Here is a 72,089-nt window from a genome sequence, read left to right as displayed (position 1 = left end):
AAATGCAATATTGCCCATCGGGAAACTTTTGGGCTACCAACGTCAGAAATATTACAAAGTCCGCTTTCACATTGTGTTCTTTTCAGATGTCTAACACCTTGTCGAAAAGATGGTGTATGGGCACCATCACTGTATATATATGTTTCTTCACTGGCATCATTTATTAATCAAATATTTGATCGTTAAAGTGAATTAAAAGCTAATTCTTTTTTAGCTTTGACAATATATGAAATGATTTTATGCCTTATGAGTTTTGAAATAATATCACTTATTTTGGGGATTGGTGACACTATTCTACTCAATTTCAATGCAGGAGAAAATAGTTTTTCATTCAGCTATTTTGACAAAGTCGTTTTCCACCACCGTTTTAACAGGCGTACTGGTATTTAACGTCCGATTTGAAGATGTTTTTCCAAGGACGTTTTTACTGTATAAAATCCGTTTGATAATGGATGGGAACAATCCTTTCTTTCGTCTTCCCTTGAATATTCACATCTGCAATACAACAAAAATAATAAAAATAATCTTTACTATGAGTGGCCGTAATGCGAGGTTTTCATGCAACATAATTGTATTGTTTCAGTTGTTTCAATAAAACAATTACCAACCTTTGATCTTATGTTACATTACTTCCCTTACGTTTGTTCTTATATATGTTACTTCACATCAGCACCACAACAATAAATTTCGACCACAACATGTGCTCGCGACCACAACATTTTCAAAACAGCAGGTACAACGCCTTCTTTTCAGAAGAGGTTACGATATTTTTTGTAGCCGAGCATAGTTACTAAAAAAACGAATATAAAATGGGATTTTCTGTACAAAAATATAGTAATATCGTACAAATATGCGACTTGTTCATTGTCAACATCACATGAACAAACCTTTGTAAAGTCCTTGATGTTAGGATATCGGATTTTTCTCAAGAATTTTGCCAGAATAGTAAACAATATTAATATTCGTATCGAATAGCATTCCCCGATTTTTAAATTAAGGTCTGTATGTCTTCGGGAAACGTAAAAAACAAAAGCGTACTCACCGTTTGAATCCATTGTTTGAAATTGCCACCACAACGGAAGCTGCATTGCGACATTTTACGCACATAACACGAGCGTTATGGTCGCAATGATTCCACCCCGTGATGAAGAACAAAACATTTAGCATACAGCATGCTAAAACTATTAAAGCCCGAGTCACCGCCTCGAAACGGGCAAAGGATTGCGGATATATATAACTCTCACCTATCCCAACGTTAATCACAAAACGCACACATTTAAATAAGCCGTATAGTCATAGAAATAAAAAAACACACACAATAAAACACAATATACAATTGATGTAACTGCAATTCAATTACTTATAATTTTAAAATTGACCAGAGGGACAAAGTTACAATTTTCTGAGTCACGATACAATGAAATTAATACAAGCATCAGTTAATCCGTTCTTGTTGTCGAGATTTAAATCCTGGCATCATAGTGTACAAAATTCATGTCATGCATCATAGGAAGGAGCCGTACTTGAATGCATAAAATACTCGATCACATAGCTTTGGTGTATAAGCGTTATCCCAATATAATATGTTATACAAATTATTTATGTATTTTATTTAAACTAATTTCAATAAAAGTTTATGTAGAAATTACATGAATTTGTTGTACTGACATACGCTGAACAAAAAAAGCTGCAAAACAAAAATCTTTTTTAGGTCAAAGTTAAAGTTTACTTGCTTATTTATTCAACGTTTACATAAAAAAGAACACAACTTAATAGAAAGGTAGTTATTTACCTATTGGTCGAGTAAGATTTTGCAATATGCATGACCTTTATAACATTGATGTCTATCGAAAATTGTTTTTCTAAAAAAATGTTTTATCAAAGAAATTATCTATCTACATTATAATTATCTCTCGGTTAATGTTCCGCATTTCGTATGTGTGATGATACAGTGTGAATCCAGGGAATGTCAATGACTGTTGTGCAATACTCTTCCACTCCACAACCATTTCATATATATTTATGATCATAAAATGCGGTATGTGTTGTAATTTGTTTTAATAATGTGTTGTAATTTTATTTTATTTTTAATTTGAAAACATTAGACATAATAAATTATGAACACTTCGTTTTGAGTTTCTATATGCATCATTAAAAGACATTTACTAGATTTGAATTTGTTCTTAAAATTTTATTTTTCTCAAATGTGGCAAAACCTAGCTAATATACTCGTTATCTTACCTAAAACAATTTTTCTCAGGCAACCTGCCTAACGATTGGAAACTGAGGAGTAATTGAGTCGCCTCAAATATTAACAGTGCGACAAATAAGGGACCGTTGCCTTCAATGAAGCTTTTGGCTTGAATGAACCTCTAGGTATTCGTCACCCCAAGGCCCTAAGTGAAACGTCCACCACCTAGTACGACTTCCGTACCTTCCGTGACCCTCCGAAGACCCTCTAAACTTGCAACAGGAACTCTGCAGCCCGGGCAGCACCGTTTGAAATTAATGTAATTACCCAAATGCACCACAGAAATGTTCTTTAGAGTACCGTACCATTTCGCCAGATGTTGTCTCGCTCGCATCCGCAGGAGAAGTGACCAACTTGCCTTTCTGCAAGACTTCATATACTGTCAAACAGAGCTTCACCTGACCGACGGAAAGACACCATCCGGAAACCAGCAACGTTACCGAACTTCCTTCGCTTGTGACGAAGATAATCGATTGCCCTCCGAACTCAACGAAGATTACATACTATCAATTCCTCCTCCAGTACTACAGAAACGAGCCGACTATATATGCAGGATTTTTAAAGACACATTCCTAATATCAAATGCTCTAAAAATGCTTAATAAATCATATGTAGCACAAGCAATGACTCACTGTGTTATTTAATAAACATATAAATATTGTATGATTCGAAAAGATTAACTAGGGATGGTTATTTTTTAATGAAACCGTGAAGAAACGTGAATCATCTTATTCGAACACGAAACATTTTCGTAACACAATATTACGTGTGTATAGGTGTTGTAAAAAGTCAACTTTAAATCATACTGTCGTGACTGTGACCCCGTGATTGCTTCATACTTGGTGTGATGCGATGTTGCTTACGTAATTGTCACGTGTCGTCTTGAAAAATTGGACCTAACTAAACACAATCTAGTCACAAGACTCTTATGTGTTCAGTCTAGTTTTAGATCTTAAAATGTTTACGATATGGCGACAATACATCAACGTCCAGTCTGACAATACTATCTTTATTACAATGTTTCTCGTAAGCGACAATTAACTGACACTTGTCATAATGTTTTATATATAACTTAATTTTGTTTACCAAGAAGTACATTTAGTTAGTGATTATTTATTTATTGTACACGTACAATTATTGCCTCATATATACAGACGGTATTAATCTTTATAAAGTTGAATATCGCGAGTCCCTTTTTGGAATTTTTTAATTGTCAATTAGTACGTCGTGATAATCGCTAATATTTTGACTGTGAAAATCCTTGCAACATTTTCACTCGGTTTATTCTTACACATATAATAATGACACTGGATGAATAAAGCATTAAAGTAACTGCTTGAATTTTACCGATACAATGTAATATATTTTTCATGTGATAGCGCATACCATACTGGAAATTCGACAAAGTTGGGCAAACATGGTAGCAGGCACTCATAATGCCCTCCATGATCATTGCAAGTCCCATGGCATAGAACAGTCCGTAGTGTTGAGGGATCCCATACAGCTGAAATAGAGTTTACCCAAAGCACCCTATTTTCAGTTGTCAGTGCATCAGCAATGGATATGTTTTAAACAAAAGAAAAGGTATGAAGAGCTGAAGCAAGAGGATAATAGGATGTCGTAATGTATGTATTAAGTGTATGCATTAAAATAGGCGCATTCAAAAGCGTACGAAAAAAAGCATTATATTATATAAAAGTATTATATATATTTGAAATCATCTTGACGTTTCCGAAGATTAAAATGATGTAAAATTACAGAAAATTAAAGTGATTGTATTTATAAGTGGCATCTTTAACCGTTTTAACATACCTTAGTTGAATTGTTTCGTGATGAGCTTCCCATACCAATACATGGGAGGCAGCACTTGGTTCCGGTTGTCATATCTGTCGTGCTCTGTTTTCTATGAATATATTCTCTGAAATAAATATGTAGTCTTTAATAAACCTCACAGCATCACAGTTTAAAGCGAATGACATGGGAAAGAAACATGCAGAGAACTATGCCTGGCTGAAATGAGTTTAATGCATTATTATCAAGTATGAAAAAATCATAATATTTTCTTTACAATTCACACAGTGGTGATAGGCACTAATGATTCATATGTACATAGTAAAATAAAGTTTTTGTAAAGGAAAGCTTTCACAGACTATGAAAGACAGAGAATATTCCATTTTAATCTTACTACAAAAAACAACAACAAGTGGGCTTTGGGCCTTAATAGGAGTATTCAACTACGACCCGATTCGCCACGATTTGTCCCGAATTCCAATATTTTGAGGTCGGGGACATTCGTAACTCAATCGGCGAAGGTCCTAACTCATTCGTAGCTAGTCGCGGGCGAGTCGTGTGCTCCCAAAAAATCGCGGCCAGTTTTTAAACGTGTTTAAAATTTGACCAAGACCTCCAAGACTGAATTTAATAGCAGTTGACTCGTAACAGCGTCGTAGTGCGTTCGTGGGCGTCGTAATGGAATCTTAGGTAATTCGTGACTCAATCGGGGCATCGGTGATCACGTGAGCTGTCTACGAATCATTTACGACTTTGTAAAGACTCTCAAGAGTTCACCCCGATTGAGTTGCGAGCCCGCTAAGATTCTCACGATTTAGTTACGAAACAGTTACGATTTTGTAAAGAATGTTATAAAAATAATATTTTTCCATCATGTTTTGTTGTCGTATAACCCACAGTAAGAAGTATAGATGCGTAGGAATTAAATCAAGAATGCGAAGCACGAGTGCTTTGATAACACGAATCTATACTCCTAACTGTTGGTTATTCGACAACAAGCCATCATAGAAAAATATTATTTCTATTCTTACACGATTCTGATTGATTTGCTTCAAGCTTTTGGAAGTGAACTATATTTTTCAATACTCCGCCCTTCTTAGTACAAAGTTCACTATTTAGTGACGTCATTGAATTGTACAAACATTTGACGTCGTTTTCATTCATAAATGTTTTGCAAATTACGCCCCTTTCATTGAGAACAACACTCTAAGAAACTAAATGACGTCACATGTGTTAATTCTTCTGAAAAGCTGACATGCTTTAAATGTTTTCTTAATTACGTTTCTTAACAAACAAATTCTTAGCAGGCGTGGTCATGCCACGTAACACCAAATATACAATTTGTTGTTTCATTACATTTATATACGTGCTACATTTTTTACATTTCTTTAAGAGCGGGATTTAAGCACGTGCATTTTACTGCAATATTTTCTTTATTTATTCGGAACTATTTTCGAAACATTAAGCTCCGCCCATAATTTATTGCAGAATAACCCACACTTTATTTCCTTCTTTGTCTATAGAAAACAAGTCGCGTGCCGTGTTAAAATCAATTTCAGTAGATATTGGCGCCGAATTCATGGGTGCGTTCGATGAGGTCCTAGCTTAGTCGTGACCGATCTGCATCGTTCGTAGTACAGTCGCAGTAGATTCTTACACATCGTAGTGAAGTCGCGACCCTATTCGCAAGACTTCAACCGAACCCCACGATTCGTCGTAACTCAATCGTACCACTGTCATAACTGAATCGCAGACTGTCACGAGTCTTCCCGATTAAATAAATGTGAGAAATCGTAGCGAATCGTTGGCTTGTTTTCGTAGTGGAAAAGGGCCATAAGGCACTCACCCGAGACCCAACGGAACCGAATTTTTCTGAGTAGAGTTCAGAGAAATGAAAGTACTCCATGAAACATAATTTATCGGCACTTGTTTATCTTCGACCAGTTTAATAATTGACTTTCAATGTATGTCCCAGATTGTTTATAGCTTTCTTCTCTACTTTGACCTGGTGAAATTACATCATATATTCTGTTTTCAAACTTGGTAAAAATGATCTGACCAATTCCATAAAGAATGGACTAAAAAGGTCTCTTCTAAAGTGTTAACAACGTTTCACTACGGCAATATAAGCTTTCTCCGACTTGTGGCCGCAATGTTTTTCAATAAACATAAACCACTTTTGAACTCAGCCGATTTATCATAAGAGCACGTTTGCGGACGAATTTCTATCCATTTTTGACGATATTATGTAACTTTTTGAGTGTAAAGAAGTTTTAACCCTGTCCTTATTTGGAACACTGCCGCGATCCATAAATGCCATGTTTTTTTAACGAATCAAAGCTATTTTATAACTTAGCTAAGATATCATTTGAACAAATATTCTATCAAAGTTTCATGAAGATTGGACAATTCACGTGACTTATATAGTGTTAACAATAATTATTTAAGACACATATGGAACACTGCCCCGCTCCCTACCGGCATATTTTATTAACCAATTAGAGCAATTTACGGACTGAGCTGAAATATATTAGAACAAGTATATGACCAGGTTACATGAAAATTGGTCTATAAAGGTAATTTTAACGTTTGTTGCACTTTGTATCATAGACAAACAATGAAAACTGCCCCGACGCTTAGCGGAAATGTTTTTCAACGAACCGGAACCATTATCGAACTCAGCCAAGAAATCATCTGAAGAAATGTTATGACCAAGTGTTATAAGTAATGGACTTAAAATGTTACTTCTAGAGTATTTACATGGTTTTTCTTTTTCCAAATACGAAAAAAATGTCCCGACCCGTGGCGAAAATGTTTCTAAACGCACCAGAACCGTTTTTGAATTCAGCCGAGATATCACTAGTACAAATTGCAGACAAATTGTCATAAAGATAGTACGATAAATGAGACTTCTCGAGTGTTAGAACGGTTTTGTTATAGCCATTCAAGGTAAATTACTCCGCCTACTGACAGCCATGTTTTTAATTGAACCGGATATTTTCGAATCAGTTGAAATACAATTTGAACAAATGTTCGCACCATGTTTCATGAAGATTGGCTTATAAATTCGACTTTAAAAGTGTAAAACAGTGTTTTTAATTTAATGTAATCTACTGACCAAGTTTTTTACCGAAAGGGACCCAGATTCGGAATCGGCAAAGATGTCAATAATACCCATTATTTGACCAAGTTTTATGAAAAAAAAAGGCTTTTAATATGGCCTCTATAGATAGTTAACGTTGTAAATACTGACATCGTACAACGCACTGTTGGATACTTTGCTTAATGACCTAGTTCTTAATAAGAAGCACTCAGCATCTTAATTTTCTATAAGGCTTTTTAAATATTTTACCCAGTGACCTATATTATTATCCGACTTGAACTCAATTTAAACCCTTCGTACATAGTGTAAAGAAAAACACGTTTTGCCATGTAACATGAACTCCACTTAACAAAACTTGCAATTTTGCTTACATATTGTAGGTGAGTAAAACTTCTTAAAATGATTTATCACTCTTGAATCAATAAAGGTGACTTCAAGCGTGGTTGTAAGGTGTTTCTAACATGTGATATGATTTGGTTTCTAGAGCGGAAAGAAGATTTTTCTACGATTTTATCTGGTGAAGTAGTTATAAACACTACTTGAACTTATTCAAACATTGGCTAGATATTTTTATGATTAACATTTTGACCATGTTTCATCGAGATTGAGTCAAAATGCGTCCTCTAGATATGTTTATAAGAATCCAACCGTTAACCTATTTTTAAATACCCCAACTTACATTTTGAACATTGAGAGGGCATCCTGTTTATGTTTATTTAGATAATGTTTTGTGAGGAAAATTAATATGTTACCTTGTTTTAAAGCGTTCTTGATTCAAATATGAATTTGACCTAGATACTGTTAGGTAAGACTGTCTGACCAAGTTTCGTCAAAATTGAATAATACAATATAAATTCTAGAGTGGTATCACAGTATTTGTGTTTTATAATTAATTTGGTGACTTGTAATATTCGACCCAAGATAGATATTATGACCATGTTTATCAAGATTGAGACGTACATGATGGCTCTAGAGAAGAAACATGGTGTATCTGAGATTCGATATTGTGACTTAGTTTTTAAGCCCACTTAATCAAAATTCGAAGTTGGTGTACATATTCAGAAGACAAACATTCTGACCATATATCATCAATATTGAGCAACAAATATAGTTCCTATGATGATTAAGTTAATTTATTATCAAATTGGACGTAGTCAATACATACTACCTGTATAGTTTTAGACAGCTTTTTTAAGGCAGTAAGAAGAAGTAAACAAAACACGTAAGAAGTACCCTTTGAGAATGGCAGTAAGAGACAAGTGGACTAAATGTATAGAAAAATATCCAAAGAACTATGTCCTGATTAAATGAAGATGAGAGGATCTATAGTTTTGGCAAGTTTCACTTAGTAAAGAAAAAATGTTAGTGTTTATATGTAAAGAGAAACAGACATCTATAGATAGAAGAGACCATGGTAAACGGATAACCGCACTTTAAAGAATAAGTGAATATAAAAAAAAGAATCTCACATATTGACGATATTGTTAAAAATGGTTTGTATTTTAAAAACTGCGTATATTTTTTACGTTAATTACGAAATAATATTTCATGACGATACTGTAATTGATAGCATTATTTATTTTACCATTATTTTATGCATTTTTTAATACGTAATATACATTACATGGACATTATATTTAATGGCTCGTTGAAGGACTATAGTTTTAATATTCTTTCAATAATTTAATGGATGGTAATTAATATGATTAAAATGATTGTCCAATCAATAAAGTACTGAATAATATCGATGTTTTAGTGCTACGTGTCTGTCTTGAAGGTATGACATGTGTAAGGATCTTTCGTGAGCTTTAAAGAACAAGTTATTCATTAGATAAACGGTACTGTATTGTTGTCATTTAAAAATGACAATAAACTACAGCCTTTACAGAATATACTCATGTTACCCCGAATTATGAAGTTCGCGATATTTTGGAATTTGAGAAAACTTTGAAAAAAAAACAAACAATTTTACAATTTTACATGAAACTTAAACATTACCTACATAAATCTTTAAACAAAGCACAATAACAGTGTAATAACTTAAATGGGAAGTACATACTCTAAATTTATGAAACCTTTGTCAACAAATTTTATAACACCTTTTCAGCATATCATTTAGATTATAAACACATCACTATGATTAAGACACGTGTATATTTTCAAATTTTTTATTAACATGGATTATTTTTCAAATTAAAATATAAAAAAACGCTTGTCTTATGAACACTCAATTATTGAAAGGATGTTTATATATATATATATATATATATATATATATATATATATATATATATATATATATATATATATATATATATATATATATCTTATGCCTAAATATTGCATTCATAAGCTAAATATATACAGGAACTCGTCTTTTGAATAGGTGACTATTTTGTGAAAAGTATATATGATATGATGATAAGAATTATATTTTAAAACACGGCATATTTTTATGCTTTTCTTTATATGCAACAAAGACTTATGTGGTATGTCTACAGCAGATGAATACCTGTGCATTATGTTGTAATACGACATCCAAACCATTTTAAAGAGAAACAGGACAACGCGGTCTGAAATATGATATCTGTTTTCATGGAACTGCACCAGAAACACCAAAGAAACTTTATCAAAAAATGATGAAATATTTCTGATAAAAATGTCATAACATAAAGCCGAAAATTATAAGAAACAATACGAATCATTAAATAATCAAAACTTGTTAGAAAAATAATATAGAAATGCATAAAATAACAAATTTTATGACTCGATTATTGACGTTCTCCAAAATCTATCGTCTGATGAACTACTAATAGACGTTCTCACATGTAGGGAGGTCAACCCCGAAAGAAACGCAAAAAAGGGTGAAGAAATAAGTTGGCTAAAATGTTTTTTTATTTTAAGTATATTGATTGGGCAATTACCTGCATTTTCTTCCCCGCATTTTCGACAACACCATTGGCTAAAATAACAGAAAGCATGCATTTGTGATGAAAGGTCCTGACAGCGATATGCTTAATAATAAGGCGGAAAAATTGTGTTGTAACCAATTGCATGTCAGTCAATTAATAATTATGTAAACATCGCGAATTTCACAGCAATATAACTCAAAATTAAATAAAAACCATGACAAACAGTTATGTGTGAAACCTCTCAAAAACATTCGACAACATTATCATGTCAACACATATATAAATTGCAAATTATTTATATATAAACGGCCTCAGAAGTAACTGTGTAATAATCAATCTTTCTTGAGCAGTATACCTACATAATATATGTTAATATGGTTCCAATGCAGAAGCCAAAAAGCACACCGACTGTCAAACCGATGGCTTTGTAGAATTGCGACGCTAGAAAAAACAACAATATAAACCTACCATAAATGTGACTACAATCGAACTGATTACTTCGTAATTCGTATAATAAATACTCTAATTTGATATGATCTCTATTTTTAACGCTAATTATCTGAAAATGACGCCATATAATACCAAATGTAATGTCATACCTGTCAAATGTTGCTTTTAGTAATATCAAAATCTAGACAAGAATATAAGCATTTTTTATTTACCAGCAAAGAGAATACAATGGTTGTGTTTTAAAGAGAAACCTTTATATTCTGAGGCTAAATGTACATAAAGTATCGTCAAGCCAGACAAGAAAGATGAATGTCTTTTTATTTACGACAGTTTATTGTTTATATATCACCATTGCCATTTCTTAAAAAAAAATCAGACTTACGCTTAGCACCCTAAACACTTATTAAATGTATACGTTATAGCTTAAGACGTGTATATTTGCGGAGTAAATTTGCTGTCCTTTTCCTGCTTTATGGAATAGAGAATTGTTATGCTTGAATCAACTTCATTGTAACATTTAACATGTTCAACATTAATACCGGTGTATATATTCCTTACATCTTTATACAAATTGCTGAGGATTTTTCATAGGGTTAGTCTAACGAACTGAATTCAAGTGTGAGGAACGTTAAGGACTTCCACAATGTCTAACCAAATAATATATGTCTACTACTACTATTTTTGATGACTTGAAATACAAGTTATTGGGACATTTTTGTTTAGCTTGTGTGGACAGGTTCTATTTTGTGGTTACTGCTACTTTTCAACAGGATATGTGTTTGCTGTGATATATTTAAAGCATTCAATTTAAATTTCACTCAACACATCTGACTACTTATATGCAAGTTTATTGGTTGTGTGCTTACCAAGACAAACAAACGTTATTGGGCTGATGGTTAAATATATAACGGTTAAGTATAACAATGTGTCTCAGCATTATTCTTATGCAGGCTTCTTCTGCCGAAATACTGGCATTTTACTTAATAGACGATGACGATCACCTTAAAAATCGTGTCTTTGTTTTGGATATGCTTTCCATTAAGATATATAAGAACAGTAAAAACCGTCTTATCATCCAAGTATGCTTCAGTATATTGAAAATCAAGAATTTGTATGTGCAAATTGTTTTTAGGAGAACTCGCAGAGAAACGCTTTAAGGGGTCTTTCCTCATCACCCGTCTTCCTTCCAAGTTATCTAAGATGCTTACGTTGTTTAGAGCCTTAGAAAATTCAACACTCTTGTAGACTTCTTCACAGTTTGTCATTTAGCAAGACGAACAAATCAGTAAATTCCGTCATTCCTATGGACTGTTCAGTGTCACTAGTTCTACGCTTTTGACAATGTGGTTAAAATCATAATTATTTCGGGTAGCGGCTCTCAAAAAAAAACCCTACACCATTCATATCTATTCTGTGGATCTCTATTAACAAAATAACTTTCGTTTCAGGGATTCTACTATTTTGACAAAATCTTTTTAGTGTTATTTTCTTTATTTGAATATATTTTTTACGAGCATTCAGTGGATCTTAATCCACAAATACACTATTAACAATGTTTCTCAGATTATTTGTTACTCTATTTTTGTGGGATCACCACACTTCGATGAATGCATAAATTCTCTGAAATCGTGATTTTCTCTTGCTGCAAGTATTTTTTTTATCCCAATCATGCATGATATCCAAACTTAATCGATTGAGGTACATGGATTCAACAATGGCACAAAGCTCATGATCTATCTGTTGATTGCAAAGAGTCTCGTTCTCAAAGGTCTTATTCGAAGTATGATGAAGCAAAAAGCAAATATTTCGCTTGAATTTCTAGTAATCTATTATTGGCATCTGGAATTTTGCATGCAAAGTCGGAACCGTTTTCTGACGCCATGAAAATGTGCAATAGAAAAAGCCATGAGGCTTGGTATTTAGCGGGAATATAGAGGACGTTTGGTGTGTTAATAACGACGTTATATTCACTTGCTAAGGATATTTAAAACATTGTTTTTATTGTTCTGGATGCTTTTGGGGTTTACAATATATTACATATTGTCATTAAGTTATTTGTTTTAGTAAATGTGATTCATTCTATTTTACCGAAGTTGAGGATTTAATACTTGATTTCGAGTTATTTTACAAACCTCAAAACATTTACTGACATAAACTGTGTAGACGTGCTATAAAAGATATATCAGTTACCTTTATTTCAAGTAGATATCATCGTAGTGGTCTGTTAAAAACAATACAACGCTTTTCATGAAATTAAGTAAATCCTAACGATAAAATAATTTTTTTCGAAAGAATTTGACATAACACGAGATACTTGAAGTGAGATTTAAACTAGGATCATTAAAAATACTCTTATTTTTAACATTTTTTTTCACAATCAATTTCTTCGATCATAATCACACCAGCAATATGCTTTTTCTTACTACATGGTCTCAACATATTTTAGCAATGTTGGTTAAATTATACATATAAACTTGTTTAAACTCGAATGATTATTCAAATGATTTGTGTTTAGAATGCAAATACCGCCACTATGTTTTGTAAATATACCATTGAGGAAAGGAACCCTACTAGCCTAGCTATCGTTCCAATCCTATAAACTTTAGATGCTTGTACATTATGTTGTAAAACACATTACTGAATAAATATGTTTAAACCAAAAATACATCAGGTATACACTCCCTTACGCATTAAGCGAAATGGTTAATTCCTGCTTTGTGTACTCTTTTCGATTCGTCGCCCTTTCTTTTAGTTTTTGCAAACCCTAAAATATAAGTGACATATATAATGATTCTGTGATGATTAACGATAAAGGAAACATTTTTCGAACTAATTTTACATAGCAAGAGATATTTAAAGTGATTTTTAACTACGATAATTAACAATATAAAAGGAATACACTCCCTTACGAATTAAACAAAATGTTTAAATCATGATATGTTAACTTTCTCTATAAACAACGATTCGACGCAATTTCTGTGTTTATTTTTGCAAATCGTAAAATGGAAGTAACATTAAAGAATTTATACAAATTAAATTGATTATAATACATTTATGCTAGGGTATACACATAACAAAGATCAAAATCTGAACATTTTTGGTCTCTAAGTTGAAAATATTTTATTTGTAATAAAGTAAAAATAATACCGAACCTTCGTAGTTAAAATAGTTAAATGATTGCCAACAAATTATGCCTTTACATTTAATTCTAAGAAAATAAATCGTTGGTGAAAATATATTCATTCCGAGTAATTTTACAAAAGCTTACATTGATTTACATTTTCAACAGAATAAAGACGAGATAAAAAGTGATATTTCCTCCTATTTTTGAGAATGACTTGTCGATACACAATCACCTCATAAATGTTTTTATCTGTGTTAACTCTTTGTGTTTCTTGTTCATTGAAAACATAAGCGTGTGTATGTTACATCGTTTGGTTAATATTGCTATATGCATGTTAACAAGCAACAAAACACATTAATGATCTTGAAGGAGGTTTATAAAATCCTTTGTAGTGTTGAATAAGGCTAGGTTTATTTTCCTGACATACTTACGAGCCATTCCAGAGGCTTAATTGTCTAAACAAAATGCATCTTTCCGCAACAGTATTTACGAGTCTACAAACATATTATTATAGGTACTAGTCAGCTTAAACATTGTTGTAATTATACAGATATTATAATTAAAGTTTTTTAAATTTCAGATCAGTAAAACAGGATCACATTTTTATCTACCAAACTAAATAAACAAAGCTCTCTTACCTGTGATGGCCGTCTTTACAGAGATTGTGACATGTTTCTCCTTCTGCAATGACTCTTGATTCATTTCATTAATTTCATTTGGGTCACAATCCAAATTGTTTGGTTTCACGACCAACACAATGAAAAAACGACCAGGAGGGAACATCTTTTTCTAAAACAAGTGTATGTAAATAATTAGATTCTTTTATTTTATGCAGTCCGGTGGTTTATAGAGAAATATCAGTGAATTAAAACTGATAATTTCACTGTTTCAAACAGTGAACATTATCAGTGGAAATCATCGATAATTTTCACTGTTTACTGTGAAATGACGTCATTTTTTTAACGAAATGACGTCATTATTCCAGCGAAATTCTTTAGTTAAACTCTTTTACAATGTATATAAACTGTTAAAAAAGCATAAAATAAAAAGAAAATGTGTTAAATTCGGTGGAATATCGATTTTAATTCACTCGTGATCATAGAAAATATGTATTTTCACTCGTGGCTGCGCCACTCGTGAACATATCGTTTTCTATGATCACTCGTGAATTAAAAGCGATAATCTACCGAATCCAACAAATATCCTCTATTTAACAATTTAAATTTGCAAGTATACACGTACACAAAAAGAAATATGGAAACAACATTCGGTATTTTAACGATTGAGGTATGTTAATTGAAATAGTTTGGCAAAGATGTTCCGAGGCATGGCTCAAGAATGTATGCAGTTTGGTGACCTTTTGCCAAGACATTATATAAAAAACAAATAATAACTTTGATGAAGTGCAGAAAAGCGGCTTCATTTAAAAAACGATTGATAACCTTTGAACACAAAGTGGTGTGAGTTGATCGGAAAAATGTACGCTCTTAAATATTTTCATAATAAATGGTCGTTTTAATGTCGTTGAAACATATTTATAATTTAGATCTGGCTGCAATATTTAGCTTCGATGTTTCAGCGTTTTGAAAAACGGCTTTGAGCGTTTTGGCAAACGGCTTTTAGTTAAAATTTATGATACGTTTTACCAGATTGACATACTTCTGAGGCAAGTTTGACATTTTTGTCTTACATAAGTAACTTTATAGTAGACGATTTATATTGATAAGTGTAATACATTACAACATTACGATGCAGTTTTAGCAAATATTCTCCGCCAGACGGTCTTATTTTGTGCACACCTTATTTCACAGTTTGTAACAAATGTTTTCAAGTGCGATTGTTGCCGAGCTTGAACGAAATGCGAGAACATTAGAATCAGCAAACGGTTTTATTCGGAACTCAGTTAAAACTCGTCTCCCGCTTATTTACATCAGGTATATTTAGAAATGGACTTTATCAACGGGGTAACACGTTGAGATTCAAACTGATTTCACCTCAAATATGTCATCAATTAAGATTTTATATGTTATTCAAGTGTATATATTAGGATAAATTGAGTCCCGAAAGAGGTATTTCATAAATGTTTTATAACAACTAATGAAATACAAATGCGTTCACAAAAAGCAATAGTCTTCAATTGAAGACACTCGGAAATAAAAGACTCTAAAGCATAATTTGAAAAGGGAAAAGAAGATCAGTACTAAGTCAACAAGCATGCCCGAAATAAGATGAACAATGCCGAATAATATTTACGGGAAACAGAGTTTCTGGCGTTTTATCTCATTCGCAAATAGGTAAAAACATTGACATTGTGTCGCACAAACACACATAGTGACACAAACCGACACTTCTGAGTTTACAACTCATCCATTGGACGACGACACAGATGACGAAAAAAAAACACAATCTGAGTGAAGATGAGAGCAGAACGGATTTTGCGATTAAAAGTGATATATATGCCATACAAGTTCAATTGTTCTGACGAGTCGGTTCCGATGGTAACATCAAAGTTAGACAACATGGCACAGACGAGACGGTCTTAGCTTTCTTCCAATAGCGGGAGTTCTGAGTACAAAGTGGTAGTAGATGACAATGTGGCCGACAATGCAGCAAAAGGTTTACATTGTTTCGGTTTTATAAATAAATAAGTAATTACTGAAGTAAAGTAATCCAGTACAGACTCATTAGTTTGGCTCTCTAGTACGAAATATTATATATGTTATATTTGCCCTTGTAAAGTATGGTATTATAAACCATTGGTCAATAGTGGAAGTCTTCTGTTGTTCGTAACAACCGGTTAACCTGGAATTAAGTGCTCAGAAAAAAGTTGCATTTTCAAAGTTTCTGAAAAGCCAGATTTAATCTTACTGTAAACTTTTTCATATGGAAAGTCAGGAAAGGCCCGTTTGTTATTAGTGGTGTAGATATATCTTTATGGGAGAGTATCATGATATCATGCTATTTAATAACACATGACGTGTAAAGAAAATACACGGTTTGCGCAAGGATAAAGAAAGTTTATCCTGAGTGTTTATGCACAACTTAAATAACGTACGTAGTAATTTTATGAGACAAATGTACGTGGTGTTGCTGTATATTTGGATGGAAAAAAGAGTAAGGTTTGAAATAGCAGTTGACCAACTCGCACAATTCAGCTCATTGTTATACCAATATGTTGAGAAAATTCGCAAATAATTTATATAAATTTGTGGTTATTATCATAATACGTTGTTAAAATTGGTGAGACATTTATATAAAGGTGTAAAGAGTTAATTATTTTATGTGTAAACTAGATCTTTAATAAAAAAAATAAAATAAGGCAAAACCATCCGATGAAGATCAATTGATATCAAATTGAAAAATAATGCATTTCTAATTTGTTTCATGCCAAAATGCAGATTAACCGTGTCCTTTGGAATCTACGGTATCTACTAAACTGACCTTATACACGTCGCCACTTCATGTTGACTAGACATAAAAAAGTTAATTTGGTAACCCTCTTATTAGATACGTTAAAATAGGATACATTTAGTTTTCCTGGCAAAAGGGATACTATTCGTTACTGGAATATAACGTATAAGCTTTCAGCATTTTATCCACGGGTGTTTTCTTCTTATGAAGCTGCTGGGATTGATTATAACGTGAATATATTTTCAGTGCGTCCAACATAGGTGTTTTACAAAAAAATATTATAAAATGAAATATGATAGGTATACAGTATTACTCACAGTAACTGTGATCGCCCCAAATGTGGTCATGGTTTGGTACTTGCCCTGGTAATCCACATCAGAGTCAAGGTCAAAGACTGGGCACTGCACAAAATAATAACAGTGTTTCTAGTATACATAGTACAATATAGGAAAAATAACTCAGATATGATAACCAAGGTCAAAACCTAAGCAATTATCTTCATAAACGAGAAACGCAAAGCAAGGACAAACATGGGAAATGCTGTTAAGCAAATGCGACTGAACAATGACCAGGACAGTATAATGAAATAAAAAACGCACTGAAATAATATCATAGTCTACCTGCCGGGTTTAAAATATGAGTTTCAAATAACGCTGCAAACAATTTCTGCTATATTCTGAAACCTTGCACAAGAACGAATTTGCATTGATTGCATTTCATCATGCCTCACAGAGAAGTTACTCTGTTGCAGTAGTGCGTATTTAACAATTAAGGGGTGTTGCTGCAGTTCTGCTGATTTTTTTCCATCTTTTTTTATAATTTTTATGTCACCCAAAAAAACGTCATTTTTTCACTATTGTAGCCACATAACTGGAATTTAATTTTTTTTTTCTGTCTAATAGAATTCTGCGAAACTGCTCAAATATGTTCATCTACGTATTTTAATCAAAAAACGCAAATAAAAAAGGGGGTCACCGCATTTTTAACAGAGTTTTTTTGCTTTAACAATCCGTACCGTCAACGTAAAATTTAATAAAAAACAGCAATTAGGCAAAACCCAAGTACAGGTACATAGGTTGTTAGAAATATGCATAAACATTAGAAATTGTTTACAATCTTTACTGGAATCTCATCATCTTACCAAAAGACATTACTAAAAAACAATATTTAATAAAAAACATTAGACAATACAGTATCAAACTCGACCTTAATCACTAATAACTTACATGCACTTTTTCACAGTGTTCGGCATGTTTTGGAGTTTGTGATAAAATGCTTAAAATTGATAAACGTGAACAACAGGACTAAAGAGCTCCAGTATAAAAGAAGAATGACATTACAGATAGAAAAAAGAAGTTAAAAAAAGTTAACCCCACCTGGGATCGAACCACTGACAATGGTATTATAAACCAACTCGGTAATTTCTGATGATAATGATAACACAAATATTGAGTTGTGATAAAAGCATTATCGGTGTTGCTATTAATATATCATCGGTTAAATAAACTGCCGCAACACCCCTTAACTAATTAATTTGCAAATTAATTTTAAACATAGTTTTGAGTGTTTAATTGGCATAACAATGATACGACGATTCTGTTAATACGTGTGCGTTTTATGTTTTATTATTGGCTAAAAGCGAGGTTAAGATAGCCATCAATATTGGCTTACCCCCCTCCCCCAAACGAACTTCATTTATCTTTCCAAGGCGGTGACCTAAGCTCTTAACATTATTGTTTTGAATGTTGTGGTGTATGCTTTGTCCCATCTAGTATAGACAATTTGACATTTGCATTTAATAAACCACTCTCGCATGTGAACAATGTTGGTTCTCCTTAGTATTTTTACATAATATTTTTTACATTGTGTTCATTATATCTACATTTAAAGTCAAACGATGTGCTATGCAATACGATTGGAAAATATTTTTGTTTGTCAAAGTCAATCGACGGGACTTAAACATATATTTAATATAGATATAAATTCATGGGTCAATCAGGATTCTCTAAAATAGCAGTTTCAATACAGCGAACTGAAATAAGGTCAATGTCGAAACCGTAAAGTTGTTTTTTGAAGTATGTTTCTTAAAACACAACTTCAGGCGTATGTCAAACCACTGTCAATGAAACAGGTTGCAGTTGTATGCAAAGGACAATTTATTGAAGAATACATGTTTTTATTGTTGATATACTAACAACATCAACTTTAAAGATAAACGACTCAACGCGAGTATCATACCTTGATATCTTGAATGGAAAGAACAGCACATGTTTTGTCTACGGAATTTGCTTGGATGTGAACCGAGTCCAATCCTTCGGGAAAGGTATACAACAAATAAACAGGGGTGGATGCGGAGGCCACTACGTTCCTGGAATCTCTTTAAAAATATTATTATTCAAATGAATATTTCAGAATATTACCTTTTATGTATAGCAACTGTATGAATAGTATTAACTTATTTTGGATCACACTAGATACAAAATGGAACTTTGCATACATTACGAGGATAAATAATTATCTAAAATCATCGTGTATTACATGACTCAAGACGAGTCATATCACACACCACCAAACATAACAAATGGGCCGTGATGGCGATTGGGCATTCACTTAGCTCAAATAGACCAACAAGCGTCGTAAAGTTTTCCTGATGGTCTTATCTCTGACTTTCGGTGAAATACATAATAGTTCTAATGAGATACAATTAAACGGAAGTACAAATATTTTGGAAGCCAGTTTGTTATACTTAAGTAAGTAACAATGACCCGGTTTATGTACCATGGTCATTTCACTATTGTAGTAAAGACACTTCAAAATATACGTGTGTGTATTTGTGTAGTATTATTTCAATGTTTTCAGTTTTATTATTTTTATGTCCCCACCACTATAGTGGGGGACATAATGTTTTTGCAGTCTCTGTTGGTTTGTTGGTTTGTTTGTTTGGACAAACTTTAACATTTTCCATAACTTTTGCAATATTGAAGATAACAACTTCATATTTGGCATACATGTGTATCTCATGAAGCTGCACATTTTGAGTGGTAAAAGGTCAAGGTCATCATTCAAGGTCAGTGGTCAAATATATGGGTCAAAATCGCTCATTAAATGTACACTTTTGCAAAATTGAAGATAGCGACTTGATATTTGGCAAGCATGTGTATCTTGTGGAGCTGCACATTTTGAGTGGTGAAAGGTCAAGGTCATCCTTCAAAGTCAAAGGTCAAATATATGTGGACATAGTGTTTCACAAACACATCTTGTTCTTTTTAGTGAATACTCTTGGCTACGTGTTGCGTTTGGTGTACATGCATAATGGTCTAAACCAATTAGGCGTTGTTTTGACCGATCCAGGGCAACAACATTACGCATAAAAATGAGAATAGCTGACGTTACGCTAGCTATACTCATTTTTCGCGTAATGTTATGTTTTGTGTATTGTAACTTTGTTTTTGCTATACTTCCATCGGATACATAACATCAACCAGATATGAGACTGTAACCAAATTTATAAATATCAATTTTGACCCACTACAAAGGTGAATGGAATTCAAGATACTGAAGCAAGCTATTGACAGAGTATACAATTTAAAAAGCTTTGAAGTGCTTGAACAAAATAAAGGCATACTGGATCGTAAAATCTTCAAGAATGTCTGCCTTTAGACTGAATGGCACAGAAACTGTTGACTGAGAGGAAACGGTCACCGTGAACGCCTCAGGAAAAGCTTGATCCAAGTTCCGGTTTAGGTCAACTGGGCACAAGATCCTACTAGCATAACTATATTCATACCTGAAAAATAAAAACGTGAATTAGAAATGTTCGTGAACAAATAATGTCATATGAGTATATGTAAAACTGAGTAAACAATATAAATTTTAAGCAACACTTAAAGACTTTACGTAGAATATTTTGAGGACAAGTATTTCATATAAGTAATATTACTATCGGTATGATGATAGGGAAAATACTTACACGTCTCTCAAAACCAAAGGTATTTGCCATGACAGAACATTTAATCGTTCCCGTACCACAAACAGGACTGGGTACACCGTAGTAGAATTGGAACTAAAGGTGCTGATACGGACGGCAACCGTCTAAAATGTACACCATCTGTTTTAACATGGTATGTATAAAATGTATATACTCGATTACTTCTAGGTGAAAGTGACATTATCATTTATCATACCACCGAATTGATATTTGCCTGATATAACGTTGCCTGATATATCATGGTCAACATGAAGGTCTTAAAACAGTCATGTGTGGAGGATGGTCATATAACTCGGAATCAACTATAAAGTACTCAGTTTTAGTAAATTCCAATCAGATTGAACAAAACAAACAATTTGATACCAAGATTTAATATATTTTAAACACAAAATGCAACACAAACAGCGAAAAACATTTTTACAAATATTAAGCGCGCATACTGAGGACGTTATTATAAACACGTCAAGCGACAAAAGTCATATTCTTTCCCGCTAAAACTGCAGCATTTTAGCGATTTTTTTTCATTATTTCTTTAAAATCGGGAACGTAGAGGTATGATAAACAAAAAAAAAACCAGGTTACTGCCTGGTAGTTGTGTAATATATCAGGCTCGGAACGAATAAAATGAGCCTTGCCTGATATATTACAAAAAGATCTAGCAGTAACCTGTTATTATATATTTACGTTGGCTAATGTTATTTTAAAGTATTTAAGGATGATATTAGATGATTATGTTTTCCCAATTATTTCTGGGACAGACTGGAATGGTTTCCTATACAACTACATTTTAAATAAGCGAGTGGATTTCAAACAAGAAATACTGTGGTCATGGATAACCTATAGATGAACATGTCAACAGTTCGTTACAAGAACAACTTCAATTCATACCAAGCATCTAACCAAACTGTAAAATATATAACCGATATAAAATGCTGACATTTTCAAGTCGTATGTGGCATATAGTTTCCCCGCGGCTAAAACAACGCACACATTTGCTGACATGAAGCCCTACAAGGACCGTAATTGAACCACTGCTGAAAACTGGAATTTATATCATCGCACTACACTTGAAAGACTTAAAGAAAATCAGTCCAAGATCAGGGAAAATTAAAAATAAATCATCCTCTCATCGTATGGTCTGCCCCAGTTGGCCCCAATTATGACGCATGTAGGGTTTTCAAACTTGTCCACCCCAAGTAACAAAATAACTATGCTTCTCTGTTTTTAAGAAATGCACATTTTACGATCAACTATGGTAGGGATATTGGATTTTTCAAAAAACTATTGTATATAATAAGTTTTATGATTCAAACACCCCTGTCATACCAGTAGGGTATAACGAACATTTTAAAATGAAGACATGTTTCATACAATATTGAAATGTTATTGTCAAGTTTCACCACACCCTGCACAGGGTAGCCGCAATAATTATGGCACTTTCTCACTGAACGTCCTATTACAGGGGCCTATTTATCTTTAAACTTCCTTTCTGATACGTAATTTAATTTTTAAGAAATGCCACAAAAATATACACATAACATTTTACAAACGAAAACATACTTAGTTATCGAGGAAAGTGGTATGAATCCTGAGCTTTGCACTTATAAGCAATTAGATGATCTTACATAAAATAGCTATGAAGATAAAATACGGAAACATTTGAAATATTGCAAACAATGGAATGCATTATAAAAATACGACAGAAGCAATAGTTATTGTCCTTGTGTATTGTTTAGTAAGATATATTTGCCTTCAATATTTCCAGTATATCCCTCTAGTAATTTTTAAGATATTCCGTAAACAGAATGCAAATAGAACACATTATAAACGTAGGTAAATTCTTTATAGACGTAACGAATATTATGGCTCCGCACTGCATTTACCCTTCGATTAGATCTACGTTTAAAATTGATTAATTTGCAGGAGATGCCATTGATAAAATGTAATAAATATACACAATGGTTGCAGGAGTGATAACTTTTGAGCATTATACTTCCCCTCATTGGAATCTACAACCTACAGCAAGTTTCAAATTTGCACCTGTTAGTTTTTGAGATATGCCTCCTAACAAAAACTCGGACGAACCTCCGGAGAGTCATAGGTTTAATTTGATTCTAGTGTAATCCTCCCTTTAAAACGTTGTCGTAAATTATTATTACAGAAAGAACAATAACGCGAGAACATAATAACATTTGGTCGTAGTTGCGTTAGGGATATGGTGATCGCCTAGAGATCAGAGTAACCCAGGCGGGAGTCTAAATACTGGGGAAGTACTTTCCCAAAGACACAACCTACTGTATAATTAAAGAAAATGTTTACTTATTTATTATTAATTTACAGATGTTCAATTGTGTATCATGAGTTACCAGTTAAAATGAACTTACCTCTGGTAGTCTGTCTGTTCTATACCGATAGACAATAGCATCGTCCAAAGATGTGGTGCCGTTATACGTGGTGTTAAACTGACTTTCTTTTAGTTTCATCAAAACGGTCGACATCATGTTAGCACCATCGCATTGCTCTAAACAAAAACATAAACAAAAGAAAACAAATAAGAACGGTGCAAGAGTTGCCATCCTTAACACTGACTAGACAATTAACTATGCAGATGTCATAATAAATCGCAATGTGGATGTAATCCACCGTGGCAGTTGGTACAAGATAAATATCAACTGATCTTTACGCTTTGAACATGTTGACTAATCTCAACAAGCGGTTTTATCTGGGATATTAGGAAAATGCTGATTATTTTATAGGACATTATTTAGTTACCAATCTCCCAATGCAAATAACCATACTGAGGACTCTCAAATTGAAATAATCTCATTGTTAGGTCAATTTAGAAAACGTTTGATAGCTAGGAGAATTAGCATAAAAATCTTGCAAATCTGTAAGCAAGCATGAAATTGTGCATGAACTCCCAGTCACAGGTGGAAGTAACGTTCCAAGGATATTTTTTTTTAATTTATTGATTTATTTTTAGGAGCCCAATATATTCAAATAAATATATAAAATCATGTTGAATGAGAATTTTTTTTTGACAAAAAGCCATGAAAAAAACACCCTCTGATATTGAAATCATAACAAGGTCATTAACTAGAATTTATCATAGACCTGTCTTCGCGGGCCGCAAAAATGTCAAAAATAGCTTTAATCCAAAGCATCCCTTAATCCTCCTATGGGCAATTGGACAACCTTTCAAAAAATTTTAACTTCAAAAAAATCTGTCCAGCCGTTTACTCACAGTCGGTCGATAACCAAGCAATATTTCCAGTCCGTTTGTCAACCCGAATAAAACTTCGACAGACTTTCAAACAATATTTTTTAGTTTTTGCCCCTTAATCGATAGCTCGCGCCCTATTCCTTTAAAACAACGAAGCGTGATAAATAATGAATGCATATGCAACCACTTACCCCTATTTTTTTCACTAGGTTTTATATTTTGGGGTCAGCGTGTGGTCAGCAATGAAACGATTGAATATCCATGCACAACATTAAATGCTGACTTGGCTTATAGCTTGCAACCTTTATCTGAATATCACATTTTATAGAAAAGGACACCTTGATTTTATCATCCCGCGTTCTATAAATTAAATATCTCAAACACAGATACTATTTGAATTATCTTATGTTTAGGTCACCTCGTTACATGAATGATCGCATGTTGTAAAATCATCTGATATGCATATACATGTTAAATGCTAGGACGTCAACAACACGTGTTTGTGGTTTTATCCGTATTTATCTTGATAAAATCTATTGACGAGTGTTTACATCATTTATTCATCTCAAACTAAGATAGTTGCAATATAGATTGCCATTTTATCAGCCAAATTACATATTAAATATAATGCAATCTTCGGACTATAAGTTTTCATACTCTGCATTGATTGTAGGGCGTATCTAAACAGTACCAATTACAATAAAGTGCCATTAAATGTCTTAATAAGATCATACGCTTAATCATACCATAGTAAAACACCCAACGATCCTTAAACAATATATGTGAATAAAGAAAGTTCATATACATTATAAGGAGAGAAGTTCTGAATAACCCTGCTAGTATTTTAAACTCAATTAAAAGTCATTAAACAAGATTGATTACACATAACTTAGAGTCAATAAATATAAGTCGTCAAGTAATGATGTTGCACCTCTAGATTTACAATAAACTATTATAAATAATTGAAGTTCAAACTAGTCTTTATGACAAAGGTGATGATTGTGGTTTATATTGTGTCATTTTTATTTTTTGGAAGGTACTGTCCAACATTTGATACCAATACATCCATATTAAGCGCACCCCTAGGTGTAAAATAGTTTTCTTTTTAAATGCTATATATACTTATTTATTCAACATGTTTTAAGACTGCTGTTTATGTGTGCCATACATGTGTGTGTATTGTCTTTATATTATAACTTTATTGTGATATATACGTACATATGTGGTTCACAATTATTGTGCAAATGGCGACAATTTTGATACAAATGTACAATATTTCACCTCTAAATGTCAAAGAAGAATAAATTGTATCTTTTAAACATTCTTAACAACAAAGCAACCTGATTACTGTTTGTTTTCATTAGTCTCCGAGTGCAAATACCTTGATTTTCAATAAAAATTGTATACACAATTATGCAGCCGCCATTTTGGAAAAAAAATTGCCGCCATGTTATGAGTTTTGGTGGCTAACGGGTTTTTTGGAAAGAGCACATATTAAGCTACATTCATGGAAAATTTGGTACTTGCTTACAAGTTTGCAAGATTTTGCTGATAAATGAACCTAAATCCCCTAGCTATAAAGAAAGTGCGTATACAATTTGTTTTAGTTGTTTTTTAAGTTATATAAAAAGCTGATAAATCACACCTTTGAATAAATGTTCAAAAAGACAGCACATACCTAAATGAATGTTCTCTTTATACGCGCATTTTAAGACCACGACAAAGTGTTTCTTGCTATATATGGTGATATGCCTTGCACTCAAACCATTCTCAACATTTAACTGATTTTCCTAATAGTTTACAGCGGATGAAGTCCTTTCATAATTTAACAACAATATATTTATTTAAATCATTTAATAATGTTAACAATAAATATGTGAACATATCACGAGTGATATAGTTTGTTCGGGTGAGGGTTCTTTTTTTCAAGCATCTTGATGAAAAGAGTATATCAAAAAATCCTACGGAAGCTATGATGTTCAATAAATATATTATATTACTATATTTTATTTTTTTAGTTTATTTTTTATGTCATACTGTAAACGATATATAACACGATCGTTTTCGAATAAAATTGATTTTGACACATTAAAAAAAAGTAAAACAAGCTAACAATAAATTTAGATCTCTATAGATTAAATGACAGTAGGTATCAATAGGGAGATAATTTCTGCAAGGAGTTGAACAGGCAAGTAGGCCGGTATGTAAACAAAACTACTTTCCCGAAGACTGCCAGGATGTTTGTTTTCATGGTTCTTTCCACGCCGTACAGCTAGGGATTCCTTCACACATTTGAATAAACTTAAACTTAACACTTACTCAAATCCCCATTCTCTCCCCCCACACACACGCTTTCGTGGTTCCGGTTTACGAACCGTCGCTTAAATGAACCTATCTTTACTAGCACTTACAGAATTCATTATACACGTATATGAAGGAGTAAATACACATCTTGGAAAGCGAAATAGTATATTTATTTGATAAACATCTAATTTTTAGTATCAGATGCGGATTTTTTTCAAGCCCCCGTGAAATATTTCATGTTGAAAAATCAGTGTTTTATCGTTCGGCAACAGGCACTTGGTTGGCTTATTTTGAACGATATAATCAGCGTTCATGTAGAAAGGCAGCTTAGTAATGTCAAATTTTACCAAGCAGATAAGAGTTGAACATTAAAATCTCCAACAAAGAACATTGAGGGTTGAGTTTATTTAATAAGGGAGACAACTCTCAATTGAATTTTTACACACCACTTGACAGAGTTATAAGAAGTTAAATTAAAAGGCAGAATGGTGTATATTCATATTCCATTTGGAAATGTTTGAGTAAAATGCAATTCATCAATACTGTCAATTTTTTTTTAACGGATTCAATCGCAGTATATTATTTCTTTTTATCACATGCTATAGCCTGTTTCCCATGTAATACAACCATTACACATTTTGTATATTACACATGTGTAATACAACATTTTAAAGCGTTTTTATTGGCTTAGTTTTCGTTTATTGACCAATCGCATTTTGCTATTTTGCTGAAACGACGTTGCAACGTAAAATGACGTCACGAAATGTAAACAACATTCGGGATTTATCATTATGTTTGCGTAAATATTTATTTAATTTGCTTATTCAAAAGCCTGTGATAAAAATATCTGACACTCGTTGTCAAATCATACAATATTTAATTAAACTCGTCCAGGAAATTCGTTAGTATGCTCGCCAAAGGCTCGCTTACTAACAAAATTCCTGAACTCGTTTAATAAAATATGGTATGATATGACAACTCGTGCCAGATCCTATATTTATACAGAGTGTTTATACTTAGTTATTGTAATATAGATATCCAGTTAAAGAGTTGCTGTCTGGAACCCCACTTGATTTTGTGTTAATTTAAAATTAACGTTTGACCATTGTTGTTAGTCTTAACAAAATATTGGAATATATTTTTTGCTCATTAGTTTTTGTCACTCCATGTTTCACTTAAACCATGAACGTGATAACACGGTTGATATATAATAGAAGTAAAAGGACTGCTCTTGAAACACCTACTGGGATTGGGTTTGTTCTGGGTTACCTAGCCTGCATGGACGACCGTTAATAAAGTAGGATTTTCGACGAACTAAAAAAACTCGGATTGTGTGTTATTGTGCATAGAGCGTAGAGCGGGTTTCCAGACAGTTTACAGCTGTACCAGACCACCAACTTGGGATACTTTTGTTTTAAAGCGCTTTGCTGTGCCTGAGCAAACGATGCCTGTCCTGCTGGTGGCTGTAGTGAACTTTGACCAATATTGGACACAGTATGTTATTTCCGTTGCGGCGCTGTATATTGTAAGAGCTGTCGATGAGTATCGTTGAACCTTCACCGATCAATCAATGCATCACTTCATTGACGGCTTCATCCAGTTCCTCTTGCTTCCCGGTACACCGTTAAACATTGGTTGTCTTTATTGTATGCATTTAAAGGTTTCAAACATTTGATTGTGTGTGTCCTTTTCTTAACGACAGACAGTCAACTACTTTCAAAAGACTCTCATCACGCTTTGGTCAGCATTTTAAATATTTTTATAGTTACAAGATCGCATATATTTGCTTTAATACATACTTTATCCGGAAAGACATATGTCGGGTTATTTCAGTATTTGCACATGCATTCAAACTTTGTAACATTTACTTTTCAAACCCTTCATTACATTATTATGATCCGGTGCTTGTACTTAATGATGCTTCCTTTTTCTCAATTCTTGTAAACAAGAATGTTGTCGGTCTATATTTGTATCGTGCTTCAGAAAGTGGTTTTTCTGTTGCTATGGAACATATCAAACCATGGAGTCATTGAATTGTTATTTAATCGATTTTCATTGCTCAATACAACATCCAATTCTTTGCATTCCTCAGATGTAATTAGTTTTATGTTGTGATAAATGTATGAGTATGTATTGTAGACAATACGATTTCCTCTCCTGTTTTATGCATTATTTACGTGTGTGAAGTTAGCCTATTTAGTCTATTTAGCATATTTAGCTATTTAGTACATAGGTTGGAACATACATCCTATTTAGCATATTTAGCCTATTTAACAGCATTTTCAGCCTATTTAGCCTATTTAGAAAGTTTGGTACATAGGTTGAAACATAAATCCTATTGAGCCTATTAAGCCTATAGTAAAGCCGTTTCAGCCTATTTAGCATATTTAGAAAGTTTAGTACATATGTTGAAACATACATCCTACTTACTTAATTAACAACCTTTCAGTCTATTTAGCCCATTTAGCAAGTTTAGTACATTCCTATTTAGCCTATTTAACAACCTTTTCAGCCTATATAGCAAATTTAGTAGGTAGGTTGAAATATTCATGTTATTAAGCCAGTATTAGCCTATCAAGCGGCCATTTGAACTCCTTTAGCCTATTGAATAAAAATATTACATGGGCAGAAATATACTCACTTTTTAGCCTATTTAGCAAGTATATCATGGCGAGTGGGTATGCACCTTTAAGGGCCCATTTCGGACAAACAAGAGTTATCCCCCAGAAGCGACCTAGTGCACGCTGAACTCCCGTCGACTGCCTGTCGGGCTCACCTAGTTTCGGCCGGGACTTTTAATTAGGGTCGGAGTCACAATTAGCCTATTTAGCTTATTATGCTCTATTTACATGGCGAGTGGGTATGCACCTTTAAGGGCCCATTTCAGACAAACAAGAGTTATCCCCCTAAAGCGACCTAGTGCACGCTGATCTCCTGTCGCCTGCCTGCCGGGCTCACCTTGTTTCGGCCGGGACTTTTAATTAGGGTCGGAGTCACATAAAGCCTATTTAGCGTATTATGCTCTATTTACATGGCGAGTGGGTATGCACCTTTAAGGGCCCATTTCGGACAAACACGAGTTATCCACCGGACGCGACCTAGTGCACATTGAACTCCCGTCGGCTGCCTGTCGGGCTCACCTAGGATGTTTGTGTCTACGTATGTGCTAAACTTGCTAAATATGCTAGATAGGCTGTTAAAAAGGCTAAATAGGCTTAATAGAATGTATGTGCCTACGTATGTACTAATCTTACTACAAAAGGCTGTTAAATAGAATGTATGTGTCTACCTATTTTCTAAACTTGCTAAATAGGGTTTTAACATTTGTACTAAACTTTCTAAATAGGCTAAATAGGCTGCAAAGGCTGTTAAATAGGCTAAATAGGCTGTTAAATAGGCTAAATAGGCTATATAGGATGCATATGTTTACGTATGTACTAAACTTGCTAAAAAGGCTAAATAAAATGTTAAATAGGCTAAATAGGCTAAATATTATGTATTTCTTTTAAATTTGTAATAAACTATCTAAATAGGCTAAATAGGCTGAAAAGGCTGTTAAATAGGCTAAAAAGGATGTTAAATAGGCTAAATAGGCTAAATAGGATGTATATGTCTACGTATGTACTAAGCTTGTTAAATAGCCTAAATAAGATGTTAAATAGGCTAAATAGGCTTAACATTATGTATTTTTTACAATTTGTACTAAACTTTCTAAATAAGCTGAATAGGCTGAAAAGGCTGTTAAATAGGCTAAACAGGATGTTAAATAGGCTAAATTGGCTAAATAGGATGTATATGTCTATGTATGTCCTAACTTGTTAAATATGCTAAATAAGATGTTAAATAGGCTAAATAGGCTGAAATACAGGTAAATGGGAATGAACATGTATATTTCGATATTGCAGACCGTTAAGTTCTAGAATTTTTTTGTTACAATACCTACAGTGTTTTATATTTCAATTTACGCGGCACCTTTAAGTCTGTCGACTCCCACGTAGAGTTGATAATTACTTTATTTATTATAAAAGATCTGTTAATTGGTAATTAGTTTCTGTGAATATCAAATTAGAGTTTCTTTATTTATTAATTAATCTAATTATATCAAAACATATCGCCGTCTTATTGAGTAGATGAGAGTGTGAATATTTGTTTTTATTGTAATAGAAAATACCGACAGAAGTGAGAAGATGCGTTCAAATACCAACCGTTCTGTTACACTGTTTGTGTAAATGGATGTAAACAACAAATTCTCCATTTTATTCGCTATAGTAAATTCATGTAGACATCAAATTCGCCAATTTATTCGATATAGTAAATGGATGTAGACATCACATTCTCCATCATTATTTCGTAAGAAAACAAGTGTTTTATTCGTATTGTAATACGGCACATGTACAATAAATTGACATACATATACATGTATAACAAAATCATATTTATAGAATAATCAGTATTTAAATGCATGTTTATAATATTAATAATAAAAAAAACTCGTCAGCGTCGTAACTATGTTCATTATTTTCCGAAAACCATAGTCTTGGTTATCTGAAATAAAAGAGTTAAACAGTTTTAAAAAAGCTAAATGTGAAATCATGACTCGTTAAATTCACCGCGATTTCTTAACAACACTTCTTATCGATACTTTATAAATTTGATATACATGGTATTTGCTCAATGCACAACATTATTGTAACACAACAAGTAAATCAATATTTACCATAATATTACGATTATGTTTTTTACGTTATTTTACATACAGTGTATGTTTAAAAATGAACTTGTTATTGAACAAAGAACAGGTATACAAATAGTCACTCACCAAAATGACAACTGATATTTTCGCATGACTATGATATTAAAATATCGCGGAATTTAATACTTACTGCGGATGTCTCGAATTTGTACATGTACATTTATTCGATCCAATACATGTAACAAAAGAAACAGGAAATCACAAAAATAATCTGATATCAAATTACATGTACATGTAACATGTTTGTATGTAATTGTTGGCGAGCTATATATGTACACAAACGAGCAAGGGTTTTCGAAAGGTTAACGAACAACAAATCTTAAATTAAGAACAACACAGGAAACTTCATGCAGAAACAATTGATACAAAACCTGAAGCATGAAACGCAAACTACACTCACGCTCGATGTAAGACATATCAATGATTCTGTAAAGACGGCAAACACGAGAGAAAAGAGTTGAACATTCGGTGATTTTATTATGAAATGCATGTAATACATGTACATGCAAAGTTAAAAAAAAAACTTAAAATTATACGATCTGCAATGAGAATGAACATGTACATTTCGATATTGCAGACCGTACATTTGTATAATGTTGTTGTTACTCATGTATTTCACCGCGAACCACCTAAACCGTGGTGGTCCACCGCGATCGCGATGGTCCACCGTGAGATCAATTTCCCGATAACGCCGAGACTGACACCGCAATTCGCCACGACGAAATAACCGTGTTCAACGGTGTATCGCGTTGAGATAGTAATTTTCCACTCTGGGCTGAATCACGGTGATGAGTGGTGGATGGAAGAAATCGCGCTAAACGTAGTGTATATGTCGACGTATGTACTACACTTGCTAAATAGGCTAAATAAGATGTTAAATAGGCTAAATAGGCTAAATATTATGTATTTTTTAAAATTTGTATTTACTTTCCAAATAGGCTAAATAGGCTGAAAAGGCTGTTAAATAGGCTAAATAGGATGTTAAATAGACTAAATAGGCTAAATAGGATGTATATGTCTACGTATGTACTAAACTTGCTAAATAGGCTAAATAAGATGTAAAATATGCTAAATATTATGTATTTTTTTAAATTTGTACTAAATTTTTTAAATAGGCTAAATAGGCTGAAAAGGCTGTTAAATAGGCTAAATAGGCTTAATAGGATGTTAAATATGCTAAATAGGGTAAATAGGATGTATATGTCTACAAATGTACTAAACTTGCTAAATAGGCCAAATAAGATGCTAAATAGGCTAAATAGGCAAAATATTATGTACTTTTTAAAATTTGAACTAGACTTTCTAAATATGCTAATTAGGCTGTTAAATAGGCTAAACAGGCTAAATAGGATGTATGTTTCAACCTATGTACGAAATAGGCTAAATAGGCTAAATAGGCTAACTTCACACACGTGCATTATTTCTATATTAATTATTGATGTGCTAAATATTAAAATGGCATCTGCCACTTCACGGACATATATTCAGAGAGACCAATGCTTTCCGGAATGACACTTTTGATTTATCACATCAGATTTATCATATTTAAGCATCGCGAAAAGTTTAAGCAAACATTGGAACCAATGGATGTGTTGCGAAAATGCTTGTGTGGTTTCCAGACACATCTGACGATTCTGCGACAGAAATATATGACACGGGAATTATTCATCCACTACAGTTTAACATGTAACACGCATAATCAGTCAAGATTGTAAATGGATAAGTTTTTTTTATATATTTTAAGAACGTTTTGGATAGATCTTGTTGTGCGTGTCATCCGTTCCATTGTCATTTATTTTAACGTGGGAAACATGCAAACGGATTCATGACATTTTTGAACTATGATTTTAACAAAGTACAGGCAATATAACTTACATGTGTGCTAATAAGGTTACAAAAACAATGCAATGACACTCGTAGTGAAATTAGTTTACAAATGCTGACTTTATAAATCATTTGTTCTAATTGTATTTTTTAAATCTTGTATGTTTACTCGTCAAGTGTGGCACACATCTAAGACAAGCGAAATTTGCCCCATAAACATTTCTATTATAACTTGTACGTGATGTTTATCAAGACATCTCTCATTTTCTTCCTATCATAAACATATATTTTATAAACAAGGCAATGTTTCAGTTAGGCAAACTATGAAAATGTGGACAAAACTTTATAAAACAGCCTTCTGTATACTGAACATAATATTAGAGAGCACAGTATATCTTCGATCTTAAAAATAGTTCAAACAAGTTTCCAAATACACTTAATAATGTAAGAGATCATAAATATTTATCTGAAATGTTCATGGTCGCTTTTAAAATGTCTTACACAAATACAAAAGTACTAAAAGAAGATATGCGAATGCGGTTTCCATTTATAAAAAAAGTTAATCAGCGGATGAAAAGTGTTAATCTATACGGATGCGATCTACATTTTAACCAGGTTTTCCGAAGGAAAAAAACTGTTTTTTTAAGATTGGCGAATGTCGGCGGGGGGGGGGGGGCGGGCGGGCTGGCGGGCAGGCTGGCGGGCGGAACAAGCTTGTCCGGGCCATAACCTCGTCGTTCATTTTGAGATTTTAAAATCATTTGGCACATTTGTTCACCATCATTAGACGGTGTGTCGCGCGAAAGAATTACGTCGATATCTCCAAGGTCAATGTCACACTTTGAGTTCAAATGTAAAAAATTGCCATACATGAGCTTGTCCGGGCCATAACTATGTCATTCATTGTGAGATTTTAAAATCATTTGGTTCGTTTGTTCACTATCATGGGACGGTGTGTCGCACGAAAGAATTACGTCAATATCTCCAAGGTCAAGGTCGCCACGACTTAAAATAGATTTATTTTGAAACAAAGGGGGTTGATTATAAACAATCAGTTCAGTTTGAGTTTTCTCCCTTTATCAGACTTTTTTCACATTGAAAACCTGGTTTTGTGACAATTTTGTCAGTTTTTTTCTATTGACTTTATGATGTAATGATTGCAAATACTTGTTTATTTTGTATTGCTGTCTGTCAGTATCATTTCATCATGAATATGAATTTAGCAAGGCAATGTTTTATTTGATTGTTTGAATTTAAGTGGTTTTTCATCTGGTTTTCGACAGAATATGTAAACTTATTTGTATCCCACTACATCATGTTTACACAAGCGTTAAAAAAACATGCACACATCGCTCGAATAAAATGTTGACGTGTTATCAATTTTACGAGTCGAGAGTATGGCTATTTTAAGGTTGAAACTCAAATCTGTTGAAGTGATTTTAATTGTCAGATGTTAAGTCTCTGTATACATTGAGGCCACTTCTATATCGTAAAAAGGAACACATTTACAATAACTATATCAGCATTTTAAGTTATTTTACAATCACGATATCTATACGTCGCTAAATTGAATTTTATGTAGAATTGCATTTTACTAGTTATCACAAGCTTCTTCATTTTGGCATAGTGACTTGCTTGCATTTTACACGGAGTAGAAACGGCGGACATTCTTACAAGTATCTGTAAACATAGACAAAAAACCCACTTACCCTATTAACGAGTTTGCACTTGAATGTGTTGCATAAAGCATATAATGTTAAAAAATTCTAAATAAATAAGATTCTGACTAAATGCATTTGTTTCGGCACCAAAAATCCAGTTTGTATCTGCCTATATCGTTGAGAACAAGTTTTGATAAAGTTTCATGAAGATTGGAAATAAATGTGAGTTTTGAGCTTTTACGTCGGATCGACTGTTCAAGCGAGGTGACCCCAGTTGTGTTCATTTTAAACTGTGTTTGGTTGCGTTCGTCTTGATTGTCAGGCTTTCTGGCAGTAGACTCATAGCCGCAACATTAAGGTGAACGTGCAATTGCAATATGTCATTTCGGTTTGTGCAGCAAAACAGACGTTAATAAATTAGGTTGTATAAAAGGCATACAAGAATGACAATCGCTTATCGTGTGGTCGGAAACATCGATGCTTGTCATTAAGTTACTTTAAGGAACTTTTCATTTCAAAAACAAAAAATACTATAAATGTAACCGTATAGTACTTAACACAATAAAATGCTCATTAATAAAAATATGTATTAGAAACGTGTAATTTACTAAGTTGCGCGAAACTTGCAATGCGTGGAATACTATACGTCTTATTTCCGAATGTCAATCGTAAATAATAAGGAATATAGGCTACTTTATTTAGAATAAACAACACTCTTATAGTACCGGGCAATAACTTTACCTTCTGTGGGTGCAATTAAGTGGACGCATATGCGCTGTAAAGTTTTATAAGCAAGAAATTTGAAGACGAATGCGTTTTGAACGTAAACAGTACATACACGTATTAATTAACTGACACGAAATGTCATACTTAGATATATTCAAAAAGTATTTAAATATTGAACACAGGATTTGAATGAGGAAAATTATTGCGGAGTATTATTTCCAGTATGTTCTTTTATTACGATAGTTCGTACAAGGCGTGTATATTGTATTGCAGTTCCTAAAAATATTCACACTAGAAAGGTATAATACATGAAACTCAATAAACATTATCAAGGGATACATTCGTATTACTATTTTATTTATTTAAGATAAACATGTATTCCAGCAAGTGTCACTAAGTTTTCCAGTTTGTTGTGTTGCATCTTGTAATGATACGCTGTTGGATACGTTTGTTACTGTTTAACGACAAACAGATCGGGAAAATTTTCTGGGATTGTCCACGATGGGACGGTTTGATAACTGGTAACAATCGGAAGATAGATAATGTTTCTTCTGTTGATGACTCATGAAATCCAAACTTCTTGCACTTTTTGCGTTTAGACGCAGTGCAGCATTTTGTTTGATGTGATTTTCGATTTTATTGACGATGCTGCGAAGCAGCTCGTCTAAGTTATCATACCATGAAAAAATTCTTCACGATGGCGACCTATGTAAAAGACCAAATTAGTCTGATTGAGATAGCTCGATTGTTCTAATCGGCATACCTCGCTGATTAACATTGATACAGGTTTAGAAAGCTCAGCTATAAATAGGACAGCATATTCTGGGAAAAATATTTAACAATATTTTGAAAACGTTAATTTTAAATCAGTTATATTCAATCCATTATATGTTTATAGATCAATGAAACAACTATGCATTTTCTGTATTGTATTTGACATTTGTCGAGATTCAGATAATAAATTGCGAATTAAAACGTGTATAATTAACTTTCAACGCGATAATGAGTGTAAAGAAAACGAATTATTTTGAACCTGCTATCTGTAAACGTTGTAGCGACTATGGTACATAAACAGCATAATAGCCGTATGATTTCCGTGAAACTCGCTCTATTGCGTGCTTTCTCATTTTGCATATTTAATAAACTTTTCAAACAGAAATTACAGAGCCACTGTATCAGTGCACATACCATGTTTGATAATGCATTCGTGCGTTCGATACTGTTTGCTGTTTTAAACACATATTATATCATATCGCGGATATTTAGTTAACCGTACCATGTGTTCATGGGCGAACTCACGTATTTAATTGCTTTTACGACTATGTGCTCATACCTGCTTTCGGGAATCATCATGAAATTATTGCCGTACTTAACGAACACACATGCCTAAGCTTACTGAATTAGAGAAAAAAAAATAATCAAAAGAGAAAAATTATATGTTCATGCACATGGGCATGTGAAATCACGTCCGTACACATAGCATCATTAGCTTAGGAAAGGAAACAAAGAAATATAAAGTTTGGTATGATATTAATGTGAAATTAAAGAGCATGGTGTAATAAAAGAGCATGTCAAGTTTTGAATGTATATGCTGAAACGTATATGTTATAACCCACATACGTTTTACTGTAACAGAACGTTTTTTTAAGATGAGTGGTACAGAAGTATTTGATCGAGAATGTAGCCCGCCTCCCAGTTTTGCTGAATGGATCAAATTCCCCAGGGGTACTACTTTCCCGTGCCCCCATTTTTTTTCTGACCATACATTTTTTGTACCCAATTTTTTCGTACCCAATTTTATTTCGTACCCAAATTTTTGCTCGTACCCAATTTGTTTTTCGTACCCAATTTTCTTTCCTACCCACATTTTTTTTCGTAACCAAATCTTTATTCGTTCCCAGTTTGTTTTTGGCATAATTTTTGTACCAAAAATTTTCGTACCCATTTTTTCTTACCCAAAATGGTTGTACCCACATACACAATTGTGGTGATGTAGATAAACTTAAATAGATGCTTTTATATCAATTCTCTTCAAAAGCATCGTCACACCAGTACTGTCAGTACTTTGATTTAAGCTGTAGTAGTGCATTTTAATAAGCCAGTGAAAAGATGGAGTAAAAAGAACCAGTGATGGTTGATCGCATTGAAACGAGGATGCATGTATTGGATAAATTCAACCAGAGCGCTTTGCTGTTCGAACGCAGTTTGTGTGATCAATTTGATCTAGATAGTAACGGAACAAGAAGTATGAACAAATGTACATATCTTTAACAAACCCAACACAAATTTATGTTCTTTAGGTGCATTTGATGTGTTGGATACAGAACACACCATTTTCTTAAGCAAATACTAACTGTATCACTTGGATCTAATTAGTTCACCTAGTCTTTTACATGTGCTTAAAGATTAAATATAAATTGGTTTATTCAGAGTCAATCAATTCATTTAAATTATTGCCTCCAAATGAATCAGGAAACTTATTTAAATTTAGCTTGCGTCATATCGCTTCCGTTTTAGAAAACAGACGATTGTACAAATAAAACTCGCGTATGGTTATTACTGTAGATCGAGCATCAAACACGCGTATTTATGTGATTTAAGGCGTTTAATGTTCGTGTACGTAATTGATATTCCAACGGAAACTACAGAAATCATTGATGGACCTATACACATCATTTATAGTTGTGTTGAAATTAATAGTGATCATATGCAAAATATTGACATTCCTATAAAGTATCTGTAATCCTAAGGAATTTTGTTTTCAGTATTCTTACATTTTTTCACTTTACCTGTATTTATAAAAATAAATAATCTACAGTTAACAAATAAAAAAGGATATGTTATTTCATTTGAACAAATAATCCTATTTGTTACTGCCTAGGATTGACATATGTTTTTCCAAACTTCATTGTGCAAAGCTTTAACAAACAATCTCATAACCAGCGCGTTATCATTTTTTTGAGTAAATGCTGATATTACATGTATATATTTGTAAATACTCTATGTCAATCATAGGTTATTGTTTTGCGCTTATGACCACATGAAAATAACAATAATCTTCCATAAGAATTCTGAAAGTAGTACATTTAGTGATTGTTTATATAAATACAAAAGTTATCTATTTCTTAATAACATTGAATAAGCTCATAATTATCTGCATTTAAAATAAGAGAATGAGACAACACACATCTAATACATACTGTTAATTAAAAACTAAATCAACTTAATTAATTTTCAATAACTTCGCTTTGATTGATATCTGCTCTTAAAAATACTATAAAAATACTTTATATAAACATAACTTTTCCAAAACGAATACTGAAATTAACTATTTACTGATTGCATATGTCTTTTTACCTTAGTCATGTTAAACCAAGCTTCCGTTACACATATTGTCTTTTCTATCTTTATGTTTTCCTTAGTTTATTGTGTTTTTTCTCTGTTTCCTTCCACTATATGCAGATTATGCTTATGCTTTTTTTCTATGTCTCTATTGGGGACCAGTCGTTTATTGTGTTTTTTTCTCAATATTGTGATTATTTCTTTTTTATTTCTTCATTTCTATGGAAATTTCATCTTTTGGTATCCCCAATTTTTGTTTCCAAATTTTGTTTGTATGTATGGACATCTTATGTCTTATAATAGAAACCAACTGGACATGTTTTAAAATAGAAACTAACTGGACAAGCACACATAAATTTCATTTACATCACCCTCCACCTCATTAAATGATTAAAGTATGTACTATAAATGTAAAAGGGCTCAACAATAAAGAAAAAACCCATAAAAAATCTTCAAATGGTTAGACGAAATAAAAGTATATGTCTATTACAAGAAAATTACTTGACACATACTTTAGCACAAACGTTAAAAGATGAATGGGACGGAGACATCTATCTCAGTGGACCACACACTAATAAACAAGGCATTGCCTGTCTGATAAAAAAATAATATAGTTATCACAGTCGATAACTTAAACAAAATAATAATTGGCAGACAAGCAAGTATAGATATCAAAATACACGAAACACAATTAACATTAATCAACGTTTACGGCCCTAACACAGATGATTCCACTTTTAACGAAACATTACAATCCTTTATAATTTATAACCAAGATAAAAACATTATAGTCGGTGGTGATTTCAATACTGTTCTTAACCCATTATTAGATAAAAAGAAGGAAAACCTTTACTCATCCTAAAAAAAGAAACATTTTAAATAACATAATTGAAAACTACAATATGATAGACATCTGGCGTACAATATATCTAAACGAAAGCAAATTCACCTGGCACTCAAACACAAAACCAACTATATTCTGTAGATTAGACTTTTTTTAATATCTGAGTCACTTTGCAACAGTATCGACACATGTAACATAAAACCAGGATTTATGACTGACCACTCTCTAGGTGAACTTAAACTACACAAAATACAACCTGAAAGAGGCCCAGGATACTTTAAAATAAATAACAGCATTTAATTAGATTCACACTATCAAACGCAAATAAAACAAGAAATATTCAATACAGTTCAAAATAATAAAGATGCGAACCCAAACACATTGTGGGAAGTAATTAAAGGAAATATACGTAACACAACAATTAGATACACATCATTTAAAAAAAAACAAACACACACAAACTTGAAACTGAAACTATCAAAATCATCGAAACACTCGATAAACAATTACATGAAACACACACAAATTATAACAAAGCCATTGAAGATGAAATAACAAAAAAAAAACAAATATTAGATGGAATTTATCATACACATCTCAATGGTATAATACTACGAGCATGTGCACAGCATGTTGAAAACAATGAAAAAAATACAAAATACTTCGCAAACATCGAAAAACGTACAAGTTAACAAAAAACTGTACACAAATAAGTAGTCAATGGCGAAGATATAACAAACAGATTCGAATACTAGAAGAACAACGTTTATTCTTCGAAACCCTCTATAAACGAACACCTGTTGAAAATAACACTTTTTTTAAACTGCACATCATGCTTTAAATCAAGCGGAAAAACAAATGTGCGACGGATTACTCAACGAATATGAATGTGGGTTAGCACTTAAAGAAATGCAAAATAACAAAAGTCCAGGATCTGATGGCATCACAATCGAATTTTATAAAATATTCTGGAATGATATTAAAACACATTTAATTAATTCACTAAACTATTCATTTAACAACGAAAACTTAACTACACTACAAAAACAAGGTATAATATCACTCATTCCAAAACCTGGAAAAAACTTAGAATCCCTGTAAAACTGGCGCCCGATTAGTTTACTGAACAATGATTATAAATAGCAACTAAAAGCATAGCAAACAGAATTAAAAAAAATATAACCAGCAGTCATTTCAAGATCTCAATCTAGTTTCATTTAAGGACGTTACATTGGTGAAAACGTTCGTCTTATACAAGAATGCATACATTTTTTTCAACAGACCAAATAATTCTGGTCTAATATTCTTTGCATTTTTGGAAAAGGCATTCGATTCACTTGATCATTCGTTTATGTTCGCTTGCTTAGAAAATATGAACTTTGGTGATAGTCTCATTAAATGGGTAAAACTGTTCTATACCGACATTAATAGTATAATTACTAATATATAAATGGCATATCAATAGAACCAGACGAAGAAATTAAACAGTCCCTATTTGCTGACGATCGAACTTATTTTTTAAATGACAATTACGATTCTTTCCATAACCTAATAGAGTCACTAACCCTTTTCGGATTGACATCGGGTCTTAAACTTAACAGAAGTAAATGTACTGTGCTACGAGTAGGTAAATTAAAACAAAGTAATGTCCATTATAAAAAAGAAATTAAATTTAACTGGATATCCGATGAAGCCACCACGTTAGGAATTACATTTACAAATAATGAAAATTCTAAAAAACATACTGCCTAAATTACAAAAATTTAAAAACTGCTTAAAATCATGGCAATACCGTAAACTTACACTAATCGGAAAAAACACAGTTTTAAAAACGTTTGCACTTCCTTAATTAATTTATGTATTAACAGTTCTCCAAAATCCACCAAATGCCATTATAAACGATGAAAATTCAACAATATTTAATTCGTATGGGACGGTAAACCTGACAAAATTAAACGAACTCAGTTAATTCAATCCGTAGAAAATGGAGGTATCAAATTAACGAATATTGACTAATTCTTGAATGCAATCAAATGCAGCTGGGTTAAAAGATACTTAGATAGTACCAATACGAGTAAACGGAAACTATTCTACCAGAAGATTTTAAAAAATATGGCGATTCCTTACTTTTTTGCGTTAAAAACATCGAAACTATAGAACATATTTTTTGGGAGTGCAAACACATCCAGCCTATTTTAGCATCCTTTCTTGAACAACAACCACTAAGCGTTCAACTGTAATGACAAATTGCAGATCTTTAATAAAAAATGGAATCGAATTAAATTCTCATAATGCTTGTCCACTTATATACTACTCACTGTTATTTTAAGTTATCTTTTTTCAAATATTTTTTAGTTTAATTTTATTTTTATTTTTTTCTCAATCTTATAAGATCATTAATAATATATAACATATCACCTACTGTTGTCATTGATCGAAATGTCACACACCAAGGTCAAAACTTTATCAGGCATAGTTTCTGTATACTTTGTTAGAACCATTGTTTGCAAATATAAAAAAACATGTAATTATGTATACAATATATGCTTTATAATGAATAAAAAAATGTTATTTCTTGTCCTGTAGTAAAGGTCGTTTGACACAATAACATATGTTCATCCGAATACATGTTTTCTTAATAGGTATATATTTTGACAAACTACAGCGTCATTATATACGCGGGTTTGTCTTTTAAAGTTTTAAGCGGGCATTATAAAAGCCCTAAAAGTGACAGTGAGATCATACATTAACAGGTTTCTATTATACTATCTTCAACTTAAAATAACACGTGTAAGGCATTATACTCATATATTTTATTGTACGTTTATGGAACATTTCAAGTGTTCAACTGACAACGAAGTCTGTAAATTCAAATAAAATACAAAAAAACGTACGTGATTTAAGTTTTTGAGGATATTTTTGCAACACTGAGCACAGATGTTTCAATAAATGCGCACATGAATTCTGTCCCGTAAACAAGATCAATTCTGGAGCGAACAGATGAATTTTGCAAAAACATTTAATAAGTATTACCACTATAAGTGCATTCACGCTAAATAAAATTAGGTTTTCTGTTCATATTCGAAATGTCTGAAATTGGTGACTACTAACGCAAGTTCATCACAAGCAGATGAATGGTTGTTTATATGATTTTGTTTGTATTTGATGATGATAAAAACATAACCAGGTTATAGTCCCGGCAGGAAACCAAACTTTTTACAATATGTAAAACTAATTATCTTTCAGGCAAGAACATAAACAGATGCAAGGCATTCCATCGCGTTCAAAGTTCAATGTCAAGACATTTATATGGAACTCCTATGATTTAGTGGAGCATCATTAAACCAGACTTCAACTAGGAACATAATCCCAGTAAATCTGTACACATGCCAAACGCTTAGATAGAATTTTAACTATTGACAGTGCCAATTTGCGACAAAGTGCCAGTAACTTGTTTCAACGATAGTAGGAAAATGATTATTCACAGAAAGTAGATTCTGGTATTGTATGAATATTCACACAGCATTTTCCCGTATTGTGTACATGTACGATACCGCGGTAAATAAATAGAACGCTTGAACAAGAAGAAAAAGTGAGCGTCACATTAGGAAACAAACACACTTTATCGTTCAGACTCCTCCTAAATTAAAAGGTAGAGCCAATATTAAAGAGTCATGAATACGTTTAAACAGCCATTTCGACATCGATACAATGTCTGCTCTAACGTTTTACTTTTATACTATAAATTTGAGCCTCACTCTGGAAAAAAAGGGGTTTAATTCATGTGCGTCCTGTGAAGTCCGCACAGGCTTTTTTGGGACAACACTTTAAGCTTTAACTGGATTTCAATAAGAGGCGGCTTTCTTTAAACTAAACATTCCATACAAACGGACAGTTTCGTCTCTGATTAGCCTATGCAATCTTGGACGGCACTTTACTCACATGCATTAAGCCCCGTTTTTCCTCGGCGAATCTCATTTTTACCTGTTTTATACTAACTTACAGCACAGTTACTATGTCACTTAATAAATAATCGAAATAATGTATGTTAGTGACACTATCTTTCGGACAAGTTCTCATCAATAACATTTCATTTTTATATCCAATTTGTTTTTATATAAAATTGAGAAAATATCATATGCTACCTAGTATGTCGTTAACATAATCGTTGACAAGATAAAATCCTTTTAAAATAACAAAAGTTCACAAAGTAGAAATCATTCTGATCTGAAAGTTTTTTATCTGTGAATGCAGTAGCTAACGTTAACCGTTATGCCATGAGTTAATTATATTCAACGAGCGTGACGCAATTCCCAAAAAAACCAGAAGCCAATTCACCTTGACATGTCCATCATAAGTCGTGCATGTAATTTGCTATAACATTTCTAATGTGTTCTCTGTCAAAATAAGATATGTTATGCATTACCAAGTAGGTGGACTAAATGAGACAATACATGCCTAAAACAAAACACATATGCGATCCCATTCTCGACAGATATTTGCATAGAGTGAAATAATATTACTACGTTTTCAAAGTATAATGACTGGAAACATGGAAATTGTATGCACTAGCCAGTCATAAAGATGGGTGAACTCATATACAATGCAAGTTAAACTCCCAACACTCATACTAGCACATTATGTCATGAAATGTGCCATGTGCGCAACTTATGGTATTATAAACAGCATATCTCAGATCCAGTGCATGTCGTGATAATACACTATCCAAGCGTTATGTAAAGAAAGGTTACATTCAGATTGATCTGATATCATATTTATATACGTGTGGCATGATCTGATATCATATTTATACACGTGTGACATGATCTGATATCATATTTATACACGTGTGACATGATCTGATATCATATTTATACACGTGTGACATGATCTGATATCATATTTATACACGTGGGACATGATCTGATATCATATTTATACACGTGCGACATGATCTGATATCATATTTATACACGTGTGACATGATCTGATATCATATTTATACACGTGTGACATGATCTGATATAATATTCATACACGTGTGATATGATCTGATATCATATTTATACACGTGTGACATTTATTTATTTACGTATCTATGTATCTAGCATAACAATGCGAAAACACAGAGTTGTTGCAGCTGATTGATTAATACCAAGAATACAGTTGGCCAATGCTCACGAATACACAGAATAGGTTATAATGATATACATAAACCAATCTCATGCGTCTAAATGCACAACAACATAGTCAAATATCGTCTCAATTTAACGTAGTCTTCAATGAATCAACAATTGGAATTTCGAGCAAAACCGAAAATAATAATCAAGAGAAGTTCGATTTAGAAAACAAAACACAAATTATTAATGACAAGTAGTGTAAGCGTTTCTATTTACAACGCTTTAATAAACACACATGTCTTATTATGAATACTGAAAGGAAAGGAAAGTAATTATATCATTTTAATCTGTTTGACACTATTATTAAAAGACACTTGTCGAAATGATCATTTTCTAACGTTTTGTCACCAGTAAAGGGATTTTGCGACACAGTTAAATTTCGCCATTTGTGAACGATTCCCTTAAATATAACATAAATGGCTTTTTTTCTTCATGATGATGTTGTTCGTATATTCCATCAAACAGTTTCAACTCGCCCAGAAACTTAATCAGGATAGGGCCGACATGTCTGTGATAAAAATTAATCATTTAAATAGAATTAACATTTCAAATCGGATATTAGTGTTTATGTTTAGGTGCAGATATTGTATTTTGTATAAACCAATCTGCGTCTCTTGCTTTATGCTACGTCCTCACTATCACGATTCGCACTTCGAATTAAATCATGGTATTGGACGTGAACCTTTCGCTCGAATCTTATCAGATCTTGAATTCAATCATGACAGTCAACAATCGTCGAAATTTCGAATTAAAAAGTGTTCGATAAGCAATCAACAGCAACGATTGTTCATCGAGGTCATCGTACCTAATTGGTTTGTGTCGTTACAGAGCGCGGAAAATTATATCGATTCCACATTGTGGTGGTCGTGGTCAATCCTGTCTAAGATGAAAGTCACGGCTGTGGCGTTCTGTTGCGATCTTCCGAATACATGCAGTCGACAGTCAATCAGGCTGAAGTATCCAGTCGTGACTTCCATAGTGAATACATAGAGAATATATGGTTGGTGCCGAGGTGGAGAAAGTTTATCTAGCGAGGATTAGAAAAAAATAGGGCGAGCTTTAGCGAGCACACATCCAAATAATGACGTTTTGTATTCGTTCGATACTTTAAAAAATAATGTACTTTTGAATAAAATACCACGCCCGACTTGTCGTCATTAAATCCAAGTTTAAATGAAACCGACTTGTTTCCGTCGCAGAAATAAAATCACACGAGTTACGTTATAAATTGTGTAATCAATTGAATGAGAAATACAAAAATGATGATATATAATATAAGCGATAACAGACGACAGAGCTTGGCCGGACGTCTAAAAGTAGCACACATTGAAATAATGACATGCTTATTAAAATCTCGGCGAGAACTATTAATAAATGAAAATTAAAAGGCAAAATTGATTACTTCATTGTTGCTAAAATTTAAGAGGCTTTTATTATATTTACTATCATTTTGTTTTGACAGAACCTTTCTCAAGAGTTTTATTTGCATGCAATTTTTTTAAAAGGTCAAATGCTAGAACGTTAATCGGCGCGTAGGAATACGTACTAACGGCATATCACGGTCACGTGATCTACTGCCGGATATCAGCTAGGTTATACTGGTTTATTAGGTCCCTGTTTGCAACAGAAAAAGGATAAAATCGATTTACTTGTTAACGATATAGATTTCATAGCCATATCGTATCAATACGGAAATAATCGATTCTTAATAAACGTAGTTAATGTATCACCTCGTAGAAGAACGTGCTTATTCGAGGAACCCTATCGTAGCGGTATCAAAGTATCATCCGCTTAACCACAACGCCTCACGCCTTATGAAACTTCTTCTTCGATTTTCATATAAGTAATTTTAGAACAATTTATTGCGACATGAAATACCATCATGTGTGACAATTAAGCTTTAATCGTTTCTTTCATTGTTTCAAAGTGATTTCAGTGACAAACGGAACAATTGTATTACTCGTGTAAATAATAACAAACCGCTACTTGTGAAAATAAACAACCTAACCAGTCAAATACGATTCAATGATTCACCGAAAGCGATCAATATCCAATAAAATATGGCGCATAGGTAGGGCTCAGTCTAAACAAAGCACACCAGGTACGCATTTCATTGAACAGAAAACATTCGAATGCATAGTACATAGCTTAATTAATGTTCGTCTTGACTCAGCATTATTAGTTGGTGCCATAGAACACTACCATCGCGACATTAAGTAGATTAATATCTGTTGAGAAAAAATACGAAATCCTTAGCTCGAAAATTCATTTATTTGCCCTTAAAGTGTTACTGGCTATGATATTTACATTTGCTTTGTTTAATTCCAGAGATACATACATTTCGATTGTTTTGAAATATCTTTGTTGAATACGTGGGGAAATTACGTTGATATCACGTTTTTAACCTTCACTTCAATAAGTCGACGTTTTGTTCGATCTCTTTAAATACCCAAGTTGCCATTTCACTATGATTTATAGCAGTTATTGATTCAGTAAATGGGTTCAGTGTGCAGACAATAAAGCACAAATTCAGCAATCTGGTTCGTTAATAGATACTTATCTAAAACTCTATGATTCTTTGTTTATTGCTCAATAATGAATCCTCGCCGTCAGAAAGTTCGTGTCATACGTCAGAGTGATTAATGGTGTTGCTTGTCTAGTGTTGCAATTTCCGTTGCATTAAAATGCAATCCTAATCCGAAAATACGTTTTTTTCCTCTGCAAAACAAAACATATGATGTATTGTTAGATGCTGCAAGATATTAAAGGACACTTAGTGATGCATAACTGATATTTCCTGACACAGGTCATTAAACATCGTAATTAAATATCGTTAAACTTTGCTAAAGGCCTTGCTATATTTTCAATGCTATTGTTATAAGAGACTCGGTTACTTTATCGCTGCATTATAGCATTGTAGCTTAAAATGGTGTTGCATAATATTACTTTCAGTGATAGAAATTGATGGCTCGTTGTAAAAAATTAGATGCGGTACACTTTTATTGACATAACATCACACAGTTCTGACACAATGACCAGTTATCCAAGCGATTTCAATATATTGACAATGTAATGACGTTGAACTTCCATGACCATGATGTTGTAAATACATTATTACTTTATTAAAAAAATCATATATTTTATATATATTAAATAGAAGTTAGTTTCTTTCTAATGTATAATAATAGGCAAGTGTCATACTGTTCTATAACAGACACTGTCAAAATTGATGTATTTAAAAATAAATAAAATAAAACAGTCTAATCCATGAAACATGTGTATGTCTTTAACTTGTTAATGGAAATATGAATGTCTTTCACTTTCATTAATGTATGTAATAAATAATATACTTAAGATTATTAGCCTTTTTAAAATTTTGGTTTTAAGAATATGTCCATGAAAGAACTTTTTTTTAAAGTCTTCTAAGTGTTAATTAATTTTAATAAACATGGAAAAACAAAGTTGGTATATTCATGTATTATACCTAATTAATGTGTAATATTTTGAAAATTAGCAATTGTGTTGAACGTCATATTAGTTTTAAAGGCTATCTGCAGTGCGCAAATTGTTTATCCTCACCTAAATTGAGGTTTCTGTAATCCCCAACCTGAATATGCAAAGAAACTTCCTGGATAAACATGCACACATATTCCTTCGGGGATTATAATTAATTTAACATTACATTAAACTGTTGAAAAGCGCATTCAGTGTAAATTCAACGTCATTTTATCATTTAAATCAATGAGCCGGAAAATCAAGCGATTAGAAAAAAATATCAATCAGCGCTATTTACTTCCATAATTTATTCAGCAGCCATGGTATTGGAAGGTTGTTTCGTCCATCAGCATCTCTTTTAAGATAAATATGTTGCTGATGCAGCCGATGACTTTCGCCTAAGATTGCACAGACGCTAAATGAGTTTTATAATTTTAAAACTGAAACAGCTACGTTGCTTCCTCTGTTAAAAATACAAAACATCCATTAATCATTTCGATAAAAACATATTTTCATGCACCTAGTTACATGTATGCATATGTACATCCTATAAAACATTGTATATTTTATTCATACGAAAAAATATCAACATTACAAAGCAGCATAAGCAATTGGACTATTCAATTTTCTGACCTGACTTCATTGCAAAGATAATAGAAAACAGAAAATAAAATAAAACGAAACCATGACATTTAATGCTTTGATACAAAACGTTGAATATGTGTTATCGTGCATTTTACCATGATTTACATAAAGATTGACACCAGTTATATCCATAAACATAGATTACATACATGGCTGATTGATTCACACTTGATTATAATAGTACACACATTGTGCAGTTCACAAAATGCAATTATAGCCGAGACGCACACAAAGAATATCTATTGTCTAAATAAATTCATATCATACGAAAACAATACACGCACATCCAGACATGTTTTACATGAGCAACAATGTGATTTATTAGGCAGAACGCATACTTAGGCACTATTGAAAACGGAGAATCTTGTATCATAAAAGAACGTTCCGTCTGAACATGCGTGTATTAGAATCATTTGGAATGTGTTTTATGCAGAAAATCAAATATATTGATTTCATCATATGTGAACTACAAAAAAACACAGGTAACTTCCAAATACTAATTGTTAAATAAGTTATTGTCAGTTAAGTGAAGGCACGTTTTATATTTTGTCATAATGAAATTAACAGAACCTTGGATTAATGATGATATTTTACAAAGTATTAATGCTCGGGACAAAGCTTTTAATTATTTTAAGAACAACAAATCTTCTGAAAATGATGTTAAATTTCAGGATCTCAGGAAAAGCACACAGTCACTTATTCATAATGCTTAAAAAAGTTATTTAAAAGGAATTATAGAAAACAACAACTCTGACTCCAATTCTCATTGAAAATGTTTGAAACAGCTTGGTCTACCATCCAAGAAAGGTGTTGGTTCTACTGGAAATTTTGGGTTGAAAATTAATGATGAAGTCAGCTTTGATTGTTTAAATGTTGCTGAAAAATTCAATAGTTTTTATACTACTGTAGCAGCTAAATTAGTTGAAAAACTGCCCGTTTGTTGTTGTAATTATGGTAAATCTTTTGTTACTAATTTCTATTTGTCTAAAGGTATTTTTCCAAAGTTTCTCTTTTTCAGTCGTCTCAGATAATACTATACTTAAGTATCTTAATAGATTAAGTGCTAACAAGGCCACGGGTTTGGATGGCATCCCATGTAGGTTCCTTAGAGACAGTGCAACAGTTATTGACAGTCCATTAGCCCACATAGTTAATCTTTCCATTACACAGGGTTCTGTTCCTGATGATCTTAAAAACGACCGAGTTATCCCTTTTTATAAGAAGAACGATAAAACCGAAGTTGGTAATTATCGACCAGTTTCAATTTTGTGCATTATTTCAAAGATTTTTGAAAGGGTTATATATGATCAGTTTGAAGGTTATTTAAATGAGAAAAATGTTCTATACAGTTTTCAGTCTGGTTTCAGGCGCGGGTTTTCAACAGATACTTGACTCATCCATCTCTCAGATTTCGTTAAGTTTCAAATGGATAAAGGTAATATGATTGGAATGGTTTTCCTGGATTTGCAGAAGGGTTTCGACACCGTAAATCACAGTATTTTGATAATGAAATTAAAAGCAATTAGTCTCAGTTCAAATGCTGTCCTTTGGTTCCAGTCGTATCTCTCTGATCGACATCAATTAGTCGATGTATCAGGTAATTATTCCAACATGGCTTCTGTCACATGTGGCGTTACCCAAGGTTCAATTTTAGGCACCCTGCTATTTTTGATCTTCGTTAACGACATGTCGGCAGTGTTCAAAAACAAGCTTTTACTATATGCTGATGACTCAGGGGTCCTTGTTCATGGTAACATATATAGCCGACATTGAACTTCTTTTATCTTCAGAGATGGAGCGTGTAAGTAAATGACTTATAGATAACAAGCTATCACTTCATCTTGGTAAGACAGAATCCATACTTTTTGGTTCAAATCCTAAGTTAAGGTAGCGCACCACTAATGGGCACATATCCAAATATAATTTAATTAATTATTTTCCTAATCAGCATCATTTCACTGAACTACATGCACATTTGTAGGAAGGCTTTCCATGCTTTTTAAAAAAAATATACCGATTTTTTCAAAACCACCCTCACGCTCGGCTTTTGTCCAGTTTATTTTCACCCGGGGGTATATTAAAGTTCCATAATTCATTCAAATTTCCAAAAATGGGCATGCAGTTGGTGTGTACAGGTGCAGTAAAGGTGTTTAAAGTTTAAACAAGATGAAATAAGTATTCTTTTACAGACATTTATTTTTTTACAATTTTTTATGTATAGAAAAGCGCCATGAAATGTAAGTGATTTCAGCCAAGTAAAAATTGGGTCGGTTAAAAACAAAGTGTCAGAAAAATTCAAAATAGTATCATTTAAGTTATATTTTAAACATAGTTTTTATAGAAACTCTATATAAAGCAAAACACCAAGAAAAAGACAATTTAACCGTTTACTTTTTGAAATAAAAATAAAAATGCAACATGCACCATTCGTATTTTCAGCAGTAAATTACCCAATTTAGCCATAAAGTTGTTTTAATTTTAAAAATTGAAGGATGTGCATACCATTTTCATCATATTTAACAATAAACATAGCTTATATGCTATATCAAATCAAATAACGTTAGAAAAGAAATAAAACGCGTCGCAAAAAGTATGCGATGTCGGCAGGATTCGAACCTGCGCGGGAAGATCCCAAAAGATTTTAAGTTCATCGCCTTAACCACTCGGCCACGACAAATTCACATCAGTGCAAGCTTAAATTAGATATGCATTAGTAAACAGGTAAAAAGGCTCGTCGATCTTTGAAGAAATCGCGAAATCGTATTTTTCAGATGATAATTGGATCAAAGTCCATATTTATATTGAAAATAATGAATTCTAAATGAATTATGTAAACACATATCAAAATTCGAAGTTTGAAAAAAATAAAATGCATCTCTCGGAAATAACCGATCATTGAAGATCGGCAATGATCGTACAATAAATCGCGGGAAATCATTAGAGGTGCGATACCTTAAGTTCACAAAGTACTTTAAATATTTCATGTAATAGTAACAATATTCAAGCCACAAGTTCAGTTACGTATCTTGGTGCAGTTCTGGATCGAAATGTTTCATGCAATGATATTTCAAGGTCTGTGGTTACAAAGTCAAATGCCCGGTTAAAGCACTTATATAGAAATAGTAAATATTTTGATCTTCACACTAGGAAAACTTTGATCATGTCCCTTATACAATGTCATTTTGACTATGTTTGTTCTTTTTGGTACCCTAGTTTGACTCTTTATTGGAAAACTAGGCTGCAGACTTTCCAAAATAAATTGATCAGATTTGTCCTTAATATGCATAGCAGGTCTCATGTAAGTATTGAACAATTTAAGTCACTGAACTGGTTACCTGTTTCTAAGAGAGTAGATCAATTAACTCTATGTCATGTGCATAAGATTAAGTCAGACACATGCCCTGAATATCTTAAGGAGCATTTTGTACCCCTGAATTTGGCCCCTGACCGTTGTACCAGATCTAGAGTGTCTGCTCTCCCTGTGTCTGGTTCACTTGATAGTTGTTATAGTTTTTGTGTCACTGGGAGATTTTCTTTACCAAAAGTTAGAAGTTTTGGTTAGAAATCTTTTGCTTACAATGGTATTGTTCTGTGGAATAGTCTCACACAATCACTTACGGATATCGAATCTTCTCACTCGTTTAAGCAAGCCATCAAACCCCACTTAATGGCCAGTTGATTTTATCTCAGTCATTTTAACTAGGCTTTAATTATTGTACCTGTTTCATTCCAATTTTAGTTATAAAACGACCATGTTTTACTTCACTGCATATTGATCTTAAATCATTGTATATTTTAAATAATATGTAATGTAGTTAAAGTAGTTGCATTAAAGTATGACTGACACATCTGGGATTCAACATCAAATGTGATACTCATAAACATGTGATGTATATAATGAGATCTCATTAAGCATTCCTAACTGAATTAGTACCTTTGTGCTTATATTGTAATTACCATTGATACAAGTAACATGATTTTCTGTGGCATGCTGTCAATATCTGGGACCACAATGGAAATAATCATTTTCACTTATTTGTGTTACCCCTGGTAATGGTCAGCATTTCATGGTTATTATTTATTTATTTGATCTTTTATTTGTTATATTATGCCATGTATTACCTAGTCATTCATCAGTATGTGTTAGTATGTATCTATTTGTTTTTATTTTACCATGATGTGTGTATCAGTGCCAAATAAAACTACTACTAACACTCGATGTTGGTTGCAAAAACATGATTGCGTTGTTTTTGGTACAAGTTTCATGATTGCATATAGTTTAAACTGGCTTCGTATTGCATTTTTCTTCAACGTTTTTTATCGGCGTATCGTTATCAATAACAGTTACGTTGTATGTTTAAAGTTTAACAAATAGCTTATTATCCTACGCATTTTCATAGGCTAAATTCGAATATGTATTGCAAATAGTTTACCGATTAAATGCATGTTTGTAATCATGGACCATTTAGTCAGTTTTCCAAATCTGTTTTGGTATCAATGCCGATTTAATCGTTTTTCTTGCTTGCAATTTTGGAACAATTTGATTCGTCCTCGAACATAATGAGTATTTGTTTTGTTTTCGAGTGGATATTGAGATTACTACGCCATTAATGCAACATGAAACGGATGTGGGATAGTTTGTTCTGAGAGAAAGAGATTAAAATGACATTGGATCTGTATGTAAGTATTGTTTTCAAATGTTATATATCCTAATAGCGTTGAACTCACGAAACATAGTTCTGTTAATAAAGGGACTGAAAAGCTACATCGAGATTCATGTTGGGTTTGAAACGGAATTTTACAAGGACCACTAAAGCGACCTATTCTACTCGATCCCGAAATCCTACTATACATTTTAAAGCAAAACAAATCAACAAAGCACAATTAAACGTCAGTTCAACTTTTTGAATCAACCACTACCAGCGACCTATCTGCGTCTTGGTAACAGAAACTAGTAGTCAGTAGATAAACACAAGCGATAAATTACTTGCAATTGTCTGAACATGTCTCTGTGGTATCTATGTACAGTTCCATTCACAACTCGATCAACAATGACCAATACTTAAAATGATTAAAATGTTAAAGCTAGGTTGTTCATGAGAAAACGTTTTAGCAACTAATCGTGCAGCCTCGCTTTGAACTTATTCAATTAATTTTACCTCCCACTAACCCCTAAAAGATATATTGCCACTTCAGTTGATGTAAAGCTTGATATGCATTAATTTCCCTACTGCATAAACCTGGGTTCCCACTGCGGATCAGATCAACTCGATCAAGCCCGACCAAGCGGTCGGGTACTGGTCTTGTTCGGTCGGCATGAGTGGTCGGGGGCGGTCGGCATTGGTCGAGCTTCCTACCCGATATTTTTGATATGTCAAAAATATCGAGAAGCGGTCGAGTAGGAAATTGATCGAGAAGCGCTCGGGAAGTGGTCGTGTATTAGTCGAGTAGAAGATCGAGTTGATCGTGAAGCAATCGTGTGTCGATCGGATTGACATCACTTACACGATCTGTACCCGATCCGCTCGACCTCTACCCGAGTTAATTATTTAGATTGCAACACGATCCACTCAACCTCTATTTGATTTGATGTACAGATTTACAAGACTGCTACACGACGGCTACTCGACCGTACACGATCACTTCCCGATTGCTATTCGACCATACACGAGCTCTGTTTCCGATTCGCTCGACCTCTACCCGAGTTATTTTAGATCGCTTTGTACGACTGTAGTACGACCATCACGATCTGGTCGTGTGAAAATCTGGTGGCGATCGAGCTGAGGTCCACTTGGTTGAGCTGAGATCGTAAAGGGCTCGCGTATAGGTCGAGATGATCGGGCGGATATCGGAAAGATGGTTGAGTGGACGTCATGAATGAGTCGTGTGGGGGTCGTGTGTTATCGTCAAGAGGTCAAGAAGAAGTCGTTTATACCCATTTTAGTCGAGCTTGGTCGGATTTGGTCGGGAAATTTCGGTGATCGAGTTAATCGGATCGGCAGTGGGAAGCCACCTTTACTCATTTTAAGTTAATACGTCATCATCCAGCAATCAAATAGTGAAACAATGATTCACTTTGATTGTTTTAGGTTTGATTCTTAAAGCATCTTTCATGCCGTTAGCGTACATATCAAGCCAGTAAGCTCTGTTAAGAAAAAAGCAATATAATCTGGAAATATAACCCGGCTAGTGCACAAGTCCTATCGGACGCCGAGACTAAACGCTTTAATGTCAGATGATGAATTATTTAAGTTGACCTTCATGGACCTGTTCAACAAATGAAGCATGCTGATTTAACAGATTTATGACATCTAATGGTCATACTTAACACATTAACACTAAACACAATTAGGCTGGCTGTGCACATACTGAATTTCTGCAATAATTACTCACTAAAGCTTGTTATTGTTTCATGGTAATTTTGGTAGATACATAGTCTTTAAAAATATTCTTTTACAGTTTGATAAGGTTGAAAGCAGACAACTTTTCAATCGGGGAGGAAATTGAACATATCACAGCGCGAATCAAAAATAATCATTCAAGCAGAAAAATGATCACTGATCAGGCATACAATCACCGCGTTCAAAGTCCCATGATATGACATTTATATGGAGATTCTATGATTAAGTGGAGGATAAGTGGCTTTATCAACCAGAAAACAGCTGAAAACATAATCCTTTTAAATAACAATTAACTCTTATTTTGAATGAGATACTATTATTGACAGCGCACGTGTTTGTGTTAAATTGCTGTAAAACTTGTTTTATACATTATACATTAGTAGTGATTATAGTACATTGTATCCAATTAGACGCTTCTCGTTTTTTTTTACAACGGTTCTGGTAATACGTGTATGTCTGGCATACATGTTATACAGCCATGTATAAATTAATTCTACTGGCATATGCATTTGGACAAGAACATATATTGAGATTCTCAATACGAAGCAAGCAGACTTCGTCGTTTACAATTCAAATGTGAATGCACAAGTAACCCATAATATTTCACTTTAAAAATCGAAAGTATGTGTGTGTGATGGAGGCAGGCGTAGAATAGAGGGTATCCATAAAGAGGTTTCGACATTTTGGAATAAAAACGGACGTGTGTCATAGTATTAAAAGAAACCAATGAAAAACCCGCAATTTAAGCATACACACGTTTGAAATTTTAATATTTAGAGATAAAACAATTATTAGGCGCTTGTTGTGAACACAAAACATGTTGACTCGTTTAAAGAATTAATTATTGAGCTTTTTATATTAACTTTTATTTTTCGATGCCTTGAAATAATGACCATGATAAATTGTCACTTTATTAAGTTTTGTAGTACGATTTCGACTCTCATATTCTTCCAATTTGTCATCAATTTCATTCATTTTAAATAATTTGCACATATTATCAGCATTTGATACAAAAAAAGTTAAATATAAATGTGTCGTGTAGAGCTTAATACGTATCTAAAAATACAAAGAAAAAACGGTGTAGCGGTTTTCTTATAACAGTCGTATTGTATGATGATAAATTGTTAATTCTTAACTTACGATGCATGTAAATGTTTTAGAGAATGTAGCATAATTTCCTCAATATGAGTACATTTATCTAAATTTAAAAATTATAAACCAAAATAATGCGGGTATAGTAAACGAGAGACCATAAAACACACGCTAAATATTGGCTTATAAACTTTTTTTTAAATATCAAATATTCAAAATGCTTTTGTTTGAATAACAATTAAAATCATCACTCATTAGAATGTGTATGTTCATTTAAGAAATTTCGTTTCAATTACAGTTAAGTTCTAACTTATTATATAAAGGAAGTTGCTTTACCGAACTAAAAAAGTAATATTAATTTTACTCAAAACATTGCAAGACGTACACGATGCTACTAGCGCTGTAATTGTTTAAATACTCTTGTCTTACTGTGCTCCTAAACTTGTTTTATATTATCCGATGTTCAATCCAGATAACTTAAACTGAGACAATTCATCACGACTATTCGTCTATAATTTTGTTTTGCATATGTCTTCGCTTATAGGATTGTACCAAACTGATGCCCATGGGTAGCATACCTAGATTTAAAAGTTGTATGAATTATATTGTTGAAAATATTTGTATTCTTAATAAAATGTACGCAAACCATTGTGTCTCAAGTAATCATGGCAGAAAATGACTGTTTGACATAATATCAATACGAATTTCTTTTAATTTAATATTACAGAACTGTACTCAATTATTTTGTTATGAGATCAATCATTTGATACATATCTTTAAAAAATCATATAATTATTCGTGTATTTAAGTGTAAAGTGAACACATGGATACAAATGTTACAATCGTTTTTAATAGATATCCAATGCTTAGCACAATAGCATACTAAAATAATGTCTATAGTTTTACCTCTTGTAAAACGCGAATTGGTTTGTGATTAATTATGAACAAAGAGTGAGGTTTGGCTTAAACTGGAATAAACTGCCATTTTGGCACTGGTTGTTCCAAGGCGGAGATGGAAGTTTTAATGATTGTATCTGTAAAGTGGTGTTCTATTATAAGATAATAACAAGAATGTATGTCCTGATAGTTTTTGTTGTTTGCTATATTGGTGAGACAGATAATTGTTCTTCCATACGATTATGATCTGTGGGAGTCTCTTCATACAAAATTTGATATTCCCATATTGATCGCTAACTCATGATTTATAAATATTAAACCGTATTTATCAGATAAAATGTAGATATGTTTACTAATATTTTATACAGATTTCCCATTCCAAATAACCATTTTTCTGATACTGCATTGTAAAACAAATAAGTGCAAATGCAATGCAACACTCTAACCCACCTGACCTAGATTACAACCCTATATTGTACTGTCAAGACACACATTCTTGCCAAGATAGAATAATAACAGTGCCTCCGTTAATGGTTACACGGTTTTCTAATACTTGTCCTAGGCTTTGGACACAAGTGCCAAAGATTCAAACTAGGCGTATATATTTTTAAAATAAACATCTTGACGAAGTTCTATCGAGATTGAGTAAACAATGCGGCGTCTAGAACGCCAACATGGTGTTTCTTAGATTTGATCTTATGACCCAGAATTAAGACACATATGCTCCAGATTAAAACTTGGCCTTGATATTGCCAAGATAAACAATCTGACTAAGTGTCATCAACATTGAGACTATTTCTTGTAATATATTGTTCTTGACTTAGATGACCCACATTCAAATTTACTTGATATATTGTCAAGATAAAGATTCAACCGAAGTGTTATCAACTTTCAGTCATAAATGCGGCCTCTAGAATGAAGCATGGGTTTTTTAAGATTTGACCTTTTGACCCGGTTTCGGACGAACGTGTCCCAGATGCAAACATTGCCTAGATACTGTCACGATAATAGTTTTACCAAGTTTTATGAAGATTTAGTCCTAAATCGAGAGATTTGTCTTGAATTACTGAGTCGTCTTATGTATCTAAAAGAAGTTATCATGACGCAACCACGTTTGCAGAACTATCCGTCTTTGACTATAACGTACTTTTGTCATCGTGAAATTATGCCAAAGATAGTAATAACTATTTTCATAAACATGTGATATAAGGCTTTAAAATGTTGTGCGATTTAACATTAAAAAAACCAACATGATAAGTATGACGTAACAACCTAATCTAATGAACATATGATAAAATCTCCTATTTACAAAAACAACATGATGTCATGGTGTGGTCTTATGTATAAATAAAAACGATTTCGTGATGTGGCCTTATGCGAATGTATAAATTTATTTACACAGACTATTTCTCGATATACTGTCAATCCACTAGACCTAAACGTCATGAATCATGAGTATATAAGTAGTCACGTTTTGTATTAAATCAGTTAGGATAGTATACGTTAGACACAAAGATAAATATGATTCACAAAGTGTTGTCGCCGACGAGGCCCGTTTAGGAGTTCGCATGTATCTTTTTTTATAAGAATATTGTACGGGCTTGAAATGCATTTGAAGTTTAGTTTTTAAAGTTTAAACATCACAAATAAATCTCATTGAAAACTTAATCGAGCTATCTACGTTATCGTTTCATCGTTACGCTTAGTCTGGGTGTGAAGCAAAATACCTGGATTTATAGTACGCATAAAATGTTTTTGCATAAACGTGTTCTACAATATGTCCTGATTTAGAATCCATCGGATGCCACTCTGGCATTGTTGAGCATTTTGAAAAATCCAAGATGGCCGCCAAGATGGCCGCCCAAATGAAAAAATCATCATAACTATTCAAAAAAAATATGTATTTGCTTTATTTTGTCTCAAAGTTAGTGTTTTTTTTGTTGTTGAGCAATAATGTTAGAACATGAAATAAATAATTACAAATTAAATACACCAACAAAATTCTAAAATGGCCGAAAAAATGGCCGTTTTGGAGAAAAACGCGACATTTTTCACGAAAAAACTTTTATGATATCTTTATCGAGTCTGAACCTTTATCTTTTAATCATTTCCTCATTTCAAATGAAAAATTCTGATTTCAATACACTTGAAATTAAACAATGGAGGTCACAATATCAGACAAAGTGTGAAATCCATATAAAAATAAGGTAAATACTACACCATAAATAATTTAATTTTGATTAAAACCATATGGGTAAGGTCCACATTAGAACCGTCTCAATTATACGGTTCTAAACAGTACAAGATGTATAGGGATTACAAAACAACGTCATACACATGTCAACAACAACCAGTTATTTATAAATAAAGAGTAACTTACTCTCTCTTTTTGTGTTTTGTTATTTATGTGTTATGCTTCATCATTACTGTCACAGTCCTCCGCTTCACTGTCATTATTGTTATCTGCCTCTTTGTTAATCTGTTCGCACAGTTGCACGTTTGATGGCAGCTGCAAAACATGGTGCATGGCAGGTGTGCACCATAACACCTACACCTTGCTGTTCCACAAGGTTGATCAGATGAACAACCACACGATACTAGTTTCAACACACTTGCTGGGGCTAACGGTTTATCATCGGCAATTAGGACGGGTGAAAGAACCTTGCCCACTAACTCTTTTTTCCAACCAAACTCAGTCACATTGAATGTTGGGGAATCTTGTTCTAAGGTAGCTTTCCACATGCATGTTTGAATATGAACTCTTTTGACATTTTCTAAGAAAAACTCAGTTGTTGGTGGAAACGCTTGTAGTTTTGGCATATTTCTTATATTTTTCTTCTCTATTTTGGAAAGCCAAACTTCATACCTGACATCTGACATACTAGCTTTGTTATAACGTCCATAGCACGCTGCAATAAATGATGATTCTTCTGACAAAACAAGATCAAAACTTGCATCCTTGACACCAAGATGGTAAAGGTGTAATCCTTTCTCTAACTGTTTGATGACATTAATTTTTCCAATCCCAGTTAGCCTAGCAACTGTGTCACAGCCGGACAACGCATGGGCTGCCAATAAACTTGGAGTTATTGCCTTGTTTTTCTGTGTTGTAGCACCAATATCCATAATCGTTCTGTCTGCACTTGTGCTTTCCATTAAGACTGTACATGTAAGGTTCATAGTCAAATATACATGTAGTAATAAAACAAACACATCAGTATCGTCGCATATGACCTTGACACAGGCAACTCCCTCTTCTATAGCGTGCACAACTTGTCGAGGAATAATTACATCGGCTTCCTCATGGGTGGTTCGCAAATCCACTCTGTCCATGATGTTATTTCTATGAATTTCTGCTGGAATATCCGATGAACCTGTGATAATAAGTGTATGTTGTACTTCTTGTAGATCATTCTACCTACATTTGAAGTCTTCACATACATGTATTAGGTCTATCAACAGAACCTTATTTTCAAAATTTATCAATATAATTTGCTGGGCTAGAAGAGGTGTTGAGGTGGTCAATTTATGACAAACTTTCTTGCAACTACTGGCTCTTCCGGTTCTTGTTCCACTCTTAATGCTGTATGGATGGTATTGGTCGAATATCAGATACACATCTCAAGAACTCAAAAGTAGTAATACAAATCGCCACAAACTATTCACAAAATCCTGCACTGTACCATTTGCAGGCCAATGTATGCACCATAGAACTGCATTACCATCTATTACAATTGTGGCTGGCGTTGATGAAAGTCTAGCTGACTGGGTAACATGTAGTTTTCTCTTCAATGTTGCTTTTGATGTAGCTATTTTCATGTTACCATTGTTATCAAACATTGAGGTCAGTACCGTTGAAAGTTCGTGGCTTAGGACATCTTTCAAGTCGACTGAATCAGTCGTCTGATCTTGATGACATTAAACCTATTACTATTCCATATATCAAATCCGTGTCATAGATTGTGCCTGCCTCACATGTCACCACCTTTTTGTTGATAGCCTTTGGTACAACCTTGTTGGTCAATTTGCTATGAAAACCTTCGAGCCATGTGTTTTCAAAGGCAATCATCTGTTCCATCCCAATAGAGCATCATCAACATTCACACTTTCATTACCAATTCTTCCTGATACAATGTTTAAGACACCAGTGCTGTGTTCTGCAGGATTCATTGGATCAATGCATGTATCCAACTTCTTTTGAATATTCTGCCAATCAGCACTTTCGGCTTTCACTCGAGCTGATGACTCTTCTGCATGTGTACTGACATGTGCAGATTCTTCTTCAATGTTCCTCATGCATTTTATGTCTTGGATTAGCTGGCTACATTTATGGAGACTCAGTGCCCAACGCTTTAAAGCGGATTCCTTAAGTGTTATGTCTATAATTCCTCCAGGTCCATGGCCATAGCGCATAAATGTGGTCTCAATAAACATATCCGACCAGATACCATTTCATAGCCCGGCATGATGGCGCATCACATGCTCACCAGCAAGAAATCTTTCTCGGACATGTGCAGGAAGATTTTCCATAAACCTTAAGTAATGCAAACCATATCTTGCGTAATTAATATGCACGGCAGCAAAGAAATATGGCATTATAGCTGCTACTGCTGAGAGATGCAGGCCCCATTCTGCTTCTCGTTCGGCTCGAACAAAGAGCATCGTGATGAAAACAGGCTTTATCAGGCAGTCTAGCCAAAGACGGGCTGTTCTACTATTCTTTGCTTTACTCTCCAGGGAGAGCATAAGGTCGTCAAGAGAGTTTGCATAAGGAGATTCTTTTATTAAAACCTTTTCAGCTACCATTCTGAAGGCCCTTACATTTTGTGGAAAGTTCTTCCCCGTCAACATTCTGGTCACTCCACCAAAATATGCTTTTAATATGTCTTCAAGACCACTGTTTGCCATCCGGACTCCAACAAAACTCATCAAAGTTTGCTATCCTCCAAGTCTTGGATAAAAGTCATGAAATAGCTCACGGTGAACCCACATTACATTTACCATAACACGATATAGCTGTTGGTCAGCGGTAAATATAGTAAAGTCTTGTCCACATTAATAGGTAAGTCGCTGTGCCTCGCACATTGCAGCCATCATGGTGTCTGGATCAGAAGGTATCATGTCGATCAGAGGCGTGTACATGACTGATGAACCAGGTTTCATTGATTGGCCTTGCCTCCTTACAATGGCTGTATTGTATCCACCAAACTCTGGTAAATTGTTGACAAGTGTTATGTCACGCAAAAACTGAAGGTCTAGGTTCCTAGCTCTTGCATTTAGAATTGCCTTTTCTGCTAACATTCTCAATGTCAACACGCAGCGCCGAGGGAAATTTGCAGGCATATTCGACCTTTTAGGTCCCTGGTAATTTTTGATTTTTACATATGACTTTATAAGAGTTTTCATAGTATCCCTAGATATCCGATCAATTGTCCGGTTGTATCCTGGTGTTATATCTAAGGTTCTTTTATTTAGGGTAAGTAAGAGTGCAAGTGCATGAGTTGACTTGAGTCCGTTTTGTGATGAGACATTTGCATCAAAATTATCAGCAACAGCCTGGATCAAGCCTTCATTTGCATCAGTTATGGGTCTTAGACTGGGGTTTTGTTCCTCTGCTACTGTAGATACAGCTGCTGATGTTTTGAAACGAAGCACTTCATCATAGGAGCATGTAACACCAAAGTCATATAAATTCTGTATGCAAGCTTTTTCTCTGGTTTCAATACCAAGTGCAATTTGAAGAGATGTCGGTTTATTGTTTACTAGACCTGTTACCGTATTGCAAATTAACAACGCAGGGAGAGTATTATTGAGTTTCTCTGACATGCAAGAAAGTATCTTTATAACAAAGGGAGATAACTTTATAATGTAAATTATGTATCTATTTTGAATGTAAAATTATTAATTTTGTATTAAAATGTTTTAAGTGGTAATTACATCCCAAAAGATTTACAGCTATGATAAAATAAAATAAAATAAATAAAGAATAAAATAATAAAATTTCAAAAAAAAAATCTGTTTTCATAAAATTGTATGGTATTTAAAGTTTTTGATAATGAAATGTATCACCATGATGAGTTATTCCAGCTTATATAATTCTTTAATGCGCAAAGAAAAATAATGTAGATGAATGTGGTATAAGTGTGTATGATTGTGCTCTCATAAGCAGGTTTAAAAATAAATTGTAATGGAAATACCACGCTTTGTCATTTTGGTCAGCATCTTGGCCGCCATCTTGGCAGCAATTTTTTTTTTGCAGCAAGAGCATTCTTTTTATGAACTGCCTCCAGGATGTTGATATTTACCTAAACGAATTATTCAAGTAAAAAAAAGATGAGTATTCCAAAAATATAGGAGATATAGGAAATTGTGCACTTTTGGCAGCCATGTTGGCGGCCATTTTGGATTTTTCGCAAAATGCTCAATGGTGCCAAGGTGGCATCCGATGGATTTTGGTTCTAGAGATGTTGGGGAAAAATAATACAGCAAAACAGTTTATGCGTACTATAAATCCAGGCCAGCCCAAAAATCAGGGTTTGACATCTAGACTAGCTGCATAGATATATCCACTTCTGTTTCATATGTGTCCCTATTTGATCCTTAGCTTTGTACTTTGATCACTTAAGCACATGATCGTTACAAGCTAAGTCAAGGTTTGTATATATCTTTACACCTAAATCCAAACAATATTTCATTGCCGTCAATAATTGGCTTTCCATGTCAAAGAAATGCTGAACACAAATGCTTCCTTTTTGCAGAAAAGTGAAAAAAGTACTTCTATTTGAAACATGTAAACAAAGTCATTAACGTTTCTTTCATCACGCTAAACATGCAACAAAAATCATAGCATTGTAATGCTTTTTTCAGTGTAATAAACCCAATGTCATTTATATTTTATTTAATTCATGTTACTTAATGATTTATATTCCATAGATTAACAAACTTGCCAAATTTGGGCACATGTAAATTGAGTAAATACTAGTACCCAATACATGTAATGATTTCATAAAAGACATTTTGTTTTCTACACATTAAGGAATAATATAGTACATTTTGTATTTAACAAATAGCCTTAATTTAACATGTTCATTTCTATAAAATCATTTATGATTAGCATTTGATTGATAATGCCGTGCAGTTTCTTCGAACATTCTAAATCAGAAAGACCAATACTTATAGCACCCGTTACACATAATTAATAGAACTAATTTATATCAAGAAAGATTCTGAGATTGGTTTACTGACATTGTGGAATTTAAGCATATTAACATGATCCAAAATGGTAATATTATATTCTTGTTTCAAAAGAGCAATAAGAGTAATAGTTTTGAGGAACCGACAAGATGAATGAATGGGTGAACATGATATGATCCTCATACCGGCTTTTTTGGTTATACAAAAAGGAAGTTAGGCAAGCATGTATGTTTCTTTCGTTCAAGTCGATCACGTATCGTTTCTTTAAGTCAATCATGTCTCTTTCCTTATCTCACATTGATTTGTGCTTTTCCTGAAACTATTCCTGTTTATAATGACGATATAAAGTAAATCTTTAAAATAATGAAAACGGGGATTTTGTTTTGTATATACTAGATATTATAGCCTTAATTTATTCCATTATACCGTCTCATTCTGGATAGATCTTTATAAGTGGGTACGGGGCTGTGTTTCAGCAAGTTTAAATAGACACAAGTCTTGTTTTACGATAAGGTCGTTTTTGTCATTATATTCAGTTTATTTATGTAAATCCATTCAAGAAAGAACAACACTATCGCTTTTTGGGAAAACAAGCGACATTGCCTAAGCGATGAGGAATATGTTTTTATACTATACGTTTATCGCTTATATGTGGTTGTATATACGATTAAATAGCTTGATTCTAAATAAATGGTGTGTTGTTTTAAATAATGGTTCTATTTTTGTCACAAAAGATTGTATAAGTTTTGTAATTATATGATCAAAAATGTGTTTTCCCATTCAAAACGCATGTCTTGCATTTTCTTAATATCGCCATTGCAAATATGTAGCTCGCGAATATAAACCTGGCACTGTCACTGAATCTATGGACTTCAAGAGTGCCATGCCAATGTAGTCGAGCTCCATGTTTATAATAGACACATGCACGTTGTGCACTATAACGTCTGATGTTGGCTTTTCTTTAAAAATAACCATCCTATCAGCCTAAAATTAGTTGATTATAAAAAATAATCATTTAATCATTACCTTCTCGTCATATGACAATGGTTTATCGGTGGCGTCAATCCATTGCTGTGTAATAAACATAGGGCCTCGGAGAGTTTTATAAATTTATCGAATACCGCAACAGCTTGATTGATTGGAGTGGTTTTCTTTTCAATGTATAAGCATTTAGTTATTAATTTAATAACTCATTTACCTCTTACAATTACAGGAAATTAAACCAAGGACGAACAGCACATTAATCTAGAATAGTGCATTGAAAGACTTGCAAATAACTTGTAATGTTCGATCTTCAATCGGATTCCAATAAGCAATTACGTCACATATTCAAAGACCTATACAATACATTTTATGAGTCTTTGACATATTGTAATGTCTGCATTAAATAAATTGCGGCGTTCGGAGTATCATAGGACAATACTTGTTCATATGTTTTAATTCGTTTAGGTATTTTTTCACAATCCTCGTGTTCTCACATATTAGTGACGACATGATTTAAAATTCTAGCATCAGGTAATTTCTGTTATACCAATCCTGTTAAAGAGTGATAATAAACATTTATTATTACTAAAATACTTTCGCTTATTTTTTGCGAACCTTTTCATATCAACTCTTAAGGACTTCAAGACCTTTAATACATGCATACAACGCGCTCTATGCAAACTTGACATCATGCATGTGAATGTGCGCAAAGACTTGTCTCTTATTAGCCTGTGCAGTCCTTACAAGCAAATCAACGACGAAACTTTCCGCCTAGACTAGACTTTGGTTAAGGAGATGCTACCTGTAAACGAATGATTCCATAAACCCGGAGATAGCCGTCTTTGATTTGTCTGTGCGAACTACTATTATGCTAATCTGGGACGAGACTTTGATCACATGCACACAGTTCGGTTTGCCTACATATAAGACATACAATCAAACACCTCGATGATATGTTAATTTTGTTTGTGTTTAGTTTTGTTTACACACACATACGTGACATTCGGTTGTATGTGTTATTGTCTTTAAGTTAGCAATAGTTTAGCAGCAAAGTGCTTGCTCGTCAAACAAGTGATCTATGCAAATAGCCGAACTTCATTTTTTTTTTTAAATATGCAAACATGACATTTAGTGTATAGAAGTGAGTTTTTCTACTTTCATTAACTTTGATAAACAACATTTAAATACACTTTTAGCATATCGTAACACATCGAGTCACTTGAATGTTTATGTAAACATGTAAACACATGTAAACGGATTCGTCATAACCCATATATAGTGCGTTTCCGTTTGATTATGTTAATTCATTACGTTGTCGTGGAAAACGAGCATTCTTGGAGATGATTTTATAGCTTGTGGGATTGACACCTCAACATTAATAGACTCATACTTTGCATACAGATCCAATGCTTTTTCATTCTCGCCATTCAGTCCAAACCATCCCACGTCCGTTTTATGTTGCATTAATGGCGTATTGCTCTTAAACAGCAGTCCTCAACGAAACAAGAAAATCGTAACTTTGTAAAAGAACCCAATTTATCTTCAGTCGTAAACAAGCGATTGATGCACCCTAAGAAAAATTAGCTACAAACCATATGCTATCGAAAATAGCACTGTTACGGCTATCAATGTCAGATAACTGGATTCAGCTGTACATTTGTTGCAAATATACACATATATACTTGTCGCAATATAATACACATTTAACCCATTTATGCCTAGTGGACTCTCCCATCCTAAATTGGATCAATTTATTTCCAAAATTAGGGATGTCTAGTATATTTATTTCTATATTTAGAATATTTCTTACAGAAAATTGTTTCAGCAAACAGCGTAGACCCTGATGAGACGCCGCATCATGCGGCATCTCATCAGGGTCTACGTTGTTTGCCAAGGTATTTTTTTCTAGACGCTAGGCATAAATGGGTTAACTATTCACAGGCTACATCTTCATCCGAGCAACATGAATGTACCTTTCGTATTAATGTAAACACTAAATGCATTTAAGTCACCATTGTTTGAAGTTTAATGGGTTCATCTCATTCTGATGTAGGAAAATTAAAACCCGTAGACATTATTTGTAGCGAAACTCACGTCACAATCCAAAATAAAGCGCTTGTCGTTTTGCTTATACAAAGCAGGAATTTTACATAACAATCTTCTTTTAAGAAAACTGGGCGAACTTCGTGTGCGTGAAGTGTCGTCCAAGATTTGATTTTGCAGTTCACATAGGCGTATCAGGGACGACGCTTTCCGCTTTTATGGAAGTCTTGTAGATTCTTACTTAAATTATATAATTGTACGTATATTAAATATTCATATCTATGTGATTTTTAACGTTTTTGTTATATGTTTAATCTAAATAAATGTTAATATACATGTAATCAATATTTGTATTAGCATTATCTGTCTGGACTCTGTCAGTGTAAGTACCTCAAGGGGATATTGTGCGTGCTTTTCTAACTTACAATTGAATATCGTGTTTGTAAATCACAGATTCGTGAGAAATGCGTATTAGTTTACATTTATATACAGTAGGCATAAAGGCATATAACTTTGGTAAGATATAAATTGGAATATGGTACTGAAGTACATGCTTTGTTCGCGAGGGGTTTACGCCGTTTTTAAAACAAAAAGCGGATGTAAGAAAGTGTGATCTGACTGAAGGGGATTGACATAAAATTACAACCACTTTAAAATGTTATTCTCTTAGTGTACCATACGTTCATTCCACAAACTATGAAATATTTTGTCCAGGTGTACTGTGTTTAGTATGTACAATATCTTTTCTTGTTGATTTTTTAATGCCCAAAATATCGTCATTAATTATCTCAAACCTCGGACGTATGATTATGATTATCTTTAAATAATAATATAAATATGTCGATATTTAAATGAAAATGACAGGCGTATTTACCACTTCTACCTTACTTACAATCTTTATTAATCAAAACTATATTTAGTTCATAAAGCTCGAAAACCATATTACTCGAAGAAAGAAGAAAACAAAAACATTTATCCGTACTACATTGTGATACTATTGGAAAGAATGGGGTCCACATGTTTTCTTCAATTATGAGCTTACAGAGTGTAATTTCCACTTCACTCATACTCATATCATATTGCGAAATGATTAAGTGGACATGAATATTTGCTGATTTTAAATTTGGACCCGCTTGACGTTTTTCAGGAATGTAGGGAATTCGGTGTGTAATAAAACGTTTTTATTTAGCCCATATAAAAACGGTTGAAAAGATAGACACCGTAAAGCTTTACACGTCAGGTAATGTCAAGACATTTATTTATTTTATTTTAAATAAATACCAAAATCAATGAAAAAAAGATTTATCTCACCGAATAGAAACTAATGGAAACTGTTTTGTTTTTTTTCAAGAAACCGAGGCTTGAAATGTCTTTTGTGATCATTTTAGAGATACATGCATATCTTTATCCGGAATATTGGGAGATACGAAGACACGAAGCCCTTGTATTTTCTTGTTGTTCGTTCATTTATTATTATTTTTTAATCAATTCGTGATCTTAATATGCCACGTGGGTTAAATACGCTTAATTTTATCTTGAATGTTATGTTATACACATGAACCACTGAATTGTTATTCTTTTACTAAAATAAATACAAATACTGATTTAAGTTAGAGCTTTCGGAATTAATTTACAAATTTGAAATCTATCAATCTTATCAGATTAATACAATAAACATTCTATCCACATAATTATCAATACAAATACTTTAATGGTTTCAATAACTTCTTTAATTCGGTTGACTCTCTTTATTTTAATTTGAAACACTCGTCAGTTCATTTCTTATCATAGACACGCAAATTCTCGGGTGTGCGTCCATGGGTATTTGCTTATTAATGAAGGACCATTTGCAATACAACATACCACATGCTTTACATTATATGCTTGGAAAATGAGTTCCAAAGAGATTAAACTCATAATAAGGAACTATCGAAGAGTTATCAACTCTTGTCATTAGAAACGATTGATGCTGATCTTTTTATTATGTGGATTAAAGACAATTTTCTGGAGATACATCGGTACCTTGGTAGTTTTATCGGTAACTTGTTAGTTTAATAGAATGCTACAAACTTTAAACATATCCCCTTCTACTTTTCAATAGTCTAAGATTTCCGACACTTAGAGCACTAGCGCAATACAATTTTACGTGTGATAATGCGTCACGTTTGGCATTCATGTTTTAATGTTCTGTCTGTACATTTGGTTGAGCACTTTTCAGCCGCCCATTTGATTTGCGAATACTTATGAATCAAGTGTGAGATTTGGCTCAGTATCAACAGCAAACTCCTTATGCGTTGCAAGTGACCGTTCCAAGGTAGCAATCTTACTTTAAATCAGTGTATCAGTATAGTTGTGTTCTATTATAAAAGCAGTTGATAAGAACAAGAATTTCGTCTGATAGAGTTTTTAGAGTTTGCTATATTGGAGAGCCAGATAATTGTTTTTGCATACAATAATGATTGATGGGAATCCCTTAACACAAAATATAATATACCCATGTTGATCGCATACGAATTATTTATGTATAATATCCTCGTTTTTATCAGCTACATGTAAGATGCAGACTAGCGTATTCCTGTTATATACAGATTATCTACATACATAGCAATATTATGGATCCTGCATTTATGACTTTCTGATCTCAAACTCCATTTGCACCACGAAGAAGGACGAATGACGATTGCGATGCATTGCGCTTAAGCTAAGTTAAAAAAGTGAGCCTTATATTGGCGTTTAATCGCTCATCTAACTTCAAGGTACAACAATTGACAAGACCATTTGTACACACATTGCACATACTAAAACAAGGGGTTGATATCGTCGAGCTAAACATTGTGGCCAAGTATCATCGAGTTTGATTTCAGATGGCGATGTGCACAACGGGACAGGTATTTTCAGTCTGGTCTTCCCAGCCATATCGGCAAGAACGTGATGAGTGTTTATATCGTTTTAATATTCAGGCTGTATTCCATCTTTACTCGCAGCGAGTAAAGTCGAGATAAAGAGCGAATATTAATACGAAGAACAAGTTAATAACTGTCTTGCTATTATGGCTGGAAAGTGAGCCGTATTTGAACAAATAAGACAATATATAAAGGTTATGTATAAAATGACGAAAAATACCGTCTCGGCATGGTCCTCACTTTCTTGTTTGTCACGTGATTATACCCTATGAATTCAAGACCCAGGAAACATGATTAAAGCAAGAGGCACCAAGTTCAACACGTATGGCCAATGTAAAGCGTTGGGTAGTTAAATCAGTTGAAGAGACATTTAGTCTGGAATTATTGGGTCGGGAATTAATCACAACTCACCTCTGTCAATACATAATATAGTACATCGTTTCAACCAAGAAATATTCAAATACATTTTGTCTTATAATAATTATTATCATAATAATGATACAAAATGCATAAAACAATCAGTTTTATACTAATTAGGGCGAATTTCAAGGATTGGTTTGGATAAGCCGGTTTAACGTTCACATACTGAAATTCTTTGGAGGATTACAGCTAATAGTTATGAAAAACATAAGACAATTATTTCTTATAATTATTGCATCTTTTCGTAAGTTTATAAGCTTGATATGGTCAAATCTCTTAGTTGTATTAAACAACTTTTGGAATTTGTAAACAGAAGGTATATTGTAATAAGATTGCTTCAAATAGTGTCGCCTAGTAACCGTGTACAAAGGACATTTACACCATATGTTACAACATAGTCACCATCAATGTTTTGCTACATGTAGATGACCAGCATATCTTCCGGTTATTCTTAGTGGCGACGCAGAAATTATTTTAGAAACAAAGATTTTTAGTTTAGATGCGGTTGGTTTAAATAGTGTGTATTAATTAGAACATATTTAAATACACCATTAATAAGTGAAACAAACCTATTTACAACATATTTAAACCATTTAACTGTATTTGCATAAATACAACAGTTGCAATCTAAAAGCATGATTTAACCTCATGTAATTGTCATTCCAATTTAAGTGTATTACAGTAAACTATCAGCTATATTTAATTACCTTTATTTAAGTCACTGATTAAATCACTAGAGTAAGGTTATGGCTAATTTGGGATGCACGTTTAAATGGAGAAAATACAAAAAAAAACGATTAATGATTTCATAAAAGTATAAGCAACTCACATTTCTACTTATGAAGGCCAAAGAGAGGAGCCTTTATAAAACATGCATATGTATAACATTAGATATGATAATTATTTAACTAAACATACATTACATTTGCTTCGAGCATGCTGAATGAGTCAGCGCTGACTAACTTGTATAGTAACCGATGCAAATTATTTATATGTGTGATAAATTTCAAGATTTTTTCTGACAATATGTATTGATTGCATATTGATTTAACCCAAATGTTAACAAGCAATGCTTCTTTCAAAAGAGAAACCGAAAAGAAGAATGAATGAATGAATAGGTGAACATGG

At 33.2% G+C, this 72,089-nt stretch overlaps 2 protein-coding genes across 2 annotated transcripts in view; both read right to left on the bottom strand.

Moving 5' to 3' along the window:
• The window catches only part of LOC127842435 (SID1 transmembrane family member 1-like), a 46,416-nt gene extending 32,114 nt beyond the window's left edge, over positions 1 to 14,302 (bottom strand). The window contains exons 1-5 of the mRNA XM_052371938.1: positions 14,270 to 14,302; positions 10,417 to 10,498; positions 10,070 to 10,107; positions 4,064 to 4,169; positions 3,638 to 3,755 (exon numbers count right to left, since the gene is read on the bottom strand). Coding sequence (XP_052227898.1) covers positions 3,638 to 3,755; positions 4,064 to 4,169; positions 10,070 to 10,104 — 259 coding nt within the window. The 5' untranslated portion in view covers positions 10,105 to 10,107; positions 10,417 to 10,498; positions 14,270 to 14,302. The remainder of the gene's footprint in view (positions 1 to 3,637; positions 3,756 to 4,063; positions 4,170 to 10,069; positions 10,108 to 10,416; positions 10,499 to 14,269) is intronic.
• A 3,057-nt stretch (positions 14,303 to 17,359) lies between these two features.
• On the bottom strand, positions 17,360 to 23,665 carry LOC127842436 (SID1 transmembrane family member 1-like). The gene is made up of 5 exons (XM_052371939.1): positions 23,415 to 23,665; positions 21,013 to 21,134; positions 20,668 to 20,829; positions 19,281 to 19,354; positions 17,360 to 17,443 (listed from the first exon to the last, which is right to left on the bottom strand). The coding sequence occupies exons 1-5, from the start codon at positions 23,604 to 23,606 to the stop codon at positions 17,430 to 17,432; spliced, it is 564 nt and encodes a 187-aa protein (XP_052227899.1). The 5' UTR covers positions 23,607 to 23,665; the 3' UTR covers positions 17,360 to 17,429.
• Positions 23,666 to 72,089: the final 48,424 nt, after the last annotated feature.

Source organism: Dreissena polymorpha, chromosome 8 (genome assembly GCF_020536995.1).
Source record: "Dreissena polymorpha isolate Duluth1 chromosome 8, UMN_Dpol_1.0, whole genome shotgun sequence".
NCBI classification, from domain to species: domain Eukaryota; kingdom Metazoa; phylum Mollusca; class Bivalvia; order Myida; family Dreissenidae; genus Dreissena; species Dreissena polymorpha.
This window is presented reverse-complemented; position numbering and strand designations above follow the sequence as displayed.

What these genes read in the sequence shown, in the direction of transcription:
- LOC127842436 (XM_052371939.1), bottom strand. Translation starts at nt 23,606, where the DNA reads ATGGCAACTCTTGCACCGTTCTTATTTGTTTTCTTTTGTTTATGTTTT. An exon ending in GAACAGACAGACTACCAGAG is followed by an intron (nt 21,135 to 23,414) that starts GTAAGTTCATTT and finishes TGTACATTTTAG; the next exon opens with ACGGTTGCCGTCCGTATCAG. An exon ending in CCTTTGGTTTTGAGAGACGT is followed by an intron (nt 20,830 to 21,012) that starts GTAAGTATTTTC and finishes TTTATTTTTCAG; the next exon opens with GTATGAATATAGTTATGCTA.